We start from the raw sequence: 72089 nt of genomic DNA, 5'->3' as shown, positions 1-72089 counted from the left end.
TCTCTCTCTCTCTCTCTCTCTCTCTCTCTCTCTCTCTCTCTCTCTCTCTCTCTCTCTCTCTCTCTCTTTCACTCTCTCACTCTTTCTACTGTTCTTGCTCTTTCTGTCTGTCTCTCTCTCTTTCTATCTCTCTTTCTAACTCCCGCTGTCTGTCTCTAACTTTCTAACTCTCTTTCACTCTCAATCTTTCTACCTCCCTCGCTCTCTCGCTTTCTACCTCTCACTCTTTCTACTGTCTCTTTCTCTCTCTTTCTGTCTCGCTCTCCCTCTGTTCTCTTTCTGTCTCTCTCTCACTCTGTTCTTTCTGTCTTGCTCTCTCTTTCTGTCTCTCTCTCTCTTTCTACCTCCCTCGCTCTCTCTCTCGCTTTCTACCACTCTCACTCTTTCTACTGTCTCTTTCTCTCTCTTTCTGTCTCTCTCTCACTCTTTCTACTGTTCTCTTGCTCGCTCTTTCTGTCTCTCTCTCTTTCTCTCTAACTTTCTACCTCTCTCTCTCTCTCCCTCGCTCTCTGAGTCTTTCGCTCTCTCTCTTTCTGCCCCCCCCCTCTCAAATTCGAATTCAAATGTGCTTTTATCAGCATGACAAATATACATTTGTATTGCAAAGCATTTTCACATAAAAGACAATAACAGTGCACGAATACACAACATATATACATCAACACATGCAGTAAAACAACGTACACACTACGTCATGGCAACAAGATCCTGTGTGAGTGGGTGTGTGTGAATTTGTCAGGCTCTGCATGCGTATGGGTGTGTGAGAGAGAGAGCGAGAGACAGCGAGAGAAAGAGAGAGAGAGAGAGAGAGAGAGAGAGAGAGAGAGAGAGAGAGAGAGAGAGAGAGAGAGAGAGAGTGAGAGTGTGTTCACATAAAGGACAAGAACAGTATACAATACAGAACACATATACATCAACAGATGCAATAGAAATCTTTCTGCCATCGTCTGTGTGGCCCTGAGAGCGCGCGTGCGCATGTGTGTAGTGTGTGTGTGTTTAGGGGGGCTGTGTGTGTGTGTTTAGGGGGGCTGTGTGTGTGTGTGTGTTTAGGGGGGCTGTGTGTGTGTGTTTAGGGGGGCTGTGTGTGTGTGTGTGAGAGTGTGTAGTGTGTGTGTGTGTGTGTTTAGGGGGGCTGTGTGTGTGTGTGTGAGAGAGTGTGTAGTGTGTGTGTGTGTGTTTAGGGGGGCTGTGTGTGTGTGTTTAGGGGGGCTGTGTGTGTGTATGTGTTTAGGGGGGCGTTGTGTGTGTGTGTGTGTGTGTGTGTGTGAGCGAGTGTGTAGTGTGTGCGTGTGTTTAGGGGGGCTGTGTGTGTGTGTGTGTGAGAAAGAGAGTGTGTAGTGTGTGTGTGTGTGTGTGAGCGAGTGTGTAATGTGTGTGTGTGTGCGTGTGCGTGTATGTGTGACTGTGTGTTTAGGGGGGCTGTGTGTGTATTTGTGTGTGTCCGAGTGTTGCCCCCCCCCCCCCGTTGGGAAGGAGTACAGGGTATCACACACTGCCCCCCAGACGGTGGCAGGCTACAACATACTGTGCAGCCACAGTCCAGCTGTCCCTGTGTTCGCCTAGTTATGGAGGGCGGTTTTCTGGGGTGTGGCAGGGCCGTGAATTTGGGGCGTCTCTCCTCAAATTCCTGACAGTAGCCATCGCGGATCTCCCGGAGTGTCTTGCATTCAGCCAAAAAGTGCAGCTCGGTCTCGACAACACTGACGTTCGTCTTTTGGCATCCGGGTCTTTTTATGTCTGCCAGTTTCCATGGCGAGGCGATGCTCACCGAGTCTGTTTGTTTCTCGAATGTGTTTCTTTTATTTGAATGAGGTGATCTGCTGACGTGCACCGTCTGTCTAGGGCCAAACAGCATTGCATCTTGCTTTGGGACCAGTAGTGCGGTGGTTTGGTAGGAATCCAAGCTGGCTTTAACTCAAGACGTTGTCTTTCATAAGGACGTTTATTAGCCGGGAGTTACTGATACTACAGAGTACCTTACCCGGGTTACTGTACAGAGTACCTTACCCGGGTTACTGTACAGAGTACCTTACCCGGGTTACTGTACAGAGTACCTTCCCCGGGTTACTGTACAGAGTACCTTCCCCGGGTTACTGTACAGAGTACCTTACCCGGGTTACTGTACAGAGTACCTTCCCCAGGTTACTGTACAGAGTACCTTACCCGGGTTACTGTACAGAGTACCTTCCCCAGGTTACTGTACAGAGTACCTTACCCGGGTTACTGTACAGAGTACCTTCCCCAGGTTACTGTACAGAGTACCTTACCCGGGTTACTGTACAGAGTACCTTCCCCGGGTTACTGTACAGAGTACCTTACCCGGGTTACTGTACAGAGTACCTTCCCCGGGTTACTGTACAGAGTACCTTCCCCGGGTTACTGTACAGAATACCTTCCCCAGGATACTGTAGAGTACCTTCCCGAGGTTACTGTACAGAGTACCTTCCCCGGGTTACTGTACAGAGTACCTTACCCGGGTTACTGTACAGAGTACCTTCCCCGGGTTACTGTACAGAGTACCTTCCCCAGGTTACTGTACAGAGTACCTTCCCCAGGTTACTGTACAGAGTAACTTCCCCAGGTTACTGTACAGAATACCTTCCCCGAGTTACTGTGCAGAATACCTTCCCCGGGTTACTGTACAGAGTACCTTCCCCGGGTTACTGTACAGAGTACCTTACCCGGGTTACTGTACAGAATACCTTCCCCAGGATACTGTACAGAGTACCTTCCCGAGGTTACTGTACAGAGTACCTTCCCCAGGTTACTGTACAGAGTACCTTCCCCAGGTTACTGTACAGAATACCTTCCCCGAGTTACTGTGCAGAATACCTTCCCCGGGTTACTGTACAGAGTACCTTCCCCAGGTTACTGTACAGAGTACCTTCCCCGAGTTACTGTGCAGAATACCTTCCCCGGGTTACTGTACAGAGTACCTTCCCCAGGTTACTGTACAGAATACCTTCCCCAGGTTACTGTACAGAATACCTTTCCCAGGTTACTGTACAGAATACCTTCCCCAGGTTACTGTACTGAGTACCTTCCCCAGGTTACTGTACAGAGTACCTTCCCCAGGTTACTGTACAGACTACCTTCCCCAGGTTACTGTACAGAGTACCTTCCCCGAGTTACTGTACAGAATACCTTCCCCAGGTTACTGTACAGAATACCTTCCCCAGGTTACTGTACAGAATACCTTCCCCAGGTTACTGTACTGAGTACCTTCCCCAGGTTACTGTACAGAGTACCTTCCCCAGGTTACTGTACAGAGTACCTTCCCCGAGTTACTGTGCAGAATACCTTCCCCGGGTTACTGTACAGAGTACCTTCCCCAGGTTACTGTACAGAATACCTTCCCCAGGTTACTGTACAGAATACCTTTCCCAGGTTACTGTACAGAATACCTTCCCCAGGTTACTGTACTGAGTACCTTCCCCAGGTTACTGTACAGAGTACCTTCCCCAGGTTACTGTACAGAGTACCTTCCCCGAGTTACTGTACAGAATACCTTTCCCAGGTTACTGTACAGAATACCTTCACCAGGATACTGTACAGAGTACCTTTCCCAGGTAACTGTACAGAATACCTTCCCCGGGTTACTGCTCACACAGATGCCTCGGTAGTTGTTGGGGTCAAATTTATCTCCACTTTTGAAAATTGGTGTGATTAATCCGTGACTGCAGATATCAGGGGAATAAGCCACACTCACCACTAGGTTGAATAACTTAAGTGTAGCACTTTGAGACTTTTCATTCATAGATTTTAGCCCTTCATTTAGAATGCCATCAGGTCCACATGCTTTTTTGGGCTTCAGCTTGCCAATTTGGTCTAAAAGTTCCTGCTCAGTGATGGGGGAGTCGAGTGGGTTTTGATATTCCTTGATTGACAGCTCTAATTTTTCTAGTTTGATTATTATGTTACATTGGTCCGCGTTTTGATCTGCATGGACTTTCTTAAATGGAGTTCGGAGATGGTTTGTCCAGATTTCTTCATCTTGTATCAGTAATTCTTCATGATTTGTTTGTTTGAAGCGATTCCAATTGTCCCAAAATCTATAGGTGTTTAATGACTCCCCAGTCAGTGTCAGTTGCTCACAGGTGTACTGAGCTTTCTTAGTTCTGAGTGTGCGTTTATACGGTCTTAGTGTCTCGCAATATAGAAGTCTAATCGATGGATTATTTGGATCTCTGTGTTTCTGATTGGATAACTTGCTTAGTTCTTTCCTTCGTGGTTGACATTCTGCATCAAACCAGGTATCTTCTTTCTTAAATGTTGGTTTTGATCTTGATCTTTGCAATCTTGTTTTCCTGCGGGGTTTTTTTTTTCTTCAAACATATTGCTAACTTTTCCCACCCCTCTTTACTGAGGACATAAGGGGTATAGGAAGGTATCTAAAAGATTTTGGATTTCGTGATTGTCAATGGCTTTCTTGAGTTCCTCTGTACTGTTTTCAACCCATCTGTGTGGTTTCTTCATGCGGAGCAGCTTACTGGGCTGTGGTTCGATAGTGTTGAGTTCTGTCTTTCTGATGAACACAGTGATTAGTGATCAGAAAGGGGGGGGGTTAGTGGTTTGACAGTGGATGCTCTAATTGACAAGGGGTCTATATCGGTTATTACGTAATCTACCGTGCTGTTTCCAAGAGGCGAGCAAAACGTGTCGTCCAAGAGTGTCTCCTCTTGTCCTACCGTTGACGATATACAGACCCAGACTGCCACAGAGCATCAAGAGTCTTTTCCATGTCTGTTTGTAGCTGGATCACAGTTTCTTCTATGGGAATCAACAAACTTATTGGCTTCATCAAGTGAGTAACAAATGCAGTTATTGCCATCTGAACATACAGAGTCATTCTGGGTGCCAGTCCGTGCGTTTAGATCTCCACAGACAAGAACATTTCCCCGAGCCTGAAAATGGCTTGTTTCTGTCTCTACCAGTGTAACTGTATCTTCAGTGTAATAGGGAGATTCACAAGGGGAGATATATGCATTGCACAGAGGAAGAGATCTTTTTGTGAGTTGAAGATGTCTTTTCTCATTTTTAGCCAGATATGGTATTTTCCTTTTTTCATGACACGGATGTGGCTGTCCAATTTTGATTTCTACCACATTAACCAACCTCCTGAGTTTCCACCCTGCTGTACGGTGCTGGGTTTTTGTGAAGATACAATTATTTCTTTATAGTCTGGGGGACAGTGAGTGGTTTTGCTGTCTTTACTCCATGTTTCCATCAATGCCATAATGTCAGTATCTCTGATGTTCTCCTGAAATTCTCCATATCTAGTACATTTCAGGCCAAAAGCTGATGAGCTCAGGCCTTGGCTATTCCAAGTACTAATGGAAAGGCAGGCCATAGTAACAAATAATAACAATTAAAGTTCACAATGAGATAAACCTTTCAAAACATAGAATAGTTACAATACATTGTCGATATATACATCAATTAATCTTTTTTTTATTAACAGACTTAAATACATTCAGAGCAGATGTACTGAAGTATTCTCTCTCTCTCTCTCACTGTTTCTACCTCTCTCACTATTTCTACATCTCTCTCTTCCTTTCTCTCTCTCTCTCTCTCTCTCTCTCTGTGTCTCTGAGTCTCTCTCTCTTTCTACCTATCTCTCACACAGACAAATTGCCTCTTCTGTGAGTGTTGAATGCATCTGCAGTCATTAATCCATCTGAAACCCAGATGCTTGTAAATAACATTGATTTGACCATAATGCAACATTGCAATTTTATTCTAACAGCTGGTGTGATTTCATGCAAGTTGTTGGATGTACTACAAGCCATATAAGAGAAACACAACAGGTTATGAAAATGGTGATATCAAATCAGAACAGCGTGATAATCTTTGCTAGGCTACAATAAAGCCAAACTAAAGCTGTTTGCACTTGTGATCTAGCTTTAACTGTGAGGCAGATGATGTAATTGTCTTAATTAATTGATGTATTTCAACGATAAAATCATTGGTAAAATGGCAGCATGCCTCCTCTGCAGTAGATGTGCAGCCAAAGGTTTTCTGGATGATCGTTGTGAAATCTTATTTTATCTGTTTGTTGGACTGTGTCCCAAAGCACACCATGGTTTGTAAACACTGTCAGAAACCACCGCCGTGGTGTGTTTGCACAGCTCCTTGAGAAACATTTCATCATCACAAGCGAAGATGATTGAATGCTGGTTTCCAGTGGTTTTCATCTTGAAGTCCAGCAAGTTCAGCGGTTCGTTGTTCACATTAGAACATGCTATCTTTCCTCACTCCTCATTTTGGACAGGTGAAGTCCGAATCAGCTGCCAGACTGAGTTTAGAGACATCAGTCTGGTCTTAGTTGAGATCATCAGTCTGGTCTTAGTTGAGATCAGCTCGGTGAGCTCCATGAGTTTGATTCAAGAAAATGATGAGCACAATAGGCTGATTAGGGTCATGGCGCCAGCAGGAATTGAGGACCCAAATACAGACGCGGAAACAGGTAAAACAAAAGGTTTACTAGTAGGAAACATGAGGGTATCAGGAACACATATGATGGTTATATGACAGTGACATGGTACAGACATGGTACAGACATAGTGGTGAAATGGTACAGACATGGTGGTGACATGGTACAGACATAGTGGTGACATGGTATAGACATGGCACAGACATGGTGGTGACATGGTACAGACATAGTGGTGACATGGTACAGACATGGCACACATATGGTGGTGACATGGTACAGACATGGTACAGACATGGTATAGACATGGTGGTGACATGGTACAGACATGGTATAGACATGGTGGTGACATGGTACAGACACGGCACACATATGGTGGTGACATGGTACAGACATGGTGGTGACATGATACAGACATATTGGTGAAATGGTACAGACATGGTACTGACATGGTGGTGACATGATACAGCTGTGGAACACTCTGACAATGAACAAACTAAACAGCCAAACTTAAGTACACAGAAACTTGATTGAATTATCAACAACAGCTTTGGGGCAAATGTGTAACAAAGGAAACTTGGACGGGACTCAGGACTGGGATGGTGCTGTCAGAGCAGGACAAGACATGAGACATAGAAACTAGGGCAGGGGCGGTTGCAATCGAGAGCTGCCATGACAGATTAGCAGAAAAACTTGTTTCTTTTCAGAGTGATTATTGATGCAAATCTCTCATTAATCTCTAGACTAATGGGTAAAATATGATTCACAGCACTCCAGATGCAGTCTGTCATTTTCCCCCTGAAACGTATCATGTAGATTCTACTGCTACTACTACTACTACTACTTTCAGCTGCTCCCAGCAATGGTCATCAACCCTACTCCTGGAGAGTTACTGTCCTGCTGGTTTTCACTCACTCCAACCCCAATTTAACACATCTGATTCAATTAATCAAGGTCTTGGTAAGTAGGTAATCCATAGAATCAGGTGTGTTAAATTAGGGTTAGAGTGAAAAGCGGCAGGATGGTAGCTCTCCACGAGCATGGTTGGTGACCACTGCATTAAGGGTCGCCACAGCGGAGCATCCCTTTCCATTTCTTCCTGTCCTCTGCATCTTCCTCTGTCACACCAGCCACCTGCATGCCCTCCCTCATAACATCCATAAACCTCCTCTTTAGCCGTCCTCTCTTCCACTTCCCTGGCAGCTCCATATTCAGCATCCATCTCCCAATACCAGCATCTCTCCTCCACACATGTCCAAACCATCTCAACCGTTCCTCTCGTGCTTTGTCTCCAAACCGTCCAACTTGAGCTGTCCCTCTAATATTCTCATTAATAATCCTGTCCTCCTTCGTCACTCCCAATAAAAGTCTTAGCATCTTCAACTCTGCCACCTCCAGCTCCACCTCCTGTCTTTTCATCAGTGCCACTGTCTCCAAACCATATAACATAGCTGGTCTCGCTACCATCTTGTAAACTTCCCTTTAACTCTTGCTGGTACCCTTCTGTTGCAAATCACTCCTGACACTCTTCTCCACCCACTGGAGACTTTGACGTATTATGCGCCTCAGCACTCGTTGACCCCACTGTAATAATAATAATAATAATAATAATAATAATAATAATAATAATAAAGCAATCTTATATAGCGCTTTTCTAGTACTCAAAGTCGCTTTACAATAAATGGAGTGAAACAAGACGACAGATGAACATAACACAGACATACAGGGGTGGATGGGAAGGGGGGCTATGAGAGGGACAAGCAGCAGCCACAGACGACGCCAGTAGAGTTCTTTTCGACTTGGACAGATATAAAGGGAAAGAAAAACAAACATCATAAATCACAGATGCAGGTCAAGTGCTCAGTTCCCAGCCTGCCCCAGACCAGGGGTGTATGAGTGGACGGGGGGGGGGGGGGCACGAGAAGGCAATGGAGAAAAGGTGCATCTTGAGATGGGATTGGGAGAGTGGGAGGGATTCTTAGTCTCTAATGATTTGGGGAAGTGAGTTCCAGAGCCTGGGAGCTGCTCTGGAGAAGGCTCGGTCACCAAAGCCGCGGAGGTTGGACCTGGGGGTAGAGAGAAGAGAGGCTGAGGTGGATCTGAGGGACCGAGAGGGTTGGTAGGGGGAGAGGAGATCGGTGAGGTATGGGGGAGCCAGTTTGTGAAGGGCTTTATAAGTAAGAACCAGGAGTTTGTAACTGATCCGGTGGGAGATGGGTAGCCAGTTGAGGTCTTTTAGGACTGGGGTGATGTGGTGCCAGGATTTGGGGAAAGTTAAAATTCGGGCGGATGCGTTCTGGACCAATTGGAGTCTCTTGATAGAGCTAGCACTGATGCCATAGAGGAGTGAGTTGCAGTAATCAAGGCGGGAGGAGATGAAGGCATGGATCAGTATCTCAGCAGCAGGGCGTGTGAGAGAGGATCTTATTTTTGCAATGACTTTACGTGGTCTGCCACTTCGTGGCTGAGTTGCTGTTGTTCCTTACGCTTCCACTTTTCAATAATACCACGTACACTTGACCGTGGAATATCTAGCAGAGAAGAAATTTCATGAACTGACTTATTGCAAAGGTGGCATCCTATGACAGTACCACGCTTGAATCCACTGAGCTCTTCAGGACAATATATAGTGTTCCGCCTTGCTCCTACTGAATTTCATTCCTCTTCTCTCCAGTGCATACCTCCACCTCTCCAGGCTCTCCTCAACCTGCACCCTACTCTCGCTACAGATCACAATGTCATCCTCAAACATCATAGTCCACGGAGACTCCTGTCTTGTCAACCTGTCCATCACCATTGCAAACACGAAAGGGCTCAGAGCCGATCCTTGATGTAATCCCACCTCTGTCTTGAAAACATGTCATCTAACCGCACACCTCACCACTGTCACACGTTCCTCATTCATATCACGCACCACTCCTACTTGCATTTCTGCAACTCCTGACTTCCTCATACAATACCACACCTCCTCCTCTCTCGGCACCCTGTCATATGCTTTCTCTAAATCCACAAAGACACAATGCAACTCTTTCTGGCCTTCTCTATACTTCTTCATCAACATTTTTAAAGCAAACATCACATCTGTGGTGCTCTTTCATGGCATGAAACCATACTGCTGCTCGCTGATCATCACCTCTCCTCTGAACCTAGCTTCTATTACTCTTTCCCATATCTTCATGCTGTGGCTGATCAACTTTATACCTCTGTAGTTGCTTTCTCCTGTAGATTTCTATTCTCTAATTTCTCCTGTAGAATGGTGTTGAAAATATTAAGATTTTCTTAGTCCTCCTTTCTCCTCCCTCATAGCCATCCTTTCACATAATCAACCTTTCAAGGCAGACTAAGGCTCTCCATGCCCCGCCAAGGTAAATATCCCCATCTCTCATGAATTTCTAAAAATGTCTTTTTCATAACCCAATTTTTGCCTGAAGACCATTACCTTGTAGGGTCCTCGTAAAGATTTTTGCTGTTACCAGATCTAAAGACTATCTTCCTTGTTTCGTATCTGCCAGGACCACAAGCAAGCTCTGTTAAGTTTTTGAGTCTTTTGTTGTAATTTTTAAATTTAGATTGAAATGTAGATGCAAATTTTGCAAAGGTGACCAATGCCACTGGCTTCATTGTCTGACAATCTTCCAAACATTTTAATTTCAGGTAATAAAATTTTATTGTATTTTTTCAAGCTAAATCTAAATATGTTAGCCTGAACACTAGCCTGAACCAAAATGTTTGTTGGTTGAATATATAATCCATAACTAGGCTAAGAAAAGGGTTGCTAAAATATTGAGCATAAATTGTGAAAGGCCGCACTACTAATTCACCATGGCTTCTTTAAAAATTAACTGTTAAAAAAAAAAAGAATTGAAACTCACTAAACTCACTAGAGCAGTTACACTTTCTACGATTATACATACGTAGACCAATGCACACTTTTGTATATCTTTTTTACATTTGTTACAGGGTTTACAGTGTTATCAACAGTGTTATCCAAGTCAGTTTACAAGAAACTAGCAATTTTGAGTACCAACAGGTATCACAGAGCACTAAATAGTACATCTGAATGTCATGTCAAGTGCATTTAGTGTAAGTGAGCCATCGAACATCAAGAGGGAATGATGGGAGATTCAAGTTTCAAAGTCAACCCCAAAAATCAGTATCACAAATATCATTGTAACACGTACATACTTATATCAAGTGCAGGTAGTAGAGGGATACAATTTAGTAGACACTGCTAATACTGTTATCTACTCAAAAGAGAACAATTGTAATATAAGACATGACAAATAATAAAAATATTCAATGAATACTATTTTTCATAGAATATTATTATTATTGGTCACGTCTTATATTACTATTGTTTTCTTTTGAGTTCATACTTTTCTTATTTACATACTTACTTAGTTACTTACTTACTGACTTATTTACATACTTAGTTACTTACTTACTGACTTATTTACATACTTATTTAGTTATTTACTTACTGACTTATTTACATACTTACACTACCGTTCAAAAGTTTGGGATCACCCAAACAATTTTGTGTTTTCCATGAAAAGTCACACTTATTCACCACCATATGTTGTGAAATGAATAGAAAATAGAGTCAAGACATTGACAAGGTTAGAAATAATGATTTGTATTTGAAATAAGATTTTTTTTACATCAAACTTTGCTTTCGTCAAAGAATCCTCCATTTGCAGCAATTACAGCATTGCAGACCTTTGGCATTCTAGCTGTTAAATTGTTGAGGTAATCTGGAGAAATTGTACCCCACGCTTCCAGAAGCAGCTCCCACAAGTTGGATTGGTTGGATGGGCACTTCTTTGAGCAGATTGAGTTTCTGGAGCATCACATTTGTGGGGTCAATTAAACGCTCAAAATGGCCAGAAAAAGAGAACTTTCATCTGAAACTCGACAGTCTATTCTTGTTCTTAGAAATGAAGGCTATTCCATGCGAGAAATTGCTAAGAAATTGAAGATTTCCTACACCGGTGTGTACTACTCCCTTCAGAGGACAGCACAAACAGGCTCTAACCAGAGTAGAAAAAGAAGTGGGAGGCCGCGTTGCACAACTGAACAAGAAGATAAGTACATTAGAGTCTCTAGTTTGAGAAACAGACGCCTCACAGGTCCCCAACTGGCATCTTCATTAAATAGTACCTGTTAGAGCCTGTTTGTGCTGTCCTCTGAAGGGAGTAGTACACACCGGTGTAGGAAATCTTCAATTTCTTAGCAATTTCTCGCATGGAATAGCCTTCATTTCTAAGAACAAGAATAGACTGTCGAGTTTCAGATGAAAGTTCTCTTTTTCTGGCCATTTTGAGCGTTTAATTGACCCCACAAATGTGATGCTCCAGAAACTCAATCTGCTCAAAGAAGTGCCCATCCAACCAATCCAACTTGTGGGAGCTGCTTCTGGAAGCGTGGGGTGCAATTTCTCCAGATTACCTCAACAAATTAACAGCTAGAATGCCAAAGGTCTGCAATGCTGTAATTGCTGCAAATGGAGGATTCTTTAACGAAAGCAAAGTTTGATGTAAAAAAAATCTTATTTCAAATAAAAATCATTATTTCTAACCTTGTCAATGTCTTGACTCTATTTTCTATTCATTTCACAACATATGGTGGTGAATAAGTGTGACTTTTCATGGAAAACACGAAATTGTTTGGGTGATCCCAAACTTTTGAACGGTAGTGTACTTATATATTCAAATTCTTACTTACATACTTACATATTCATACTAGCTGAACAACGCCACCATGGTCATTATAAGAGCCATATTTAGAGACCCCGCAAAGATGAATGTTGGCCGAACAGAGTTCGGCCAACATTTCTGGGTCTGGGTCTTTCTTGAAGGAAGTAATCAAGTCTGTAGCTCTGATGAAGGCCGTGAGTTCCATCAGTTTTTAGAGCTGATCAATGTACTGATCTGAACGGTTATTAAGTAAATTGTAAAGGGCGAGTATTTTTTAGAACAATATCTTAATGTTTCACTTTTAGGAAGATTGGCCATAACTTTGCCTATAGGCAATTACAGTTGCCCTCTGTGGCAACTTTCAACCTTTTTTGTTTTGGAATCTCAGCACAGAAATTACATTTTTCACCATTGTTAATATCCTTATATATTCTTAAAGTGGACAGTAAAGACAGTATTAGACCTGAGTGAAGCTTTTGGCAAAGTCGGCAATGACGATTTCTGTCTCTTAAGTAAAAAAACAAAACAAAAAACAAAAACAAAAGAAAACAAAAAACAAATCCGCCAATTTAGGAGTGGGATCTGAACATTTTGTAAAAATATTAGGTTCCACACGAGTTAATGGCTTATTCAATATCCACCCAGTGATTTGGATTTTTATTTACCCGAATACAGAAACATAATGATTACCATCATCATGATGCAAATGAGGATTCCTGTGGCATGTAAGTACAGATAGAAGACACAATTCAATTCAATTCAATTCAAAAACTTTATTGGAGACTCAGGGTCCATAACAGACAAAGACAAATAAGTAAAAGACCATTTAAAATCAGGAAATGTTAGATGATTGACCTCTTTGGTTCTGCAGATAATGACAACACTCTTACTAGCATTGTATTTGGTATCCTGCTCCACACCGTACACACAACATATATCAAGGAGGTGCTGGAGACCAGCGCTACAGGGACTAAGAATGACACGGTCATCTGCATACATGGTATGGTTCACCAACGGTATTACCCATCATGCACCCAGTGTTACAGGCTTTCAACTGCTCGGACAATTCATCAACCACCTCTGCTAACCCCAAATGGGGCTGAAACATTATTACCCCATTTCACTCACATAGTCAGTCAGAATGAGTAAAAAGAATATAGATTATGAACTGAACTTTATTCTGACAATAGGATCCTATGCCCGTCTGGGATAAAGTTGTCTGAATCTGAACGCTGTGAAGTCAGCGCAACAATCTGCACTTTCTCTTCCGGTAACTTAAATACGTTTGTCCATCAGTCAGAATAGTTGGTAACACTTTATAACTACACAAATGAGGCATTAGTTAAGTATTTGTAACTACTGAATTCATCATTTGTGCAGCATTTGTGCAGCATTTGTAAATGGTTAATTCGTGCACAAATATACGTGTAAATAGTTTGTTAATCATGTACTTACACTTTCTAAAGGATCTTATGATCCTTTGAGTCTCAAGGTGCTGCTGGCCTTTCAATCTCATGTGTAAATGTTTTGTAAGGCATACCTAGTCCTCATTTTAGATGAGGTCATACAGAACACTTAACTAATAACTAGTAACTACCTGAATTAATTATGAATTGCAGTATTGATAAGGATTTAAAAACTTCTATTAACACACGAACCATTGGTGCATGTCTTGCTTTACAAATGCTGAACTCAGTAGTTACTTATACTTAACTAATGCCCCATTTGTGCGGTTACAAAGTGTAACCGAATAGTTTTTGATTTTTTTTCCCTTTAATCTCAAATAAATATTGTTTTATCACAAATCTGTGAATTTATCCCCTAATCCCGATAGCATACAATACTGTAGCGAATCAAGGGGGCAACCACAGGAGCCGCCGCACCCGGGACGCGAACCCGTATCTCCCGCACCGCGGGAGACATCGCTAACCACTCGACTAAGGGGTATAAACACACGGGTTTGCGTCCCGGCTGCTGCAGTTTCTGTGGTTGCCCCCGAATTCCCTACAATACTTTGTATTTTAGTAGTCTTATTTTAACTTTTATGTATATATATATATATATATATATATATATATATATATACACTACCGTTCAAAAGTTTGGGATCACCCAAACAATTTTGTGTTTTCCATGAAAAGTCACACTTATTCACCACCATATGTTGTGAAATGAATAGAAAATAGAGTCAAGACATTGACAAGGTTAGAAATAATGATTTGTATTTGAAATAAGATTTTTTTTTACATCAAACTTTGCTTTCGTCAAAGAATCCTCCATTTGCAGCAATTACAGCATTGCAGACCTTTGGCATTCTAGCTGTTAAATTGTTGAGGTAATCTGGAGAAATTGCACCCCACGCTTCCAGAAGCAGCTCCCACAAGTTGGATTGGTTGGATGGGCACTTCTTTGAGCAGATTGAGTTTCTGGAGCATCACATTTGTGGGGTCAATTAAACGCTCAAAATGGCCAGAAAAAGAGAACTTTCATCTGAAACTCGACAGTCTATTCTTGTTCTTAGAAATGAAGGCTATTCCATGCGAGAAATTGCTAAGAAATTGAAGATTTCCTACACCGGTGTGTACTACTCCCTTCAGAGGACAGCACAAACAGGCTCTAACCAGAGTAGAAAAAGAAGTGGGAGGCCGCGTTGCACAACTGAGCAAGAAGATAAGTACATTAGAGTCTCTAGTTTGAGAAACAGACGCCTCACAGGTCCCCAACTGGCATCTTCATTAAATAGTACCTGTTAGAGCCTGTTTGTGCTGTCCTCTGAAGGGAGTAGTACACACCGGTGTAGGAAATCTTCAATTTCTTAGCAATTTCTCGCATGGAATAGCCTTCATTTCTAAGAACAAGAATAGACTGTCGAGTTTCAGATGAAAGTTCTCTTTTTCTGGCCATTTTGAGCGTTTAATTGACCCCACAATTGTGATGCTCCAGAAACTCAATCTGCTCAAAGAAGTGCCCATCCAACCAATCCAACTTGTGGGAGCTGCTTCTGGAAGCGTGGGGTGCAATTTCTCCAGATTACCTCAACAAATTAACAGCTAGAATGCCAAAGGTCTGCAATGCTGTAATTGCTGCAAATGGAGGATTCTTTGACGAAAGCAAAGTTTGATGTAAAAAAAATCTAATTTCAAATACAAATCCTTATTTCTAACCTTGTCAATGTGTTGACTCTATTTTCTATTCATTTCACAACATATGGTGGTGAATAAGTGTGACTTTTCATGGAAAACACGAAATTGTTTGGGTGATCCCAAACTTTTGAACGGTAGTGTATATATATTTTTTTTTTCGTAATGTGTGTGTGTGTGGTGTTAGTGTGTGTGTGTGTGTTAGTTAGTGCAGATAGCGGGACCGAAAACTAAAGCACTTATGATCCTAATTCTTTTTGGAGGTGGTAGGTATTGTCTCAGAGAGTAAGGGAAAAATTCCAGAAAATTAAAATTATGCATAATTATGCATGAATGTGCAAAATATGCATTTTTCTAAAAATGGCTAAAATGATTCTGAGCATCTTTGATTTTTTCACCTATATGACATTTTTTTTCTGGGACTTAGAAATGTTTTGGCATTATGCAAAATAAATGCATTTTTGCAAAAATGCACTTATGATCCTAATTTTTTTGGAGGTGGTAGGTATTGTTCTAGAGAGGACCAGAAAAATAGCAGAAAATTAAAATAATTATAATGATTGTGCATAATTTTGCAAAATATGCATTTTCTAAAAAGGGCTAAAAAACCACTTTTCTCGGCATTTCAGAGGATTCTGAGCATTTGGGGGGGGAGTTGGAGTGGGGGGGGGGGTTTAGGGGCAGGGGGAAGGCGGTTAGCTGGCAGGATGAAGAGGAGGGAGATTTAGACGGGTGGATAACCAGACCGCTACATTGTAGCGGGGTTCTTGTAGTATATATATATATATATATATATATATATATTATATATATTATATATATATATACACACACACACACACATACATATATATGTGTGTGTATGTATATATATACATATATATAATACAATGTGTGTGTTAAAAGTACATATAAGTAAAATATATACTTACACGTATATATTGTATTTTATACATATTTCATTTGAATTGTGCATAAGAGAGTATGTGATATCTTGACATCTGGGGTAACTAAAATTAATTTTTATAAAGGGAAACTCAACATACATGTACTGTAGAGGTTGTGCCACCCTAATGTGTAATTAGCTGTGCGTGTAGGTAATTACAAATTCGGGTAATTTTTTTTTCATGTACAGCCAGGGGAGTGCGGTACAGTGTGGCCGCTGTCATGCGTGGGCTAAGGTCGATGTTGAAAGAGTTGCATGGACTCTGAACATTAAAGTCATCATTTGGCATCAGTCGGTTTTCGGGTTTTGAGTCACGCCACGACTCATTTTCCGTGGTGGTTAGTTCACAGAAAGGAAATCTATTTATAACAATTATCACACGGATACAGACTCACAAGCAGCCCATATACGCCACGTGGTGTTCTCCTCCTTCTCCTTCTTCTTCTTTTTTAACCTCATTTTATCTTCGCCTTGTTTCATTCGTGATATCATAATCGGGCAATCGTCACGACTGCCACCTCAGTAAGTAGCATGAGGAAACAAAAAGTCATCATGGAGAAGTGGTGAGATTTGTTTCCCTCTGCACAGATTCTTCTTTCTTTTCTTTTCTTATTTTTTTGAAGAGCTGAGCCACTAGATTTTGTTTTTGGCCCCCCGCCCACAGGTGGTGATGGAGAGGTGAGGAGGCTGCATGTGCTGGTGAGCAGGCATTTGACTGTCTTCCATCTTCTAAGGTACACAACGGCTCTGAAGATTTAATATGTGTGTGTGAGTGTGTGTGTGTATATGCATATATATATATATATATATATATATTCAGAAAGTATTGGCAACCTTGTAATTTCTCTTTATTTCTCACTTTCAGGCAGTAAATTTCTGTCAAACCCGGAAAAAAAGAAAACACGTTATGGAGCTGACTTTGATTTACAACGGGGAAAAGCTATATTTCCGGAGCAAGTCATCCTTACATTTTACTCTTTGCCTTGGTAAGTCATGTGTATTCGGTTTATGTTCCCCTGTAGCAACTCATTTGAATTTCTATGATAGGACCGTTAGAACAGAATTAGTTTAACTGCTACGTTATCGTCAGTTAAGCGAAATATCTACTCGGGGGTTTATGGATGTAAAGGGTAAAGGACGGTGTTCAAAATCAGTGATGAATCGTGGATTTTTGCACTGTACCAATGTCATGTTTTACATTGCTCATATTCAAGGTATTATTATTGCTCACTGCGCCCCGATCTCCTTAATTTCTCAAGCATCTTCAGGTAGGTTTATTTTATTTACTTTATTTTAGGTACTTTATTTTAATTTTTTTAACTTTTGTTAATTTTTTGATTTTTTTTTGTTTTGTTTTTGTTAATTCAAACTAAAAATAAATGAATAAACAAAATTTAGTTCACAACTTTTAATCTAAATTTCTATCATGTTTCAGAAAAATGCCTGGCTATCATTTCAAGATATGAACACTGTGGGTCCTACGAAGGTATAGGTCCTCTGTAATGAAAATGAATTGTCATCCAGCAGTGAATTCACAAATCTAACCAGAATTAAACTACATGGCCAAAAGTATGTTGACACCTGAACATCACACCCATACGTGCTTGTTGAACATCTCAGTCGAAAACGATGGACATTAATAAGGTGTTGCCCCCCCCCCCCCCTTTGCTGCTTCAATAGCCTCCACTCTTCTGGGAAGGCGGTTCCACTAGATTTTGGAACATGGCTGTGGGGCTTCACTCCCATTTAGCCATAAGAGCATTAGTGAGGTCAGGCACTGATGTTGGAGAGAAGGTCTGGCTTACAGTCGGTGTTCCAGTTCACCACAAAGGCGTTGGATGGGGTTGAGGTCAGAGCTCTGTGCAGGCCATCAAGTTCTTCAACACCGGACTCTGCAAACTACATCTTTATGGACCTCGCTTTGTGCATGGGGACATTATCATGTTGCAATAGGGAAGGGCCTTCCCCAAAATGTTGCCACAGAGTTGGAAGCACATGCTATAGAATGTCATTGTATGTTGTAACATTAAGATTCCCCTTCACTGGCAGTAAGGGGCCTAGCTCAAACCATGAAAAATAGTCCCAGACCATTATTACTCCTCCACCAAACTTTACAGTTGGGACTATGCATTCGGGCAGGTAGCATTCTCCTTGCATCTGCCAAATCCAGATTGGTCTGTTAAGACTGCCAGGTAGTGAAGCGTGATTCATCACTCCAGAGAACGCATTTCCACTGCTCCAGAGTCCAATGGTGGTGTGTTTTACACCACTCCAGCCAATGCTTGGGCTTGAGCATGGTGATCTCAGGCTTGTGTGTTGCTGTTCGGCCATGGAGACCCATTTCATGAAGCTCATGAAGCTTGTGCTGATGTTGTTTTCAGAGGTACTTTGAGACTCAGTAGTGAGTGTTGCAACCGAGGAGGGATGATTAATTTTACATGCTGCAGTCCCATTCTGCGAGTTTGCGTGGTTTACCGGATTACGGGTGAGCTATTTCCGTGTCACAAAAACAGATTTACAGCTGACTGGGAAAGCTCTAGAAGGGAAGAAATTTGACCACCTGACTTGTTGGAAAGGTGGCGTCCTATGACGCTGACATGTTGAAAGCCACTGACATCTTCAGTATGACCCATTCCACTGCCATTGTTTGTCTATGGAGATTGCACGGCTGTATACTTTATTTTATGTACCTGTTAGAAACGGGTTTGGCTGAAATAGCCAACAAACTAATTAGTAGGTGTGTCCACATACTTTTGTCCATGTAGTATAGAACTCAGATTTCAGCCATCTAAAATTTGCTCTAGTTGATTTTTAAATAGATTCTAAGATTTTATTAATAACTTTTAAAGTTATAATGGTTGTGCCCAAGCATACATAACTGACCCTTAGCACTTACTTAGAAAAGTCAATAGACTAAGCCTGTTGGATATCCTGAGGTCTAAATTCAATGAAAGGCCGTCAGGCAGTCTGAAATGACCTACCTACTAAATAATTCCTTATTAGCAATTTTCTCCCATTTGTATATTTTTATGTGAATAATATTTAATTGTATTGTTTAAATGTATTGCTAGTGTGTCTTTTGTCTTATTGCATATATTTAATTCAGGGATGAAATATATTTTTCATAGCGCTAGTAACGTCTCAACTGAATGCACGATTAAACCTTAAAGAAATGCCCTTTTGAGCATCTAAACTTTACTGAATGATGGCTGTTGGCAGAGTTTCTCGAGTAATGCTGCTATTACTACTACTACTTTCGGCTGCTCCCGTTCGGGGTCGCCACAGCAGATCACCCATTTCCATCTCTTCCTGTACTTTGCATCCTCCTCTGTCACACCAGCCACCTGCATGTCCTCCCTCACCACATCCATAAACCTCCTCTTTGGCCTTCCTCTTTTCCTCTTCCCGCTCCATATTCAGCATCCTTCTCCCAATATACCCAGCATCTCTCCTCCACACATGTCCAAACTACATATGTCCTCTTGCTTTGTCTCCAAACTGTCCAATCTGAGCTGTCCCTCTAACATACTCATTCCTAATCCTGTCCTTCTTTGTCACTCCCAACGAAAATCTTAGCATCTTCAACTCTGCCACCTCCAGCTCCACCTCCTGTTTTTTCGTCAGTGCCACTGTCTCCAAACCATATAACATAGCTGGTCTCACAACCATCTTGTAAACCTTCCCTTTAAATCTTATTGGCACCTTTCTGTTGCAAACCGCTCCTGACACGCTTCTCCACCCACACCACCCTGCCTGCACTCTAATCTTTGCCTCTCTTCTTCATCTCTGTGTTTCTTTAAACAGTTGACCCCAAGTATTTAAACTCATGCACCATCGTCAACTCTACTTCTTGAAACCTCACCATTCCACTGCCCTCCCTCTCATTCAAGCATATGTATTCTGTCTTGCTCTCACTCCTCTTCTCTCCGGTTCATACCTCCACCTCTCCAGGCTATCCTCAACCTGCACCCTACTCTCGCTATAGATCACAATGTCATTTGTGAACATCGTCCACAGAGACTCCTGCCTGATCTCCTCCATCAACCTGTCCAACACCATTGCAAACAAGAAAGGGCTCAGAGCCGATCCTTGATGTAATCCCACCTCTGCCTTGAATCCATCTGTCATTCCTACTGCACACCACTCCTACATACTTCTCTGCCACTCCTGACTTCCTCATACAGTACCACACCTCCTCTCTCGGCACCCTGTCGTATGCTTTCTCTAAATCCACAAAAACACAATGTAACTCCTTCTGGCCTTCTCTATACTTCTCCATTAACATTCTCAAAGCAAACATCACATCTGTGGTGCTCTTTCCTGGAATGAAACCATACTGCTGCTCGCTAAGCATCGCCTCTCCTCTTAACTTAGCTTCTATTACTCTTTCCCATATCTTCATGCTGTGGCTGATCAACTTTATACCTCTGTAATTGCTACAGTTCTGCACATCGCCCTTGTTCTTGAAAATCAGTACCAGTATGCTTCTTCTTCACTCCTCAGGCATCCTCTCACTTTCCAAATTGTGTTAAACAATCTCATTAAAAACTCCACTGCCATCTCTCCTAAACATCTCCATGCCTCCACAGGTATGTCATCAGGACCAACTGCCTTTCCACTATTCAACCTCTTCATAGCTGCCCTCACTTCCTCCCTGCTAATCCACCACACTTCCATATTCAATATCCACACTTCATCCAACCTTCTCTCTCTCGCTCTCATTTTTTTTTATTCATCAGCCCCTCAACGTACTCCTTCCACCTTCTCAACACACTCTACTCACTTTTCAGCACATTTCTAACTCTATCCTTCATCGCCCTTACCTGCTGCACATCCTTCCCAGCTTGATCCCTCTGTCTAGCCAATCGGTACAAGTCCTTTTCTCCTTCCTTAGTGTCCAACCTCTCATACAACTCACCATATGCCTTTTCCTTTGCCTTCGCCACCTCTGTCTTCGCTTTACGCCTCATCTCCTTACACTCCTGTCTACTTTCTTCATCTCTACCAAAGAGTATCCTTGTCTTCCTTCCTCTGTCCAGATGACAGCTGCTGTCATCGGGACAGTTATGTTATTTAGCTCTGTTTTCCCCTGTCACCACCTTGCAGTCTCAAATCCCTTTCAGATCGCGCCTCCTACATAAGATATAGTCCACCTTGTGCACTTTCCTCCACTCGCATATGTCACCCTGTGTTCCTCCCTATTCTTGAAATACGTATTCACCACAGCCATTTCTATCCTTTTCGCAAAATCCCTACCACCTGTCCTTCCACATTCCTCTCCTACCTATTCCTTTCATATACCTGCCCATCGTCTCCTCATCACCTCAGTTCCATTCACCAACATGCCCATTGAAGTCCACTCTAATCACCACTCTCTCTCCCTAGGGTACACTCTCCACCACTTCATCCAACTCACTTCTTTCTCTTCCATCTCACACCCAACTTGTGGGGCATATGTGCTGATAACATTCATCATCACATCTTCGATTTCCAGCGTCATACTCATCACTCTGTTCGACATGGTCTTCACCTCGAACACATTCCTGACATACTCTTCCATCAGAATTACCCCTACCCCATTTTGCCTCCCATCTGCACCATGCTAGAAGAGTTTGAAACTTCTCCAATGCTTCCGGCCTTATTACCCTTCCACCTGCTCTCTTGCACAAACAGCATATATACCTTCCTTGTCTCCATTATATAAGCCAGTTCTCTTTCTTTGTCATTCATAGTGCCAACAGTCAAAGTTCCGACTCTTACCTCCGCACTCCTACCCTTCCGCCTCTTCCGCTGCCTCAGGACATGCCTTCACCCTCTCCTTCTCCTTTGCCCAACAGTAGCATAATTTCTACGAGCATCCTGCTAGCCAACAGTACAAGTGGTGGTCGTTGGTAACCTGGGCCTCGACCGATCCAGTATGAAAATCTGATTTATGAGCCATATATTTGATTTGGCAAAGGTTTAACACCGGATGCCCTCCCTCCCAAGCCCTCCCCATTTATCCGGGCTTGGGACCGGCACTAAGAATGGACTGGCTTGTGCATCCTCAGTGGCTGCGTTGCTGTTGGTAGAGTCTGATTTGACACAACTGCATTTCTTATCTGCTGAATGAGCCGTTTAAAGCCAGCAGCCAGCTATCCTTATCCCAGTTAGCATATTAGTTTAGTGAGTGTTTGTTCGTGGATTATATTTTGATATAGTCTCTTTCATAATCTGCGCTGTAGGCCATACCAATTCAGTACTCTGCCATGAAAAACGCTGTATGAATATTTTTTTTATCATCGATTATTATCAATTTGTCATAGTAGAGATCAGATCTCTTAAGAGAGATGAGACTTGAAAAAGAAAGAGCAGGAACTATTCTGAGAAAAATAATTGTTGTGGCAGTGTATTTATTCTTAAAAAATAGTTTTTGCATTTCAGGTGGAGTTCACGATTTGCACTGTTTTGGCAGACTTAAATTAACTAATAAGGTAAAAGAATGGGAATGTGTGTGGCAACCTGGAAACCATACAATGAAAAAGTCATACACACTGATCATCACACAAGAAAGGTAAGCAAATTAAGAGGGTTGGTGAACGATATCGGATTGATATTTCCATTTTGTCCTGACAAGACCAGAAGTATATAAAAGTGGTGATAAACAGCCCACTTGTTCTTGTTTGCAATGGTGATGGACAGGTTGACAGACGAGGTCAGCCAGGACTCTCCGTGGACTATGATGTTTGCAAATGTATGATGTTTGATCTGTAGCGAGAGCAGGTTGCAGGTGGAGGAGAGGCTGGAGAGGTGGAGGTATGCACTGGAGAGAAGAGGAATGAAAGTCAGTAGAAGCAAGACGAATACATGTGCGTGAATGAGAGGGAGGACAGTAGAATGGTGAGGATGCAAGGAGTACAAGTGTCGAAGGCGTATGAGTTTAAAGACTTGGGGTCAACTGTACAAAGTATCTGGGAGTGCGGGAGAGAGGTGAACAAGAGAGTGCAGGCAGGGTAGAATCGGTGGAGAAGAGTGTCAGGAGTGATTTGTGACAGAAGGGTACCAGCAAGACTTAAAGTGAAGGTCTACAAAATGGTTGTGAGACCAGCTAGGTTATATAGTTTGGAGACTGGCGCTGACGAAAAGACAGGAGGTGGAGCTGGAGCTGGCAGAGTTGAAGATGATAAGCTTTTCACTGGGACTGACGAAGAAGGACAGGATTAGGAACGATTATATTAGAGGGACCGCTCAGGTTGGACAGTTTGGAGACAAAGCAAGAGAGGCAAGATTGAGATGGCTTGGACATGTGTGGAGGAGAGATGCTGGGTATATTGGGAGAAGGATGCTGAATATGGAGCTGCCAGGGAAGAGGAAAAGAGGAAAGTCAAAGATGAGGTTTATGGAGGACATGTAGGTGGCTGGCGTGACAGAGGAAGATGTAGAGGACAGGAAGAGATGGCAACGGGCTGTGGCGACCCCTAACGGTAGCAGTCGGAAGTAGTAGTAGTAGTAGATAAACAGCTCACTTGTACCCAATTCACAGCTCACCCACTCTCCTACCATGTTTTACTAACACAATGGTTGTAATGAGTTTTGTCATTTACGGTATTCAAATGCGCTTGCGCATATATTGTGTGATATATGGCAATAAAGAAGACATAGGGGCTATGTGACCTCGGGGAGTTCTGGGGAAGCTAAATAAAGCCTCCATCGCAATTATTTACATGGTGTCAAAAGTAAACAATGAGAGGAGTCATGGCTAAATTCAATCCCCCGACGAACCTTTCCTTCGATAAATCAGGCGAGTGGCCATATTAGAAGCAGCGTTTTGTGAGATTCAGAACCGCCACTAATCTAGACAAAGAAGATGGTGCCATGCAGGTGAGCAGCCTGATATACGCTATTGGAAGCGAGTCGGAGAGCATCTAACGATCATTTGCCTTTACCGATGAGGGACATAGAAATGACTTCGATAGGACTTTGATGGGGTGCTTGGAAAGTTCGATGAGTACTTTGTGCCGAGAAGGTATGTAATCCACGGACGTACATGTTTCCATCAGCGCATCCAAAGACCGGGAGAGAAAACTGAGATTTTTATCAGGGCTTTGTATGAACGGTTGGAGCATTGCTGGAATACTCGACAAAGATGTCTCACGGAAGTTGCAGCTGACCATAGAGACGGTTAGGCGTCTGAAGAGGTTGCTTCGCAAGTCAGCATGCAAGGAGAGGCAACTAGGATGATACACGAAGTCACGCACAAGCGCAGAAAATCCGCCAACAGCACGGTAAGCCCAAAGGGGGAAATAAGGGACAACATGGAAAGTGTGGGAAACCGCGGCACAGTAAAGATGAAAATTGCCCGTTAGAAAATCCAGATGCAATAGGTGCAACAAGGTTGGACGTTGGAGTAGAGTGTGTTGGAACAGGAAAACAGTGAGTGAGGTTAAAGAGCAAACAGAGCAGCTGCAGTCATACTTTCTTGGGGCTGTGAATAAAGCAGATGGGTCATCACAGCAATGGGCCGTTGAGTTGGTGGTGGGCCCCACACCGGCTGAATTCAAAATTGACATGGGAGCCGACGTGAACATCATCTGTGAGGAGACTTACCACTCACTCATCCCCAAAATACCACTGGAGCCTGCAGATATTCCACTGTAAACTGCAGTGCATTGGACAGATCCGGAGCACTGTGTCCTACAAAGGAAAGACTCACCCGCTCACAGCATATGTCATCCGCGGATGCAGGCCACTGTCTGTAATGATGAATCTGGTGAGAGTGGATGAAACGGTGCGCAACAGAGGACACCTATAGACATATGGTGAGCAATGGGACATTAAAGACTGAACCTGTGAGAATACAGCTGAAAGACAATGCTCAGCCATATGCTGTACACACAGCATGGCGCGTACACTGGGTAAAGGAGGAGCTCCTGAGGATGGAGAGAAATGGCATTATCGAGAGGGTGACACAGCACACCGACTGGTGTGCACCCATGGTGCCAGTCTTGTAGAAGAGCACAGGTAAAGCCCACATCTGTGTTGATCTCAAGAGGCTGAATGAAGCTGTGAAAAGAGAACAGTATATCCTGCCTACTGCTGATGGGATTACAGCAAAACTAAGCAGGGCCACAGTCTTTTCTTCACTCGACACCACCAGTGGGTTCTTCCAAATACCGCTGCATCCAGACAGCTGTAAGCTCACAACCATCATTATGCCGTTTGGCAGATTTAACTTCAAGCGGCTAACGTTCGGAATTATGAGCGCACCCGAAATCTTCCAGCGGTAGATGGTGGAGACCCTACAAGGGCTGGAGGACGTTGAGGTCTTCATGGATGACATTGCCGTCTATGGGACCACAGAGGAGCAGCATGACAGTCGCCTGGAGAAGGTAATGCTTTGCATAGAGACGGCTGGTTTGAAGCTCAACCATAAGAAGTGCTCCATCCGGCACACAGTAAAATCCTGTAAAATTCAACTTCCTGAGCAGAGTCAGCTGAGGTTCCTCAGGCATCTCTTTGACTGGTCTGGGATCCGGTCTGACCCTGACAAAGTGGAAGCTATTTGGCATCTGTCACCACCAGCAGACATGCAAGAGTTGAAAAGGATACTGGGAGTAGTGAATTATCTCGGGAGATACATCCCCAACCTCTCAACGGTAGGATAGCCGATGTATGAGCTCCTGAAAAACAAGAACGCATGGACATGGAGTCACACGCAACAAACAGACTTTGAACACATCAAGGAGCTGTTGAGGACTGCACCAGTAATCACCTACTACAACGTGAACAAGCCTACTGCTGTGTTGACAGACGCAAGTAGTTATGGATTGGGGGTGTACTCCTTCAACTCCATGGGAAGCAGTAGAAACCTGTGGCATATTGCTCCAGACAGCTCACAGAAGCAGAAACACGGTATGCCCAGATAGAAAAGGAAAGTCTGGCTGGTGTGTGGGCATGCGAGAAGTTTGACAGATACCTCAATGGACTGGAGCAGTTTAAGCTAGCTAGTAACAAACCACAAGCCGCTAGTGCCTCGCATTAACAGCTGCAGCCTGGGCAGTGTACCTTTACGATGTCACCGTCTTCTCATGAAGCTCATGAGATTTAATCCAGTAGCAGAGTATGCTCCAGGGAAAACTCTGATCATCACAGACACCCTGTCACACAGTCCACTGGCTAGCACGTGCACAGAGACTGACACACACAGTGAGGTGGCATGCTATGTGGCTAGTGTAGTGGTGGTGGTGGGGGGGGGGGATCCCTGTGTCTACAAGCAAAATGGATGACATCAGAATGGCGACAGCAGCTGACGCAGAACTGCTGTCTGTCATGAAGCTCATAAAGACTGGGTGGCCTTGACACTTAAGCAGTGTGCCTATGGATGCGAAAGAGTATGTCCAAGTGAAATCAGAGCTATCAGAATACAATGACCTTGTCCTCAGAGGAAGCAGGACTGTCGTGCCGCGATCAATGACAGTTGAGATCCTTAAAAAAATTCACGAAGGGTACCAGGGCCTAGTTAAATGTAGGGAGAGAGCGTGTTCATCTGTGTGGTGGCCCAGACTCTCTACAGATATCAACAAGCTTGTGACATCATGCCAGTGGTGTCATGAACTGAAAAGAACACAACAAAAGGAACCTCTCATCTCTACACCGCTCTACACTGTGACCCTGGTAGAGAATTGCAAAGGACCTCTGTGAGCATGTTACGCCCCTGTAAGGGGGTATAGAAAGAAACACACGGACACGATATTGCTGCAGCCAAGTCCAATATTGTAATGCATTTTCCAAAACTTTCATATTTACATGTTCACAAAGCTTCTCAATAAACATTGCATTGTCCCTATAAGAAAGTACACAATTAGAAAAATATAGCATTGCCAATTGTCACAATGAAAAATACCAATATTGTCTTTATGTTACCTTAAACAACACAGAAAACACATGGGATATAAATCAGAAAAATATCTGCATTAGACATTTAACCAGAATAAGCAGAATATCTTTACAGCATCTTAAAACAGCGTTAGAAAAGGAACATCTTTACGGTAGCTTTAAACTGACTTCGAAAAATACTTTGAGTCGTCACCTTGAACGGACTTAGAAAATTACCTATTGCACCTTTAAAATAAACAGCTTAATATGTGTGCATTGTTCCAATACTAGTTACTACTGTTGTGCATTTAACCCTGAGAACAGTTTAATCTCAATTAAACTTAAACACGAATAAAAGTACTGTAGCGAATTCGGGGGACCACGCAACCACAGGAACTGCCGCGGCCGGGAAGCGAACCCGTATCGCCCGCACCGCAGGAGACATCGCTAACCGCTAGACTAAAGGGTCAGACCCGCCAGCCAGCGGCCAGCGTGTCTTCTTACTATTGCAACCATATCATGTAGAATGAATGCAGCGCAAACACGCTTTGTCATGAGATGCTTCCTCACCAAATGGCGGCCATTACGTTTCTACTGCGCTGCTGCGGACGTAACGCAGCGAGCTAGCATGCTACAGCTAGCATGCTACAGCAGAGCAACATCTCCAGATTAGCCAAACTACGTTCCGATGCTAAAGTTACTGCAGACACGGATATTTTACTCCCTGCGTGTTCCTTATAGCATAGGAAACATATACCCACCGTGAAACACATCACAACTATCGTTCTTACCTGTAAGGGGGGATAGAAAGAAACAACACACGGACACCACGTTGCTGTAGCCAAGTCCGATGTTGTAATGGCCGACCGCAGGCAACACCCCATCCCCCCCCCCCACACACACACACACACACACACACACACAGGTCTGAACAAGGCATTAGCAATCAACAACAGATCAGCAGATTGAACAAGGCATTAGCAATCAACAACAGATCAGCAGATTACAGGCCGACGACCAAACCTGGCGAAATAAGGAAACGCTGCAAAACGTGACCTCCAGTGTACCTTCCCAAAACATCATGGGATGTTAATTAGAACTAGACAGTGCATTTCAAACACAGCAACTTCATAGCCATTACAAGCACACACCACAACTACCTGGTAATCTCAGATGATTACTCCAGGTTGATAGAAATGCTGCACCTGCCCTCAACGACGAGTGCACAAGTTATCCAAAAGCTGAAAACAGTCTTCGCCAGCAGTGGCGCCCCCAGACATTTTTCATAGGGGGGGGGGGCAAATGGGGCCACCGAAAATCTTGGGGTGGCACACCAAAACCAAAAGCCATGACTGAATTTCGGGAATTCTATGCTGCTGTTGTAGTATACTGTATAGGCTAGTTGAAAACTGTCCATATGAGAGTTATGAAAAATATACATTATTGATTTAAATGAACAGCACCTAATGTAAAATATCAGATAGAAGCATATTATGCATAATCAGAAGCATATTCTGCATATGCGACTCGTGGCTGGGGGGGGCCTGGGATAGTATCAGGGTGGCCGTGGCCACCCCTGGCCACCCCTTGGGGGCGCCACTGTTCGCCAGGTTTGGCATTCCAGATGAGGTGGTGAGCGATAATGGACCCCAGTTTTCAAGTGCGGAGTTCCAGCAGCTCGCAAGGCAGCTCGACTTCAAGCACTGCACATCCAACCCTCACCACCCGCAGGGCAATGGGCACGCAAAGAGAGCCATACAGGCGGCAAAGAAAGATGATCCTGTGATGGCTCTAATGAGCTATAGTTCCATTCCCTACTCCACCACAGGCTACAGCCCAGCTGAGCTGTTGATAGAGAGAAAAATCAGAACCACACTCCCCACTTTGGAGGAAAATCCCCTACCAAAATGGCCCAGCAGAACAGCTGTGAAAGAAAGGAATGGGAGGGAAAAGGCTAAACAGGATCACTACTTCAACCGCCATCATGGTGCCAGGTCCTTACCTGCCCTGCGACCAGGAGATGCTGTATTCTCCAAGTTGGACCATAAAAAGTCGTGGTCTTCGCGAGCAGTGATCTCAAGCGAGAACACCACCCTGAGATCCTTCAACATCAGGACGCAGCGAGGAACAGAGCTGCGGCGGAACCGCCATCACCTCCAACCAGGGCTGGTTCCCCAGCCATCCCAGCAGCACCTGGTGAGAGCACAGGGACAGACGCCTACTCTGACGGAGCCACCATGTTAGAGACTGTTCCTGTCAGTCAGAGTGTGACCAGATCTGGATGGGTGTGCAAGCCAGTCGACAGGCTTGACCTGTAGACAAGTGCGATTATATGGCCTTTGGGGAGCAGTAGTGGATCTAGAGATTTTTTTCCTGGGGTGGCAAAGGGGTGGCAAGACTGTGTCCCAGAGGTGGCAGCTGCCACCCCTTTGCCACCCTGTAGATCCGAGCCTGTGAGGGGGGAGGGGGGATTCTAAATCGGCGACTTCTGTTTGAGATGAGTTTGGTGCGGGTCTCATTGACCTTCACCATGCATGTACATAAAATATACTTTAAAAACATATAAATGGGGTGGCAACAGGGGTGGCAACACTGTGTCCCAGAGGTGGCAGCCGCCACCCCTTGCCACCCCGTAGATCCGCGCCTGTCTGAAACATGTCCTTCTCTATAGGAAAAGAAAACTTCATTGCCCGTCATTCAACGACTTATCCGGAGTTTCTCAAAAGATCAAGGGTCATGATTTATATGAAGATTTGACCATGACAGCTCACGTAATTGATAAGAGTGATCCAAGGAAATGCGCAAAGGCACTTTTTACAGGCGTACCTAGACAACTGGGTAAGTTCAGGATTTTTTTTTTTTGTTCCATGAGAATCGATGATTTGTTTTGAGGTGAAAACATAATGATAGTGTGTATCAAAATCTATGTGAACCTTTTACTTTACAGTTCGATGTGATCCTCCATTCAATGCCACCTTCAGGCGCGTATCCGGCCAATTAGAAATAAATGCGATGTGGCGACAGGCGGACAGAAAAGCTATCCGAAATTACTATGTGAGATATAAGACAGCAGGCAGCCCGCAGTGGAGTAAGGTGAGTGGCATTCATCTGCACAGTACGTCATGGATTAAAAAAGCAAGGTGATTGCATTTCATGTAGAAGTATTCGGTGTAGCAACCCCTCCTTGAGAAGTCAAACTAAACTCCCCCTTTCCAAACAGAGAATTCTGTCTGTGACATCACCATTGGAGGAGTGTGGTAAACAGGAGAGATCTTGGTGATTGGGGTGATTATTGAGGGCTTACTGCGGCTGAGAAAACCATGCCCTCACATGCCTTCTGTCTCCACATAAGATATGATAAGATCTACCTTTATTGATCCCTCATAGGAGACATTCAATTTGACACAGCAGCACAAGGGGAAGATCAAAGACAAGACATTTTAACATGAGTACAATGTATAAAAAAAGTAAGTAAAAATAAAGTAGGAATACTAGATACAATAAATAAGTCTGTGTCTATGTATATACATGTGCAATGTTCAATGTTGTGCAATGTACAAAATATTGTGCAGTATTGTCAGTGGAGGTAGGAGGTCCTGGTTGCTGTAGGGTTGTGGAATTTGATGGCTGATGGCACAGAAGAGCCTCTGAAGCGCTTTGAGGCAGGTGGCTGGGTGACTCGGTTGCTGAACGTGCTCCCGAGCCGCCTCAGCTCAGCATAGAGAGGATAAAAGGGCTTGTCCATAATAGCTTTCAGCTTCCCTCGCATCCTCTTCTCTGTCACTGCCTCCACACTGTCCAGTTTCTTCCACATCATCATCACCATTGGCGGTCACTCGGGGTCAAGTATGACTGTCCTCCTTCTAGGCCATTGTGGGTCTTCAGGTGGGCATAGAGGCTGATCCTGGAGCTGCATATTTTGGGGCAATGTGGACAAGGGTGTGAAGAAGGGGTCGAGGATTTGGTTTGGGCCTTTCTGGTAACTTGCTCCTTTCGGAGTCTGTGCTTGTTTTCAGCAGTACAGTGGAGGTCATGGTTTTAGCGCCCAGCACCCTCATGGACAGCCAGTCTCCAGGCCTCCCTGTTTTTTGCTGCTTGTCCCCAGGTGTTAAGGTTGATGCCAAACCTTTTCATTTGGGCCTTGAGGTTTCTTTATATCGCTTCTTTTGACCTCCTCGGGCACAGCGTCTTGTCACGAGCCGAGAGTCTACTACAACTACTAGTTTCGGCTGCTCCCGTTAGGGGTTGCCATGGCAGATCATCCGATTTCATCTCTTCCTGTCCTCTGCATTTTCCTCTGTCATGCCAGCCACCTACATGTCCTCCATCACCACATCCATAAACCTCCTCTTTGGCCTTCCTTTTTCCTCTTCCCTGGCAGCTCCATATTCAGCATCCTTCTCCCACTTAGCACCTCTCCTCCACACATGTCCAAACCATCTCAATCTTACCTTTCTCCCTTTGTCTCCAAACCGTCCAACCTGAGCTGTCCCTCTAATATACTCATTCCTAATCCTGTCCTTCTTCATCACTCCCAATGAAAATCTTAGCATCTTCAACTCTGCCACCTCCAGCTCCACCTCCTGTTTTTTCGTCAGTGCCACTGTCTCCAAACCATATAACATAGCTGGTCTCACTACCATCTTGTAACCCTTCCCTTTAACTCTTGCTGGTACCGTTCTGTCGCAAATCACTCCTGGTACTCTTCTCCACCCACTCCACCCTGCCTGCAGTCTCGTCTTCAGCTCTCTTCTGCACTCCCCGTTACTTTGAACAGTTGACCCCAAGTATTTGAACTCATACTCCTTCGTTACCTCTACTCCTTGAATCCTTACCATTCCACTTTCCTCTCCTTCTCCTTCATGAGCTGAGAGTAAAAGACTTATTTCGGGAGGCAAGAGTCAGACATGCAGATGACATGGCCAGTCCATCTCAGCGGATGTTGTGCGATGGTGGCATTTATAGTAGGCATGTTGGCCTCCTCGAGGACGCTGAAGTCGGTGTGCTTTTCCTCCCACCTGATCTTAAGGATCTTCCTAAGGCATCACTTTTGGTATGCCTCCAGTGCCTTCAGGTGCCTGCTATATGTGGTCCGGGTTTCTGACCCATACAGTAGGGTGGGCAGCACTACTGCTTTTCACACCATAATTTTTGTTCTGGCCCGAAGGTCACGGTTTTCAAAAAACCCTTTTACTCAATCTTGAGAAGGCCTGGCTGGTACAACTGAGACAATGGTGTATTTCAATCTCAATGTTGGCTTTGAAGGCCGAGATATGGGAACTGTTCCATGTTTTTGAGTCTGGTGTTGTCTACAGAAATGGATAGGGGCAGAGCAGGCATATTTCTGTTGGGTGGAGTTGGTAGAGCATATGGGACTTTTTTATGTTAATGGCCAGGTCAAGCTGCTTGTATGCCTTTGCAAAGGCATCCAGTATGCTCTGTAGTTCCTCTTCTATGAGGGACACGAAAGGGTTGTTATTGGCGTACTGCACCTCTATGATGGATGTGGTGGCGGTTACAATTACAATGTTACAATTTCATTTAGCAGACACGTTTATCCAAAGCAACGTACATCTGAGAGTTAATACAACACAAGCAAGGATCTAGTCAGGAGGCGACAACGCAAGTAAGTGCCAAAAAAACTAGGTTCAAGTCCGATAGGACATAGGTGGTTTTACCTTTAGCCCTGAATCTGTTCATATGCAATACGATATATTTTTCCGCACAGCCTATTCATTACAGAACTGGCCAGAGGGCTTGGCAGTTACGGAATCAAAAGCTTTGGTTAAGTCTATGAAGGCAAAGTACAATGGTTGGCTTTTTCTTGGAGTTGGCGAGCAGTAAAAACCATGTCCATGGTGCTTTTGTTAGGATGAAAACCACTCTGGGATTCCAGCAGAATTTCCTCTGATATTGGGAACAGTTTGTTGGTTAAGACCTGTTGTGGATTTTTATGGAGTACATTTTGTACTCCACAGACCCTAGCCAGGGCTTTCCCTGTGGCGGAAATGCTTTGGTTCTTTACAAGCGTCAGTCGAATTGTCATCAGGTGTATATTGATGCCCAGTGGAAGCTCAGCAAGGTGGAAAATTAGGCTATTTTTTATGGCAAAGCCCACACAGTGGATCCTTGGCTCATTGGCTTCTTTTCCTTTCCAGAAAAAGTGCAACCACACTTCTCTTTCAGTTGCCCTTGGTTTCAAGGAGTGCAGCAATATAATTGCGGAATCTTCTCAGCTCTCGGGTGATGGTGGCAGTATGCCGTTCAGGTCAATTGCTGGATTGATTGTCCATGAGGGTTCGTATATTCCAGGCTCCAAAATATACAAGTTCCTGTTTCTGACCACATGGTGTTGATCACCTCTGGATTCAGTGGTCCAGATAGGGGGTATGAGGCAGACTATGTTTAGGGCACCTTTTCTAGCCCCCTCTGCAATTGGTGTGAGCAGAGCATATCCTAAATAGGGCTGCTGAGTTGTGGGTGCAGCAGCCGAGAGCCCATCTGCCTCAGTCCCAGGGTTTAGCGACCGATCGTACACCCACTGCCTGTGTGCCAGGTTGTGGCTATCGGCTGCTAGACTTAACTGTCCTACTCCCATCACCTCTTCCTGATCACCACAGGGCTTTGACTGAAGATGTTTATTGGTTGATCCTTGCAGGAGAACACCTGCACGTGACAACTTTTTACGTGGAGAGACTGATGTACCCGCAGGCACCACATGGTCCTTGGCAGGGGGTGACCAGAGTCCAATGGTATGGAGAACCCAGACAATTGGGGACTACCCTCTGTTGCAGCCTTCATCAGTCTTCACTTGCATTGTGACCTGAAGACATCGTCCGCCAGTTACGCCGTTTAGGTCTAGTTTCTTCCCCACCAGAGAGCTGGCCTTCCTCACCAGCTTGCCCAGTTTGTTGGCACCACAGTTCCCGATGCCACCTCCCCAGCACACCATAGCAAAGAAGATAACACGGGCCACTACAGACTGGAAGAACATCCACAGCAGCCTAGTGCACACATTGAAAGACCTGAGCCTCCTCAGAAAGAACAGCCTGCTCTGCCCTTTCCTATAAAGGGTGTCAGTGTTGTCTGACCAGTCTAGTTTGTTGTTGCGTTGCTCCCATAGGAACTTGTAGGTATCCACCATCTCCACTCCCTCCCCCTTATGACAACAGGGGTGGGGGAGCTCTTGCGGCACCGGAAATCCACCACCAGCTCCTTGGTTTTCCAGATGTTGAGCTGGAGGTGGTTGCTGTCACACCGTCTTATGAAGTTCTTGACTAGATGTCTGTACTCCTCCTCCTTATCATCTGTAATACAGCCAACAATGGAGGAGTCATCCAAGACCTTCTGTAAGTGGCACGTGCCTGAATTGAAGCAGAAGTCAGAGGTGTAGAGGGTGAAAAAACCCCCCAAAAAAAACAAAACAATGACAGTACAGTTCTATGGGGTGTGCCAGTCTTGTCCAGCACCACCTCTGACAAGCAGCCTTGCAGCCTGACACACTGCGGCCTGTCAGTGAGGTAGTGTGCAATCCAGGCCATGAGGTCCTGGTCCACCTGCAACACAGAGAGCTTCTCAGCTAGCTGGAGTGGCTGGATGGTGTTGAAAGCACCGGAAGTCAAAGTACACAATCCCCACCGTGCTTTGTGGCTTCTCCAGGTGTGTATAAGCTCTGTGAAGCACTCACACATACGCACTCGAACTGTGACATCGCAACCAAGTCAGTAGGAGAGTAAAGTCCAGTAAAGTCCCGATTTACCTTGGAATTGGTCAGCTAATTAAGTGTTGAGAGTGGGTTATCTGGACTTGGGATCAGTTGAAATTTTAATGTTGCAAATGTGCAGCTGGACATTTGAAAATGTGCCCCGAGTCTTGTGAATGTGTATCCAGGTTTGAAAATGTGTATTCAGTACCCCTTGTTTCATGTAATTCAGTATCTGAGACTGTCCTTGAGACTTGTAGGATTTTGCAATCAGATCTGCTTCTGGCACTGTAAGGCCTAACAACCACCAGGCGGGGGCGCCAAGTTGCTTTGGATGGAGCAATTCACAGCACAAGAGTGACACCAAAGCAGCTTGACCTCCCTGCCTGGTGGTCAATAGGCTTTACAGTGCCAAAAGCAGATCTCAGTACAGTTCCGTGTGCACCAAAAGGGGGAGCAAAATCCAGATATATACGTGGATGCTAATTTGAGAATGTGTAGGGACAAACTGAGTAACATGAAACACGAGGTACTGAATTCACATTTTCAAATCTCAATACACAATCACAAATCTCAGTACTCTTTCAAATGTGGGTACAAATTCATTCATTCATTTGAAGGCACAACTGTGTGAAATACTGGGTTTTGCTGTTGAGTGATTTGTACATACCATTAGCAAAAGCACAGTTTCACACGTTAGAGATGAATCCTTCCATCACAGCCTTCCAACCTTTTCAAAAGATTGGAGATGAGGTTAAAATTATATTCTCACCATGTCCTTAAAATTCTCAGTTTTATCTATATTTAAACTCACTACTGATGTAGATTTCTCAGATGAAGTTTAATGCTTAGAGAGAAAATGACTTGCAATGCGTCATTATCATTATCTGTCTCATATCTAATCTATTGTCAGATCAGAGGACATACATAGATGGTGGAAGTTTAGCTCTGTATAATGCATATTGGCAGCTGCTAATTCTTTTTTCTTTTTTTCTTTTTATCATTTTTGCTCTTTTGTAGCCAGTGCAATCAAAAGATGTGGAGAAGTGTATTGTAGAGAATGTGAATTCCTCGTTGGTCCATGAGGTGCAGATACAATGTGTCGCCAATGAGAAATGTTCACAATGCCCATGGAGCAACGGCTACACTGCTCCACCAGGTCAGAGTCCCCTGCATTGCATTTGATTGGGTTATTCCTAAATAAATGTAGGTCAATTAAAAATGGGAAATAACTCTTTTTAAACACCGTTAACCACACCCCTGTTGATAATAGCGTGTTCATGTGTAATAAGAAAATAAATACTAAATTCTTTGATTCTTTGATTTCTCATTTCAGAGTAAGCATGATGTCTAATCACCTTTACTTTCAGAACTAATGGTTGAGCCAGTTATTCTCAAGGTTGAAGATGAGGTTATTCCAGAAAGAGGACAGCAGCTGATCTCTCTTACATGGAAGGTTAATTCTTTATAGTTGGAATACTCTATCTGCACAATAGTCTCTTAATTTTAATATATGTGTTCTTAGTTTGGATAAATGTGTTCTTAGTTTTGATATATGTGTTCTTAGTTTGGATTAATGTGTTCTTAGTTTGGATATGTGTTTAGTTTGGATATGTGTGTTCTTAGTTTGGATAAATATGTTCTTAAGTTTGGATATATGTGTTCTTAGATGGGATAAATGTGTTCTTAGCTTGGATATATGTGTTCTTAGTTGGGATATATGTGTTCTTAGTTTGGATAAATATGTTATTAGTTTGGATATATGTGTTTAGTTTGGAATGGATATATGTCTTCTTAGTTTGGATATGTGTTCTTAGTTTGGATATATGAGTTTAGTTTTGATATATTTGTTTAGTTTTGATATGTGTGTTTAGTTTGGATATGTGTTTAGTTTGGAATATGTGTTCTTAGTTTGGATGTATGAGTTCTTAGTTTGGATATATGTGTTCTTAGTTCGGATATATGAGTTCTTAGTTTGGATATATGTGTTCTTAGTTTGGATTTATGTGTTCTTACTTTGGATATATATGTTCTTAGTTTGGATATATGCGTTTAGTTTTGATATATGAGTTCTTAGTTTGGATATATGAGTTCTTAGTTTGGATATATGTGTACTTAGTTTGGATGTATGAGTTCTTGGTTTGGATATATGTGTTCTTAGTTTGGATATATGTGTTCTTAGTTTGGTTAAATGTTTTCTTAGTTTGGATATGTGTTTAGTTTGGATATATGTGTTCTTAGTTTGGATAAATGTGTTCTTAGTTTGGATATATGTGTTCTTAGTTGGGATATACGTGTTCTTAGTTTGGATTAATGTGTTCTTAGTTTGGATATATGTGTTCTTAGTTGGGATATATGTGTTCTTAGTTCGGATAAATGTGTTCTTAGTTTGGATATGTGTTTAGTTTGCATATATGTGTTCTTAGTTTGGATAAATGTGTTCTTAGTTCTGATATATGTGTTCTTAGTTTGGATATATGTGTTCTTGTCGTTTTTGGATATGTGTTTTTAGTTTGGATAAATGTGTTCTTAGTTTGGATATAAGTGTTCTTAGTTTGGATATATGTGTTCTTAGTTTGGATAAATGTGTTCTTAGTTTAGAAATATGTATTCTTAGTTTGGATATATGTATTCTTAGTTCTGATATATGTGTTCTTTGTTCTGATATATGTGTTCTTAGTTTGGATATATGTGTTCTAGTTTGGATATATGAGTTCTTAGTTTGGATATACGTATATGTTTAGTGTGGATAAATGTGTTCTTAGTTTGGATATATGTTCTTAGTTCTGATATATGTGTTCTAGTTTGGATAAATGTGTTCATGTAGTTTTTGGATATGTGTTTTTGTCTTTGTTTTGCACTGCTGTGGGAAACAATATTTCATCTCATCTCATTTCATTTCATGTATTTGCATACATGAAATGAAATGAAATGACATATACAGTGTTCCTGATGCCTGATTCATTGAAGGTACAATCCTGAAGATGGTACTTTTTGTTGAGCTGACACACATATGGTGATACGGGTAATTAAAATGGTGTTTGACTGCCTCACTGAGATCAAATCAACATGAAACAGAGTTGCTAGTGCTATAGCGTCACCACCTTCCCAACGTCCGAACATGGAGCAGGGATTTTAGCGACTGTTATTGTGGTATTTATTTGCAAAGTCCTTCAACGAGCTTGTTCTGCCTCATGTATTCATTGGCAACAACAGTTCGCTTCTTCTTCAAACTTACCACTACCAGCCTTATTCTTCCACGTTTGGTTGCTTTAATGACCTGGATATTTGTGGATTAGCTATTATCTTGATCAAAATAGCAATAAAGGACGTCCAGGTAGCGTAGCGGTCTATTCCGTTGCCTACCAATACAGGGATCGCCGGTTCGAATCCCCGTGTTACCTCCAGCTTGGTCGGGCGTCCCTACGGACACAATTGACCTTTCGCGAAGTACCGCCCCAGAACGGTGCTTGTCCAATCCTACCTTACCAACGGTCCGTCAAGCTTTCAAACACACAACAAAATGCTGAAACGGTGTGCCTATGGGATCTGCGAATCGGATATTAGATATCTGAAAAGTCTGGAGGGGGAGTAATTTTCTTTCCCTTCCCGAAACCCAGAACGCAAGAAGCGCAATGTCGGCAATGGATTTGGCAGTATAGCAGACCACCATGGCCAGCTTAATCCATCCAAAATCAACAAAAATACCTGTCTGCTCCAAGCTAAGCTAGCTACTAGCTATTATTGATAGCTAATACAGCTAACGTATTATTACTGTTACTTTTACCCACACAATGCGCTGATTTCTTCCTTCATGTTTTGGTGTTTTCCGGCTACTTCCTGCATAGTTCTGAAATGCTTGACGGGCATAGCAACAGTAACTAAGGGGGGCGGGACTTTGCGAAAGGTCAATTTACCATGTCTGCGGGTGGGAAGCCGGATGTGGGTATGTCGCTGCACTAGCGCCTCCTCTTGTCGGTCGGGGCGCCTGTTCGGGGGGGGGGGGGCGGGGGGGACTGAGGGGAATAGCGCGATCCTCCCACGTGCTACGTCCCCTTGGTGAAACTCCTAACTGTCAGGTGAAAAGAAGCGGCTGGTGGCTCCACATGTATCGGAGGAGGCGTGTGGTAGTCTGCAGCTCCTCCCCGGATTGGCAGAGGGGGTGGAGCAGGAAGAGTGGGGTAATTGGCTGGATACAATTTGGGGGAGAAAAGGGGGGGGATTCCAAAAAAAACAGCAATTAAAAGTATCAAAAAGTCATGTACATGTAAATCTTCAGGACTCTAGTGTGTCAACCAAAGTAGGTGGGATTGCATCTTTTGAGCAAAGGCTCGTGTAAGCAGATGTGCTGTTTCAGTTGGCATATTACCCTTAAACCCACCCTGTCGCCCCCCCCCCCCCTCGTCAGTTTCCTAGCGGAGAACCGGTGGAGGGCTACCACGTGAGTGTTGCGAAAGCCTCGGGAGAGCCGCCGTCTGTATGGATGAACACCCGTCATCCTGAGATCAAACTGGTCCTATCCTTCTCAGCCTACCTCCTCAGCATCGCGGCCTTCAACAACGTCAGCACCTCCCCCGCTGTGAGCCGGACCATACTGCCACCGGAGAACAGCAAGTATTGGTTTCCACAGAGAAACAAAAGTGGACGCGGTTACCCAAAGACAAAGGTGATGTAGAAACTGACGTCCTTGTCCCCACAGGTCTGAGCGCCGGGAAGCTGAACGTGACATTCAACAGTAACACGTCTTTTACCCTGTCTTGGAAAGACGACCTGTTCAATTCCTGCTCATGCTACAGCGTGGAATGGTACAGCAGAGGACACGAGACTCGCTACATGTCCTTTTTCGAGAACAAGAACAAGCACAAGACCATTTCCTTTAAGGGTGTGTAAATGTCTCACGCAGCTCAGTAGAGGCAGGAACCAGCGCGAGAGGTTGGCACGTCTGAACGGCGCGCGGTGGTTTGAAGCTCTGCTGTGTTCTCTCGCCTGTTGAAACAGAGCCTCTGGAGCCCCACGAGCGGTACAGCATCTCCCTCCACACGAGGGACACCCGCGAGACCTGCAACATCAAGCACATCAATAACAGCGAGAGCACTTATGGAAGTACGCACTTCTATTTTACTGAAGGATGTGAGTCAGAGCCCCCCGTCTAACTAATGTTGGCGTTTGGTCGACAGCAACGCACGTTATAGTGAATGTGATGTCGCGACCCTGATCATGACGCAACTGACCCGGGGGATGTTGGTGGTGTTTCATTCCTTAAGCTCCTCTCGGTGCTCCGACTAACATCAGCGCACACAGCGTGACTGCAAGTTCCATGGTCCTGCAATGGACGTCTGTTCCAGAGGAAGACGTCAGAGGCGTCCTCCTGGGTTACATCATCTTCTACAACGAGTACCACCACAGGGCAACACGTACCGAGAAAAGTAAGCATGCTCCACACCTCAGACGTTATTATTGTAACCGGTTATTTTCTTGCCCGGTGCGGGATTCGATACGAGGTGTGCTGCACCACAACGAGGTGTGCTGCACCACAAGGCGACATCACTAACCGCTCGGCTAAAGGCTCAGACCCGTTAGCTAGGGGCTAACGTGTCTCATGAGTAGTTTACAGTCGTCACCCTCTCCCGGAAGCGCGCCCTCGCGCTTTGTTCTTCCCGCGCTCCGAAGAGACTTCTGAGGATCTGCACACTTCCGGATCCCACCGCTGCCACCAATATAACCGGTTATTTTCTTGCCCGGTGCGGGATTCGATACGACGTGTACTGCACCACAAGGCGACACCACTATCCGCTCGACTAAAGGGTCAGACCCGTTAGCCAGGGGCTAACGTGTCTTAGTAGTTTACATTATTATTATTATTTTAGTTGCTTTCAGCAGAAACAAAGCATATTTGGGCGTCCGGGTAGCGTAGCGGTCTATTCCGCTGCCTATCAACACGGGGGATCGCTGGTTCGAATCCTCGTGTTACCTCCCGCTTGGTCGCGCTTCCCCGCAGAAACAATTGGCCGTGTCTGTGGGTGGGAAGCCGGATGTGGGTATGTGTCCTGGTCGCTGCACTAGCGCCTCCTCTGGTCGGTCGGGGCACCTGTTCGGGGGGGGGGGGATTGCGTGATCCCCTCACGCACTACGGCCCCCCGGCGAAACTCCTCACTGTCAGGTGAACAGCAGCGACTGGCGACTCCACGTGTATCAGAGGAGGCACTGCAGCCCTCCCCGGATCCGTAGACGGGGTGGAGCAGCGACCGGGACGGCCCGGGAGAGTGGGGTAAAGGGGGGAAATTCCGAAATAAAAAAGAAACGAAACATATTCATCCTCATTCATTTACACTGACTGCCTATCTGTTAGTGGCAGTTATGAGCAGGTTGTAAATACAGCGTTGTGTGTGGCCCCTGCTTGATATTGTAACGTGCATGGATAAGTAGACACGCTGGCCGCTGGCCCACGCCTCAGGGCGCCTACGCTTCCGATGGCCTTACGGTCGCTCCATCCCCCTTCTGACACCAATGTAGCGAATTCGGGGGACAACGCAACCACAGGAACTGCCGCGGCCGGGACGCGAACCCGTATCGCCCGCACCGCAGGAGACATCGCTAACCGCTCGACTAAAGGGTCGGACTCGCGAACCAGCGGCCAGCGTGTCTTCTTATCCACGCACGTTACAATAGCTTGGTGCTGATCCCCTTTGGCTTTGACTGAAGCAAACGTGTAACTGCTGAATTGCATTCAACAAACCGAGTTGTGTTGTTGCGGCTCAGTCGTTCCAAAAGCAGAGTCTGACCCTCTCGATTTCAGACGTGACCGTGGAGCCCACGTCGAACAGCCACGAGCTGGGAGGTCTAAGCAGCGGAACCGTGTACGTGGTCCAGATTTCGGCTTTTACCCGCGCTGGCGTGGGAGCACGAAGCACATTAAGCCACTTCGAAACAAGTCCTCAAGGTTTGTGTTCCAGTTCAGTCCACATTCAACACGAAAGATGAGCAAGGAGTCTAGACTTGTGTCCACTGCCAAGGACACGTCTTAAACTTGTCTACGGTCACTGGCTCTAACTCCACTGTCTCTGTGCTCCTCTCACAGGTCATCCGACTCTCGGCGTTGCCATAGCAACCGTTGTCCTTTTGGTCGTTTTGATATGTTTGATCAAAACCGTCTCTCTGCTGTTTAAGAGGTAGTTTTACATGACAGCTTCGAGAACGTTGCTGATCGCAAGTTAGGATGGAATTTAACCAATTAAAACCAGATTATTCTGCTAGGACGTGTACACTTCTTACTCCACACACAAGACAAGCGATGTGTTTTGTGAGGGAGGTAAAAATACTAGCGGACAGATGTGATAGTGCAGGAGTTATCAGTAAAGAAAATATTTTCTGAAATTTTTATTTAAAAAAAAAACTCCTTTAAAAATAAATTTTTCAAATTTAATTAAAAATTAATTTTACATTTTACATTTAAGAATAAAAATCTGAAAATTTTCTTTACAAAAAACTAAAAAAAAAAAAAAGTAAAGCAAAAAAGGTAAAGTTTAAAAAAAGTAAAAACCATACAATGAAAATATCCTGTGTGAATTCTGATTTTCACAGCTGAAATGCTTCATTTCTTTCAGCGTAAAAAACAAGTTCTGGTCTAGCATACCTAACCCCGGCAACAGCAACGCCGTGCAGAAAATCGACGGGTCTTCTGAGCGGGTAAGTGACTGTTTCCTGGAATGTTCTTACAGATTACTGATGTCAGATGTTACCAGGACCATAACAGTTTATCTAGTTACTGATGTCAGATGTTACCAGGACCATACCAGTTTATCTAGTTACTGATGTCAGATGTTACCAGGACCATAACAGTTTATCTAGTTACTGATGTCAGAAGTTACCAGGACCATAACAGTTTATCTAGTTACTGATGTCAGATGTTACCAGGACCATAACAGTTTATCTAGTTACTGATGTCAGAAGTTACCAGGACCATAACAGTTTATCTAGTTACTGATGTCAGATGTTACCAGGACCATAACAGTTTATCTAGTTACTGATGTCAGATGTTACCAGGACCATAACAGTTTATCTAGTTACTGATGTCAGAAGTTACCAGGACCATAACAGTTTATCTAGTTACTGATGTCAGATGTTACCAGGACCATACCAGTTTATCTAGTTACTGATGTCAGATGTTACCAGGACCATAACAGTTTATCTAGTTACTGACGTCAGAAGTTACCAGGACCATAACAGTTTATCTAGTTACTGATGTCAGAAGTTACCAGGACCATAACAGTTTATCTAGTTACTGATATCAGATGTTACCAGGACCATAACAGTTTATCTAGTTACTGATGTCAGAAGTTACCAGGACCATAACAGTTTATCTAGTTACTGATGTCAGATGTTACCAGGGCCATAACAGTTTATCTCGTTACTGATGTCAGATGTTACCAGGACCATAACAGTTTATCTAGTTACTGATGTCAGAAGTTACCAGGACCATAACAGTTTATCTAGTTACTGATGTCAGATGTTACCAGGGCCATAACAGTTTATCTAGTTACTGATGTCAGAAGTTACCAGGACCATAACAGTTTATCTAGTTACTGATGTCAGAAGTTACCAGGACCATAACAGTTTATCTAGTTACTGATGTCAGATGTTACCAGGACCATAACAGTTTATCTAGTTACTGATGTCAGAAGTTACCAGGACCATAACAGTTTATCTAGTTACTGATGTCAGATGTTACCAGGACCATAACAGTTTATCTAGTTACTGATGTCAGATGTTACCAGGACCATAACAGTTTATCTAGTTACTGATGTCAGATGTTACCAGGACCATAACAGTTTATCTAGTTACTGATGTCAGAAGTTACCAGGACCATAACAGTTTATCTAGTTACTGATGTCAGATGTTACCAGGACCATAACAGTTTATCTAGTTACTGATGTCAGATGTTACCAGGACCATAACAGTTTATCTAGTTACTGATGTCAGATGTTACCAGGGCCATAACAGTCTATCTAGTTACTGATGTCAGAAGTTACCAGGACCATAACAGTTTATCTAGTTACTGATGTCAGATGTTACCAGGACCATAACAGTTTATCTAGTTACTGATGTCAGATGTTACCAGGACCATAACAGTTTATCTAGTTACTGATGTCAGAAGTTACCAGGACCATAACAGTTTATCTAGTTACTGATGTCAGATGTTACCAGGACCATAACAGTTTATCTCGTTACTGATGTCAGATGTTACCAGGACCATAACAGTTTATCTAGTTACTGATGTCAGATGTTACCAGGACTATAACAGTTTATCTAGTTACTGATGTCAGATGTTACCAGGACCATAACAGTTTATCTCGTTACTGATGTCAGAAGTTACCAGGACCATAACAGTTTATCTAGTTACTGATGTCAGATGTTACCAGGACCATAACAGTTTATCTCGTTACTGATGTCAGATGTTACCAGGACCATAACAGTTTATCTCGTTACTCAAAATTGTTATTCTCTGAAAGACATTTTGAGTGCCCTCCTTTCAAGAGGGGAAATCCAGAATCTCCAGGAAAGTCAGATTCAAAGAAATGTGTATATGTAGCCTTTAACGCAGTGTCTGTTGTGTAGTCTGTGTATCCTGATGGAACATATATAGTACACGCGCACGCACACACAATACCTATGTATAAATACACTGTTATCTGTTCTTACCATCAGTTTTAGTAGACTGTCAGAGGATTTCTTTTTTTTCATGTTTGCTCAGGAAATTCAGAGGCACCTTAACACTCTGCAGTTAGAAGAATGGGATACTTACAGTCTTCACATAATCGATAAAGGAGCTGAGAGCACCACTTCAGAGTTACTACCATCAAATCTTGCAGAAGCTGAGGGAAACTCAGACTCCGAACAGCTATCGACCGATAGTCTTAATGTGGACTGGTTCCAAGAAGAGACAGAGACTGCAAGTGAAGATCTCTTTTCTCACATTACGGCAGGGGCATCCGTGGACATGCAACAGAAAGAGTCTGAGAGTTTGCCATTCACTTTTCCGAGTGACTATACAACCATGGAAATGTTTCAGCAGGCGACGCCTAGCAGCACCCCTGCTCTAACAACGGCTAGCAATAAAGTCAGCAGCAGCAGTCCGTCCAGTACTGAACATTGCACGTAAATTTAGCATTTTTACATTCTGTTCTATTTCAAAAAAGTTCTGAACAGAACCCTCTACATGATGAGTCGGGCCCATTGGATTAATTAAACCTGAGGACAATCTATAAACACAATAAAGACGGGACTGTGGGGCGTCTGGGTGGCGTAGTGGTCTCTTCCTATGCCTACCAACACAGGGATCAGTGGTTTGAATCCCCGTGTTACCTCCGGCTTGGTCGGGCATCCCTGCAGACACAATTGGCCGGGTCTGCGGGTGGGATGTGGGTATGTGTCCTGGTTGCTGCACTAGCGCCTCCTCTGGTCGGTTGGGGCGGGGGATGGGGAACTGGGGGAATAGCGTGATCCACTAATAGATATTCTAATGTTTTATTAACAATATTTTATCCTCGTCATCTCCCCTACTGTGTGGGGTCCCTCAGGGGTCTGTCATTGGGCCAGTCCCCTTCTCTTTATACATGCTTCCTCTGGGTCATTTGTTTCGTCACTTTCAAGACATGTCATACCACTGTTATGCCGATGATACTCAGATCTACTTCTCTGCCAAACCCAATAACCTGAATCAACTGTCCTCCCACCATGATTGCTTAGCGGTCACCAAAGACTGGATGTCCCTTAATTTCCTCCATCTAAACCACGACAAAACTGAAGTCCTCTTGATTGATCCTGAGAACTATGCCACTGCATTTGATCCGTTTACTGGTCCACTTCATTCAAACATCAAACCTACCGCTAAAAATCTTGATATTATCTTTGACCAGAATGATTTTTTTATTGATTAAAAGTAATAAAAAAAAGGGGGGGGGGTTGTGAGAGAAATTCATATGTTTGCTTACTTTTAATCTTTGACCATGTATGACCTATACCATGTTTAACTTTATTTACATTGCTTAGATAGATGCTTAAAGTCCATGTGTAACAGGACAAAGGTTGTTTTATCAAGTGTCTTCTCCATGTGAACGAATAAAGGCCTATTGTTAACTGTTGATTGATAGCAGAGGGATGGAGGGAAGACTCACTGAGAACAGCAAGTGTGTACACACTAACTGAAGAAATGGCCTTCGTGGGATGTGAGCTGGAAGACGTGATAAGGAGCAGAACAGACGACTGTCCTATAAGAGACACTGTACTGTATTAATCGGTGCGCATTCAAACATCTATCCTTGGTTGCAACCGCTCATGAACATATTAAAGTGTGACAATACTGTAAGATTTTTGACTCGCTCCTCATTTAATGTCAGAGTGGATTTAAATAATTGCCACGACAGAAATCTTGTACAAATGTTTGGTATTTGTATATTTATTTACACAGGTTTTGTTTTTACTCTTACATATTTGGTCTTATTCTCATTTTAGCCTTGTCTGGTTTTATTTCTTTGTAAAGCACGTTGTAACATTATTTTAGAAACGTGCTATACAAATAAAATTGTTATTATTAAATGTCTTGTGTTGAAATTTGTCGACAACCAGGCGAAATGTCTCGGTGCATGCTCAATAATCCGGGGACGAACATCAAATAATGTTGAATCAGTTCATCCGGATACGTTTACTGCCAGATGTGTTTCATCTCTCAACTAAAGTGACACTTTCAGTCTAAAACTTTTAGATTGAAGTGATTAAATGAGTGATGAAACGTATCTGTCAATAAAGGTTGTATCCGGATGAAGTTGAGTCAACCTTCTTTGAACCAGGCAAAAATATTCTACCCGTTATACACCATCAAAACAGATCCGAAGTGGTGAAGTTCCTTGCAGGTTGGCATTTACTAGTTTTAACCAGCACAGGCCTACTACTGGCTTTGGCATACTTTGTTGTTCATATGTCTGGTAGTCTAAAAGAGGGATATGATGATGAGGCATGTTAGTCCACCTAGGGCCTAGGGTCAACGAGTCATAGAATCTGTGCCCAGGTGAACAACATATAAAATCCTAGAGCAGTGGTTAAAGGTTTCCTGTTTTGCCCATGTCTTTTTGATGGTGGGTAAAACCGCAGCACCCGTAGAAAGCCCACGGCAGACATGGGAAGAACATGCAAACTCCACACAGAGGACGACCTAGAATGACCCCCCCCAAGGTTGGACAACCCCAAGGTTGGAACCCAGGACCTGTCCTGCTGTGAGGCGACAGCGCTAACCACTGGGCCACCGTGCCGCCATATTCACCTGCTGTATCAGGCATTTCAGTCATCTAGTCAGTTTTTAGACTTGGAGACTCGACCCTGTGAGCTGTTAGCTGTTTTGTTAGTGTATCTGCAGTGAGCACTTGGCCAAAGGCAGCTCATCGAATAATGTCGCTGAGAAAAACGCAGTGGGAGATTGTAATCTTTATTTGGCAAAAGGGGACAAATAGCTTGCACGGGTTCATAGGAGGCACGAGAGCCAAGCCAAGACACTCTCGCATCCATATTCAAAAACTAGGCCAGGGTTGAGGGAAACACTACATCCAAAGTGTTGACAGAGGACAAAATCAGCAGGCTGTCAAAGTCAAGAAAAACACAAAAGATTACCATGGTGCACATGTTGAGAAACAAAGGATTTAGTATGACAGTAGACAGTCACGTGAAGATAACAGCTAACAAAGCTTTATACTGGAGGGGGGGGGGCTCTTAATGATAACTGGATCATTTCCTTCCTTCCCCTGCGGGCGTCGACAAACAACCCCTTTTCAAATCAATTTCATAAGAATTTACCATCGGGGCATCGTTTTATCTTTTTTTCTGGGTTGTTTAACAAACTGAGATCATGAATGGATGAAATGTTGACAAAGTAATGAGACAAGTTTTTGATATTTTGGGGAAAATCTGTTACAAAATAATCTTTAGAATAACCAATAAATTAGTCGTTAGATTAATCGACTAATTGGGGGGGGGGGGAGAATCGGGGAAAAAAATTGTTAGATGCAGCCAACAGAAAGAAAGAAAGCCACTTTATTTTGTCATCGTACAGTTTACAGTGAATTTGTTCTCTTAAACTAACCCATCTTATCGTATTGGAGCAGTGGGCAACTGCAGCACCCGGGGACCAACTCCAGTTCTTCTTTCCGCTGCCTTGCTCAGGGGCACAGACGGGAGTATTAACCAGTGGCGGCTGGTGCTAAACATTTTTTGGGGGGGTGGGGGGGCGCAATTTACCTTGGCGCAGCACACCTGACAGCTGCTTTAATGTCCACACAGTCACAGAGTTGTTAAGAAGGACAACGTAGCCTATAGATTTTCAGGGTTCGTAGACGGTGGATGATTGACAGTCGAGACGAGGTGTCGTGGTGGGTGTGAACATGATAGACAGCCGCGAGAATTGTCCAATCACATTAGATTAAAAAAAAACATTAAAACAATACCAATTTGTTGCCAATAAAAGTGGGAGTGTCTGGGGCGGCACAGAACTGCGCCCCCTGGAAAATCTGAAGAAACCAATCAGACAGCAGCCTCAGGTCACCTGCTCGCCACAAGTTTGAGGGCTTACATAAGGTGTGGTTTGGCCCCGCCCCTCACCCAGGAAGTATATGTATTCAGACAGAAACCAACCAAACACCATTTGGAACCAATATTTAATGCTAATGACAGGGGCTCACAGGCTGAAAACACTTTTATTTCATATTTATGTGCATTACACAACTAAATTATATTTAACATGTTTAAGTAGATTTCCATCTCTTGATATTTGAAGGGGGCGGAGCCTCAGCACCCTGTACTGGCCAGCCGCCACTGGTCTTAACCCTAACAATGACCGGTAACTCTGTGACCTCTGGATTTAAAGAATGGCTTCAAATTGTTTTTAAAAAAGTTGCTATGTTAGAATATTGTTCATGGTAAAGGTGGAATTTCCCCTTAGGTACCAAAACCTCATTTGCATTTCAGATGGGATTACAAATGGATTTAATCTGTAGGGTCGACAAAAGCACATTCATGAGTTTCAAAAAAGGGACCCCCCCCTACCCCGACACAGGCTTGTTCAACACAAGAAAAGGATGGTGGTAAAAGTACACCGCTGCTCCTTACAGTGTGAGTGTGTTTCATTATTTATGTACAAATATATATGTATAAATGCTGTATCACTATGGACATCATCATGTTATTTATTATTTCCATGGTGCCCAGTTACTTGGTGCTGTCAGCATCCATGGAGACTGACTCATCAGTGCATGTTTTGTAGCTGCCATTGTGTTGCGCACAGAATGGTGAAGTCATATCCTCACTCGGTGTGGCGGAGTCCTCCCGGTCACTTTCAGAGTCTTCCTTTTCTTCCCTGTCACAGTCCCTTTCCACCTGAAACAGAAGAACTCAGTGACAAATCCAACGAACAACTCGGCTCAGCAAAAGAGTCTTTTGGAAAAAGAAAAGAGTAAATCTTGGCTGATTTTTTCGCCTTATGTGATTGTTCCAATGTTTATATGTTTTATACATTTTTTAATACTGAAATATGCTGTTCATGTTAATTGGGCTGACTCAGACTTGGATTTAGTGACCCCAGTAGTGGTGTTAGTTTCTTCCTTTTCAGTTCAAAGCACCCAGCTTTATGGGAACTATGGAGCATACTGCAACACAAAAACGGCCACAATTACAGAGTTGCGCAGAGCAGACAACTGTTTCCGTGACTTCGAAGACGTATAAGTAATGGACATGGAAATGTGTTGAAAATGCACTCTAATTCGTTGGTATGTGTCCAGGGGCCTTATATATCAATCATTACTAAGGGCAAATTTGTTCTTACACACCCATGGGATTTTTTAGCCCTGAAGTTTGTCTCAGAGACCAGTGTACAACCTGGGTAACCCCTGAATTTATACACCGATTGGCTAACACTGATGTCTTTGCAGGCCTGGGTGATTGCTCGTCGCAAGAGGTAGACGATAGATGTTAGGAGGAAGAAATTAAAAACAACCATCATGCTTTGCTACCGACTGTCAGACAATCTTGAGGGCTAAAAAAATCCCATGGGTGTGTAAGAACAAATTTGCCTATAGTAATGATTGATACATGAGGCCCTTGGTCGCTGCACTAGCGCCTCCTCTGATCGGTCTCCTGTGGGTGAGGGGGAGCGTGTTGCTCGCGACTCATTCTATACACTATATGGACAAAAGTATTGGGACACCTGGTCATTACACCTACAGGAACTTGTATGACATCTTATTCTGAACTCATAGGCATTAATATGGAGTTGGTCCCCCCCCCCCCTTTGCAGCTATAACAGCTTCCACTCTTCTGGGAAGGCTTTAAACAAGATTTTGGAATGTGTCTGTGGGAATTTTTACCCATTCATCCAGAGGAGCATTTGTGAGGTCAGGCAGTGATGTTGGATGAGAAGATCTGGTTCGCAATCTTCATTCTAGTTCACCCCAAATGTGTTCAATGGGGTTGAGGTCAGGGCTCTGTGCAGGCCAGTCAAGTTCTTCCACACCAAACTCACCCAACCATGTCTTAATGGACCTTGCTTTGTGCACTGGGGCACAGTCATGCTGGAACAGAAAAGGGCCCTCCCCCAAACTGTTCATACAAAGTTGGAAGCATAGAATGGTCCAAAATGTCTTGGTATGCTGAAGCATTAAGATTTCCCTTCACTGGAACTAAGGGGGCCTAGCCCAATCCCTGAAAATAAAACCCATACGATTATCCCTCCTCCACCAAACTTCACAGTTGGCACAATGCAGTCAGGCAGGTAACAGTCTCCTGGCATCCGCCAAACCCAGACTCATCCATCAGCCTGCCAGACAGAGAAGCGTGATTTGTCACGCCACAGAGCACGTTTCCACTGCTCCAGAGTCCAGCGGCAGTGTGCTTTACACCACTCCATCTGACACTTGGCATTGTGCTTGGTGATGTAAGGCTTGCATGCAGCTGCTCTGCCATGGAAACTCATTCCATGAAGCTCCTGGCGCACAGTTTTTGTGCTGATGTTACTGCCAGAGGACGTTTGGAACTTTGCAGTTATTGAGTCAACAGAGTGCTGGCTACTTTTACACACTATGGGACTCAGCACTCATTGACCCTGCTGTGTGACTTTACGTGGTCTGCCACTTCGTGGCTGAGTTGCTGTTGTTCCTAAACGCTTCCACCTTTCAATAATACCACTTACAGTTGACCATGGAATATCTAGCAGGGACGAAATTTCACAAACTGACTTATTGCAAAGGTGGACAGTACCACGCTTGAATTCACTGAGCTCTTCAGAACGACCCATTCTTTCACAAATGTTTGTAAATGCAGACTGCATGGCTAGCTGCTTGATTTTATACACCTGTGGCAATAGGTCTGAATGAAACACCTGAATTCAATGATTAAGAGGTGTGTCCGATTACTTTTGTCCATATAGTGTACTTTGGACTTGAAGCCAGCAACATCATGTCCGCTTCATTTCTTTCCATCTCCTCTTACAGGTCAAAATAACGGTTGTAAAATGTTTAACTGTGTACATGTGTTTTCTGTTACAAGGAATACACTGATGGTAAAATACCTGTGTCAAGTGTAATATCAGTAAGCGGATTTACTTAGTCGAAACAAGAAAGTGTTAGCTCGGCTGCAGCATGCTTGTTAGTTTAGGTGACACGGGCAGAGCGTGATGGGGGTGTGTCCCAACGCTTTTCAAAAAGACCAACTGTCTGTATTGTGTATAATATTTAACAAGTTAAGACCCATGTTAATGTGTTACAGTTTAAGGAATATAGTGGTTGTTAAATGTACAGGTGCATAACTGCTATATGTGTGACGAAGTTCAAGTAAGAGTGACGTATATTCCATCTTAAATGAACAACGGCACTATGGACAGTATTGGACAATATATTTATCATGCTGTTTGTTTAAAGGTGAACATTATATGTAATGTATGTTATGTTTTGTATGCTCGTTCATTACACTTTGGACTTGCAGCCAGCAACATCGTGTCCGCTTCATTCCTTTCCATCTTGTCTTACAGAGGCGTAACATAAACACCGATGTCATCGCTGTATATTCTGGTGAGGTGGATCAGTGAATCAATGTCTTGTTCACTCTTGGCATACATCTTGATGTCATCCATGTAGAGGAGTGGACTGATGGTTACCCCACCTTTTAACGTGTATCTATAGCCACTCTGCGAAATGATTGTCCCTGCATATTTTGGTAATTCCCCCCCCCAGCCCCTTCCCACCCAACCCTCACCTATTGCTGATGCAAAAAAATAAAAAATAAAAATAAACATTAATTACAGTAATAGGATAAATCAAAAAACTATTTCGCCAAAAGGCACTTAAGGCGTTGAAGAAAAATATTTTCTTGCCCTGGTAGAGCACCTGACCCTTCACTCTCACCCAGTGCATTACTCGTTCCTTAACCTGCAATCGATGGACTCTTACTATTATCAAAGTCAGTAGGAGCAAGACGGAATACCTGAAGCAAGACAGATTGCATCAAGTGAATTTTAAATTGGGAGACAAAGTGGTTGTCAGTTCAGTTGAGAGGCTTGGTCTGAGCTTGTTGAGTTCGGAGATTAGCAGGGAGGCTGAAACAGGTTCCATATTGGCGGCCATGTTTCCCAAACTTCAGAGAGACCTGTAGCACTTGAAATCTCAGGCATTGACTTCTTATTTTTGCCCCATAGGTTCATAGTAGTTCGAGTGGCAACTGTGTTAGACAAGTGTGGGGTAAAATAAAACAAACGGTGTTTTTTTCAAGGGAAAAAAAAAAAGTAATTTGTTCAGGACCAACTCCTTGCACGTCTATTCCATTCTACATCCAGGCCGGAAGTCCTCTTTGTGACGATCTGACTGAGGATTTGGGTCTATGCGGAAAACTAGCACGGACAGCGCATCACCTTTGTATATGACATACTTGATGGTAATTTGGCTAAAAACATCTAGCTGTATGCCAAGAATGGATGAGACATCAATACACGCATCCACCTCACAACAATATACAGCGATGACATTGGGATGTCATTCAACTGAATGGTGACAAAGAGAGGGAAGTTGATCAGGACTGAGGGGGTGGAGCTACCACAGGGCTGGCAGGATTGCAAGCATACAGGACAATTACAAGTATCTGGGTATCCAACAGGCCAATGGGAGCCATTACAATAAAGCAGGGTGGTAAGCCACAGCCAAATATCTCCAGAGTGTAAGGCAAGTCCCGAGAAGACAGCTCAATGGTAGGAATAAGATCCAAGCCATCAAGTTGTCTTCAGATACCCAGCTGGGATAATAAGATGGCCACAGGAGGAAATAGAGGCCACAGATGTCAAGACATGAAAACTCCTTACAATGCAAAGAGAATTCCACCCAAAGTCTAGCACCCTGAGACTGTACGAACACCAAAAAGAGGGGGGGCCAAGGATTGGTGAGTGTCAGAGCCACTATCCATGAAGAAACACTTAGCATCCAAGAGGCATCCAGAGGACAGGGGGTGACGACGCAGAAGAAGAGGAGACATCGTGGAAGACCAACATCCTCCATGGGATTTACCATTGTCAGATAGAGGGAATGGCTGACATCAAGAAATCCTACCAGTGGCTAAAAAAAGCTGATCTGAAGGACAACACAGAGGCTCTGATCATGGCAGCACAAGAGCAGGCACTCAACACCAGATCCAGAAAGACAGGGGTCTACCACAACAGACAGGATAGAAGGTACAGGCTGTGCAAAGATTCCCCTGAGACAGTCCAGCACATTGTAGCAGGGTGTAAGATGCAGGCCGGGACAGCACACACAGAGAGGCATAACCAAGTGGCCAGGATAGTGTACAGCAGCATTTCTCAAAGTGTGTGGCACATGACGGGGGGGGGGGGGGGGGCACGTGAGCAGAGGGGAATGTAGTGCAGAACTGTTTTGATGCCCAAATCTTTTCCACGGCGGAACAAGAACTACTACCCTGTTACTTGCTCTTAGCACTTATTGTATTCGACTACTACTACTACTACTAGTACTACTTTCGGCTGCTCCTGTTAGGGGTTGCCACAGTGGAGCATCCCTTTCCATGTCTTCCTGTCTTCTGCATCTTCCTCTGTCACACCAGCCACCTACATGTCCTCCCTCACCACATCCATAAACCTCCTCTTTGGCCTTCCTCTTTTCCTCTTTCCTGGCAGCTCCATATTCAGCATCCTTCTCCCAATATACCCAGCATCTCTCCTCCACACATGTCCAAGCCATCTCAATCTTGCCTCTCTTGCTTTGTCTCTAAACCGTCCAACCTGAGCTGTCCCTCTAATATAATCATTCCTGTCCTTCTTCATCACTCCCAATGAAAATCTTAACATCTTCAACTCTGCCACCTCCAGCTCCGCCTCCTGTCTTTTTATCAGTGCCACTGTCTCCAAACCAAATAACATAGCTGGTCTCACAACCATCTTGTAAACCTTCCCTTTAACTCTTGCTGGTACCCTTCTGTCGCAAATCACTCCTGACACTCTTCTCCACCCACTCCACCCTGCCTGCACTCTCTTCTTCACCTCTCTTCTGCACTCCCCGTTACTTTGGACAGTTGACGCCAAGTATTTAAACTCATATGCCTTCATCACCTCTACTCCTTGCATCCTCACCATTCCACTGTCCTCCCTCTCATTCACGCATATGTATTCTGTCTTGCTCCTACTGACTTTCATTCCTCTTCTCTCCAGTGCATACCTCCACCTCTCCTCAACCTGCACCCTACTCTCGCTACAGATCACAATGTCATCCACGAACATCATCGTCCATGGAGACTCCTGCCTTATCTCGTCTGTCAACCTGTCCATCACCATTGCAAACAAGAAAGGGCTCAGAGCCGATCCTTGATGTAATGCCACCTCCACACTGAACCCATCTGTCCTTCCAAACGCACACCTCATCATTGTCACACTTCCCTCATACATATCCTGCGCCACTCCTACATACTTCTCTGCAACTCCCGACTTCCTCATAAAATACCACACCTCCTCTCTCGGCACCCTGTCATATGCTTTCTCTAAATCTACAAAGACACAATGTAATTCCTTCTGACCTTCTCTATACTTCTCCATCAACATTCTCAAAGCAAACATTGCATCTGTGGTGCTCTTTTGTGGCATGAAACCGTAGCACTTACTGTATTCACTAATTAAAAAAAAACTTTCTTGCGCTTTTACTTTAGCACTGGTTTTGCTCTTAGATGCTTGTTTAGATGCACTTATGACCTCTGATGACTAGTAGTTCTCCTGATTTCCTACGTTAATGCACTTATTGTAAGTCGCTTTGAATAAAAGTGTCAGCTAAATGACTGTAATGTAATGTAATGTAACAATCAACAAAACGTGCTCTCATGAGACAGAAAGTCTGTAGGTTGACAGAATGGAGAGATATTTGACAGGGACGAAAAGAAAGACAGGCGATGCTTCTGAGACAAACAAGACAAAGTGCTTAACTGATGGTAATCAACCAAAAACCAAGTTAAGGAAATATGATGAAGCCTATCTTGCTCTTGGGTTCATAGTGAATGTGGTGGGAGATGAGGAAAGACCAGTGTGTATTTTATGTCTGAAAACTCTGAAAGCTGGTATTATGAGACCAAACAAATTCGGAAGACACTTAGAGACATTACACCCCAGTCACGTCAATAAGCCATTTGAGTTCTTTTAGAGAACACTTGGTGCATATCGTCAGCAGGAACATTGCTTTGTAAAAGCTGTATCGGTGAACAACAAAACACTAATGGCATCATACAAAGTCGCATACAGAATTGCCCAGGGCAAGAAACCACACACATAGCACAGGAGCTCATACTTCCCGCACCTTTAGATATGGTGTCAAACTATGTCTGATGAGATAAGCACCACAAAATTGAAGGCTGTCTCTCTGTCCAATGATACAGTTGCAAGACGTATATGCGACATTTCAAATGACCTTGAAGAACAACTCATTGAAAAACTGAAAGACAAATGATTCGTCTTACAAGTGGACGACGCTACTGACACCAATAAAGACTGCTTGTTTATTGCTCATGTTTGCTTTGTCAGATCAGAGTCACTGTGTGAGGATTTGCTGTTTTGCAAGTACGTCCCAAGTAGAGCGACAGCAGATGAGCTCTTTAGGCTTCTTGACTGTTACCTGACAGAACATGGGCTGAAATGGCAGAACTGTGTGGGCGTTTGCACGGGTGGTGCACAGACTACGGCAGGTAAAACAAAGGGATTGCAGGCACTAATCAAGAGGATCTCGCCAAATGTGCAATGGACGCACTGTGTCATACACAAAGAAGCACTAGCATCAAGAGAGATTAGCCCTGACCTAAATGAAGTTTTGACCGATGTTGTTAGCGTGGTCAATTTCATCAAAACAAGACCCCTGAGAGCGCAGTTGTTCTCTGCACTTTGTGATGAGATGGGACCTGAACATTCAGCTGTGTTGTTTCACAGCAAGGCTAGGTGGCTCTCGCGAGGTGAAGTGTTGTCGTGAGTCTTTGAACTCACAGGAAATTCTGGTGTTTCTGGAGGAGGTATGTATGCATGAAGTTGTAAGCAAGTTTAGTGATGAACAACTTCTGATGAACCTGTCCTATCTCAGCGACATATTTGGAAAGCTGAATGAATTAAATCTTCAGCTTCAAGGCAAAGACAAGCACCTTCCTCACCTGGCAGACAAAATCAGTGCATTCACTCGAAAGCTTGAGATGTGGGGCAGGCGACTTGATCAAGGAAATACTAATTTCTTTGAGAATCTGAGCGAATTTGTTGAAACCAGTGATTCTGGAGCCACCACAGTGATTTCATGTCTTAAGGAGCACATCTCTTCCTTGACAGGATTCTTTCAAAAATACTTCTCAAACAACAGTGCTCAGTATGACTGGGTGACAGATGCATTCAATGAAGCAGCACCTGCTGATTTCAGCTCTGCTGAAGAGGACCAGTTCACCGAGATGACATCTGACTCCACCCTGAGACTAAGCTTTACAGCTCAGACACTCAGTGAATTCTGGCTTGGTGTTGAGAAGGAGTATCCACTCATAGGACAGAGGGCTGTGGGCATTCTGCGTCTCTTCACCACATCCTATCTTTGTAAGATGGGCTTTGCTGCCGTTGCCTCACTTAAAACAACGTACAGATCTAACCTAAACATGGAGCATGACTTGAGAGTGGCAGTATCAAGCCTACAACCCCGTTTTGAAAAGGTGTGCAGTGCAAAACATGCTCATTGCAGCCACTAATGCAGTAGTAAGTCTTGAGCTCTCACAAATTGACTTGCTCATCGTTTTTCCCAAATATCTGCATTTGGGAAGGTACTGACCACTACATACCGGGAACACTGCACAAGACCTGCCGTTTTGAAGATGCTCTGACTGACCCAGATGTCTAGCCATCACAATTTGGCCCGTGTCAGTCACTCAGATCCTTATGCTTACCCATTTTTCCTGCTTCCAACACATCAACTTTTAAGAACTGACTGTGCACTTGCCGCCTAATATATCCCACCCCTTGACAGGCGCCACTGTAATGAGATAATCAATGTTATTTACTTACCTGTCAGTGGTTTTAACATTTTGGCTGATCAGTGTATATATGGTACACCCGGACGCATCCATGCGCACACACACATACAAATGCAGATACGCACACACACATACAAATGCACACACAAATGCACACACACACACACACACACACTACTTCGATAACATACAGTGCCTTGCAAAAGTATTGAACCCCCTTGACAGTAGTCACTAATTTCTGGATTATAAATGATACTTACATGTCTGTTCCTGGACAGCATTATTTTTGTGAACCCATAAGCTCTAACAGCATGTTCCCGAAGACAAAATAAGTTATGTTTCGCTGACTTTTTCTTAATAAATTAAAAACTAAAATATAGCGCTTGCATAAGTAATCAACCCCTTGCGCCCTGAAAGCTCCAAGTTTACACAAATGACAAATGATCCCTACACAAACTCAGATTAACACAATTGGACATAATTAATGTGCACCTGTAACATATTAAAGTAACGGTCTCGTTTATGGGTATAAAACACTCTGTGTAAAGTTAATTAGCCGGGCGTGAACTCCCACCAGAAAATGAAGACAAAGGAGCAGAATACTGAAGTAAGGGACAAAGTGATTAAAATGCAGAAGGTGGGAAAGGGATACAAAACAATATCCAAGTGTTTGGATACTGTCCCACGGAACACTGTTGGATCCATTGTGAGAAAGTGGAAGCTGTATCACACCACCCAGACGCTTTGTAGGACAGGCTGCCCCTCAGAGCCAAGTGTCCGAGCAAGACGTGGGCTGGTGAGGAAAGCCACAGATGATCCTGCAATCACTTCGAAGGAGCTCCAGAGGTCAGTGGCTGAAACGAGTAAATGTGCATGAGTCAACCGAATCATGGGTTCTCCATAAATCTGGCCTGTATGGGAAGGTTGCAAGAAAGAAGCTGTTGCTCAAAACTATGCATATAAAAGCACACTTTGTGGTTGCCACCAAGCATTAGAGAGACCCAGTTAGGATGTGGGTAAAGTTTTTGTGGTCAGATGAGATGAAAGTTGAACTTTTTGGCCAATACTGAAAGCGTTATGTGTGGCACAAACCTAACACTGTTCATGCCATAAAAATACCCTCCCCTACAGTGAAGCATGGCGGCAGCAGCATAATGCTATGGGGTTACTTTTCATCTACAGGCACTGGGAACCTTGTTCAAATTGAGGGAAGAATGGGTGGCACTAAAAACAGGGAAATATTGGAAGAAAACCTCTTGCAGTCTGCCATAAAACTGAAGCTTGGGAGAAGGTTCACTTCCCAGCAGGACAATGATCCTAAGCACAAGGCTAAAGCAACCATTACATGGCTCAGCAACAAAAACATGAACGTTTTGGAGTGGCCAAGTCAAAATTGGGACCTTGACACTATTGAAAATCTGTGGCACAGACTGAAAATTGTAGTCCAGAGGCGCCATCCCACCAACCTGCAAGACCTGTACAATTTCTGCCAAGAAGAATGGGCAAACATTTCTCCAGAAGACTTTGCAAAGCTTGTACATACTTACCCCAAGAGAATCATGGCTGTTATTGCAGCAAAAGGATACTCTACAAAGTATTGACATGTGGGGGCTGAATTATGCAAGCACTATATTTTAGTTTTTAATTTATTTAAAAAAGGTCAGCGAAACATAACTTATTTTGGCTTTGGGAACATGCTGTTAGAGCTTATGGGCTCAAAAAAATAATATTGTTCAGGAACAGATGTGTGAGTATCTTTTATAAACCAGAAATTAGTGATGACTGTCAATGGGATTGAATACTTTTGCAAGGCACTGTACATATACTTGCACCCTACATCCTCCCCACCCCACCCACAAAAACAAATATATCCCCAAATTGATAATGTTCATTACCCTAGCCTTGCGACGCATTTTATCCTCATTTTCATGGCTCCTCTTTCTTGATGTGGACCGGTCTTTTCTTTCTCTACTTCGCTCTCTTCGCTTGTCTTTCCTCCCCCTGTAAGTCATTAAAACAAGTGGTAACAAGAATGCCAATGTCACACAGCCCCAAAAAATCCTGGACATGAATTATGAGGAAATGACTGATTGTTCCAAAAAGGTTGAGGACCTCATATTTCATTACCCTGGGCCTAATGATTGGGAAACAAATAAATTGAGGAGGTTAGGCATGCCAAGTTTACTTTTTTGGCGAGGGTGATCTCGGTCTCCTGCGAGGACTCCTGGATCCGTCTCCGCTCCTCCTCTTATGGCCCCTGATAACATGAAAGTTACATTGTAACTATGGTACTGTGAGTGAAGAGATTCTCTCTCCATCCTACATATTCCATACATGGGGGACTGACCCCATGGGGCAGTTGATGTGGACTGCTCCCTAAGACACACACCTGTGGAGGCCAAGCATTAATATAAACTAGGTATGTGAGCAGCATGTGTGTGGGGCCTCACTGTATAATTTTGATTGGAACTGGTTTCCGAGTGGCATTGAGCAGGAGACAGTCTGTTCACTTAGATAACCACGGATGCAATGTAACCTTTATACCTGGGGGTGTATATAGACAATAAACTGGACTGGGCTAAGAACACTGATGCCCTCTAAAAGAAGGGCCAGAGCCGTCTCCACTTCTTGAGGAGGCTTAGGTACTTCAACATCTGCCAGACAATGCTCAGGATGTGGTTTGAGTCTGCGGTGGCCAGTGCTCTCCTGTTTGCTGTTGTGTTTTGGGGCAGCAGGTTGAGGGTAACGGATGCAAACAGGCTCCATAAACTTATCCACAAGGCTAGTGACGTTGTGGGGATGGAACTGGATTCTCTGGCGGCGGTTTCTGAGAGGAGGATGCTGTTGAAATTATGTGCCATCATGGGCAATGTCTCCCACCCACCCCATGACGTGCTGGTTGGGCACAGGAGTAGTACTTTTAGTAATAGACTCATTCTGCCAAAAAGCACCACAGAGCGCCACAGGAGGTCATTCCTGCCTGTGGGCATCAAACTTTACAACTTCTTTCTCAGACTCAGACTATCAGATATTCTGAGTTAATGGTCCATGGACTGGCCCTGTCAGATTTTGTTTGTGCTGCTTGTTGTGTGCTGCAGTAGTGAAGTATAGATAGGGTGTTATGTGCACCATGCTTGTTGATATATTTTGTTCTTATTTCAATTTCTTATTTTATCTTTATTTCTATTTGTGTCTGTTTCTATTTTCTCATCTTGTATCTTGTTAGTTTTTAGTTATTAGAGCGTAAGTGTCTGTAATAGAACCCAATTTACCCTTGGGGATGAATAAAGTATTCGGATTCTGATTTATATTCTCCACCACATTGAGACTCTCTCCACTCCACATATTCCATATGTTTAAGGACAACGTAAGATTCATTGAGAGGAAACTGAGTAGGTCACTACCTACTGCCGCTGTCCTAAAAGAATGGCTATCAGTTTTGAATGAGATTTGGCCGCCACCAGTATTCGGAATAAGTGGCCAACCACCTGTGCCAGCAGGTCACTGCCATTGGCGACTTTAATTGTATACACATGTGCACCCTTTAAACTCCACCTTATTACAGACCCTGTAAGATGTTGAGTTCTGTAACAAAAGGACCCTGGGAGCCAGACACTACCTAGTCTCAGCTAACCCCAACAGACATTAAGGTCAGCCAGCCCAGAGGAGGGATAGTGGGCTATTCGAGGAAGTAAGACGACATTGTCCCTACCTGTAGCCTGTTGCCAATGGGTTATCTGACCTGTGTGAATGGTATACTAAGGCTGCCTTTCTTGCAGGTACACAATAATGGGGGAGAGAGGGTCCACAATAATGGGGGAGAGAGGGTCCGTCTGTCTGTGGCCACACCAGTACTGGAACTGTTAGGAGTATGCCCTCAGGGTTGAGGAAGCCCATACCTGCTGCATGGTCTCCACCACTGACTGTGGTAGTCCTGTTGCTAGCAGCTTGGCCATCTCAGGGGTCAGGCCCAGAGCTTTAGCCCTTGAAGAAAGGGGTGCAGCAGTAAAATAAAAACCACCACAGAAGAGCTACTGTAGCTCAAATTGTTGAAAACGTTAATGCTGGCTATGATAGACAGGATTCAGAACATACAGTACATCGCAGCTTATTACACGTAGAGCTGCGTAGCCACAGACCGGTCAGAGTGCCCATGACGGCCCTTGTCCATCACCAAAAGCCCCTACAATGGGCACATGAGCGTCAGAACTGGACCATGGAGTAGTGGAAAAAGGTGGCTTGTTCTGATGAATCCCGTTTTCTTTTACATCATGTGGATGGCCGGGTTCTTGTGCGTCGATTACCTGGGGAAGAGATGGCACCAGGATGCACTATGGGAAGATGGCAAGCTGGCAGAGGCAATGCTCTGGGCAATGTTCTGCTGGGAAACCTTGGGTCTTGGCATTAAATGTGGATGTTATTTTGACACATACCACCTACCTGACATTGTTGTTGCTGACCAGGTACACCCCTTCATGGCAACAGTATTCTCTGATGGCAGTGGCCTCTTTCAGCAGGACAATGTGTCTTGCCACATGGCAAAAATTGTTCAGAAATGGCGTGAGGAACATGAAAAAGGGTTCAAGGTATTGCCTTGGCCTCCAAATTCCTCGAGATCTCAATCCGATCGGGTATCTGTGGGATGTGCTGGAAAAAGAAGTCCAATCCATGGAGGCCCCACCTCGCAACTTACAGGACATGAAGGATCTGCTACTAATGTTTTGGTGCCAAATACTACCAGAAGACATCTTCAGAGGTCTTGAGGCTGCACCTACAGACCTGGATGAACTTATAGACACTGACAACTTACATCAACCTTTGTGAGGACGTGTGTGCCAACCAAAATTTTCTGTACCTTCGACAACAATAAGCCCTGGTTCACAGCAAAACTCAGACAGTTTCATCAGGTCAAAGAGGAAGCCTACAGGGGTGGAGATAGGATCCGGTACAACAAAGCCAAAAATACGTACATCCACAAAGGAGATCAGAGTGGCAAAAATGTGCTACTCTGAAAAGTTGAAAAACAGGTTTTGTTTTTGTTTTTTTTTTTTTTTTTTTTTTTTTGCCAACGACCTATCATCAGTCTGGAGAGGTTTGAAAGACATTACCAACTACAGGAGACCATCCCCCCACACTGCAGGGAACCGTCAACTGGCTGACGATCTAAATGGTTTTACTGCAGGTTTGAAAAGCAAAGTTTCACACCCATCACCCTCTCTGGCCACAACACACAACCAACTTCACTCCCTGTCAGCCACTCTCCCCTCCCCACCGAACCCCCACCTGCACTCAGGATCTATGTTGAGGCTGTGCGCAAGCTCTTCAGAGACAGAAAACCAGGAAGGCACCAGGCCCGGGTGGCGTGTCACCTTCTTTTCTTAAAGTCTGTACTGACCAGCTGGCCCCCATTTTCACACTTATCTTCAACAGATCACTGGAGTAGTGTGAAGTCCTGTACTGGTTCAACAGCTCCACTCTCATCCTGGTCCCCAAGAAACCCTGTATTACAGGATTAAATGACTATTTGCCAATTGCCCTCACGTCAGTGGCCATGAAATTCTTTGAGAGACTGGTGTCGGCCAACCTGAAGGAAATCACAGCCCCTGCTCGACCCCCTGCAGTTTGCCTACCGAGCAAACAGGTCAGTGGAGGATGCCGTCAACATAGGATTGCATTACATCTTCCAACACCTCAACTCCTCAGGGACATACACAAGGGTCCTGTTTGTGGACTTCAGCTCAGCATTCAACACCATCGTCTCAGATATCCTCTACTCCAAACTCATCCAGCTCACTGTACCAGTCCCTATCTGCCAGTGGATTAAAACTTCCTGACAGACAGGAGGCAGCTGGTGAGGCTGGGGAAAATCACATCCAGCACCCGGACAATATGCACTGACACTTCCCCTGGGATGTGTGCTCTCCCCTGTACTCTTCTCCCTCTACACAAATTAATGCACCTCAGGTGACCCGCCTGTTAAACTCCTGAAGTTTGCAGACGACATAACCATAATTGGCCTTATCCAGGATGGTGACGATTCCGCGTACTATAGACGGGAGGTTGATCAGCTGGCCCTCTGATGCGGCCATAGCAACCAGGAGCTGAACACACTCAAAACAGTGGAGATGACAGTGGACTTCAGCAGAAACCCCTCCAACACGTCCCCTCCTCACCATACACAACAGTACGGTGTCCTACAGATTTCTGGATTCCACAATCTCCTAGGACCTAAGGTGGGCATCCAGTATAGACTCAATCATCAAAAGGGCCCAGCAGAGGCTGTACTTAGGAAATTAAGAACATGTTAAACATTTTCTATCTTGAACGGGACCCTGAAAAAGTCATCGATGCATTCATCTCATCATGTCTGGATTATTGTAACTCCCTGTATGCAGGGCTCAGTCAAAAGTCCATCTCCCACCTTCAGCTCATCCGAAACCTATCTGCCAGACTCAAAGAAAGTTGAATCAGTTCATCTGGATACAACATTTATTGTCAAATACATCTTATGACTCATCTACATGACCTTAGATGAGTGAAGAAATGTATCTCTCAATAAACATTGTATTAGATGAACTGATTCAACGTTCTTTGATTTTCTTACCCGAATTATTGAGCATGCATAAAGACAGCTGCCAGACTTTTAACAGATTCCAAGAGACATGAACACATCACTCCCATTCTTGCAATGCTTCACTGGCTACCTGTTAGGTATAGGATTGGTCTTAAACTTTCACTAAAGCCCTACATGGCCTACAAGGACATTCCAACATGCTCTCCGCAGGAGCTCGGGATCGACCCAGCGACCTGCCGATTACTAGACGATGCGCTCTACCTCCTGAGCCATGCCGCCCCTAATACTGATTTACTCACACCCCATGGGCCTGGTCGCTGCCTGCGCTCCTCAGGCAGGTCCTTTTTAACTGTTCCCTCAGCCAACCTCATTACTAAAGGCGACCAGGTTTTTCCTGTAAGAACCCCACAGCTCTGAAACTCCCTACATGAGGAATTCCCTACATGAGGAATTCCCTATGCGAGGAACTCCCTTCACGAGGAAATTAGGCTAACAAACTCGCTGCCTTCTTTTAAATCACTTCTTAAAACTTATTTTTACAGGAAGGCTTTTTTATAGTAAATCTGTTGTTGCGCCATTTCTATTTTTTTATATATCTTATACTTTTATAATTTTACATTTGTTACTCTTTATATTTTTCTTGCATCACCTTATTTTAATTGTTTTTATCATAATCCTTGTTTTATCGGATTTAATTGTGTTCGCTTTAATTATGCTCTTGTGACTTTATGCTCACCGTGTTCAGTGGAGCGGATCTGGCGTTATGTCCTACATTTTTATTGTATTTTTTGTTTTATGTTGACTATGTGCATTACTTTATCCTGTTGTGTGAGGCACCTTGTAACATTGTTCAGAAATGTGCAATATAAATAAAGTTCATTATTATTACTTTCTCCAAAGAAGTTCAACCTGCCTCAGGAACTGCCGATTCAGTTCTACACTGCGACAATCCAGTCAGAACAGAGACGGACTACAACGGACCGTTAAGTCTGCAGAGAAGACCATTGGTGCCAACCTGCCCTCCATTCAGGCGCCTTAACAGGACCCGATCTTGTTCTATTAATGCTAGGCATCAAGTAATCTGATTCAAGGTGATGCACAGGCTTCATTATTCAAAAACTAAATTGCACCGAATCTTTCCTACCCTATCATTTCCTCTCTATGTGACCACTATAAATCTGCAGAAGGCTTTCTGACCTATCTTTTCTGGACATGCCCAAAACTGTATCATGTTTGGTATGGTATACTCAAGTGGTTCTCTGACATGTATGGCTGTGTGTTTGAACCTGATCCAGAGATTGCAATATTTGGGTGTTATCTTTCCCTACTAAACTGCAGTGTCTCCGTGCAAAGCACTATTATGTATGGAATGGTAATCGCAAAGAAAGTAATTTTAAGGCTCTGGGAGTCAAAACACTACGCCTCAGGCTTAGAGCTGGTTAACTGAGCTCACTGGTATAATTACATATGGAGAAAGTTCGATATGGCATGATGGCCAATCTTAATAAATTTTCTGATTTAATATGGCAGCCATTTATGGATCACCTTGCTCAGTACGACGCTGAACCTGACCAGCAACAAATTACACAGTGTGCCATCCAGACATGTGCCCTTTTTTGGAGGTGACCAATGTTATTCGGTTCACCTGTGAGTGGTCATGTTTTGGCTCATCAGTGTATATACATAAACACACACACACACACACATATATTCTCAAAGGTATTTAACACCTTGTATTAAATGTTTTACAACAAGGTAACATGCTACTACTTTTATGCATGTGTTTTTTAAACGAAAAAACAATTTTTTTTTTCAAAATTGGAATTTAACAATGCGTGATCTTGTCATACTTCGAGTGACTCCGGCTGTGTCTCCTTTCTCTAGAGTGTCTCCTTTGGCTGCTTCGGGAACTGCGGGAGTCACTTGCCTTTGGCCACTTCTGGGAGGGTCTACTCCTACATTAAACAGTTTGCTTGGTTATAAAAAAATAATCATATACTGAGACCACCAGTAACACAAATCCAAAGATTTAAACTGGAGTAAAGGTTTGGTACCTGTGTCTTGAGTGGGACCTCTTTCTATGTGTTCTGGAGTGGGAGTGGGAGCGTGACCGGTGGGACCTCCTGGAACGACTAGAGGAGTGCTTTTCTCCATCCGCTGAAACAAGAGCGACACTGTTAGATTTTGAACGCAATTTAAGATCCATGTAACTAAAAACTGCATACCTGCAGAAGATCCGAGTGCAATGTTGTCTGTACCTGGTTCTATAGCAGCAGCAATAGTACACTGGGCCTCCCTCACCCTCTTCATGACACTCTCTAACTCTTTTGCAGCAGCCTGCGGTGTCAGCTCTGGTGGCTTTACTATGGCATTGTTGGAATGATTAATCCTGGAAAACACAACACAGCCCCAGTTAATACAAACAACAGTGGGTGTGGTTCTCTCGAAAAGATTACAACATATAATGGAAAGCCAATACTTGACTTCTCTCCAACTGAACTATCCACTACTTCATTTACACTGTCTGTTGCCTAGAATGACTTTCACAATAGAGATGTTACAGAATTCCTCAAAAAAGTGCATACTTCAACGGTCTGTCTCGAAACATAACTCCATTGAAGGTCAAGGCTCTGGAGACAGACTGCTGGTCAACAAACTCGACGAAAGCAAACCGTGTAGGCTGAGTCTCATCCCCAGCCATCCGCACATACTTCACATCTCCCACCTGCTGGAAGAACTCTAACAACTGCTCTGCTGTAGTGGTCTAAGGATGAGGAAAACACACAAATTAAAGTTTGCAGCTACACACCGTTATAAACAAAAGCATTAAATAAACCAGTTGTCATTTTTCCCCCCTTTTTCTCCCCAATTGTACCCAGCCAATTACCCCAATCTTCTGACCGGGACAGCTCGGAAGAGTGGGGTAATTGGCTCTACCCCCTCTGCTGATCTGGGGAGGACAGTAGACTACCAACCTGCCTCCTCTGATATATGTGGAGTTGTAGCCGCTTCTTTTCACCTGACAGTGAGGTGTTTCGCCAGGGGGACGTAACGCGTGGAAGGATCACGCTATTCCCCTCAGTCCCCCAAACAGGCACCCCGATCGACCAGAGGAGGCGCTCGTGCAGCAACCAGTATACATACCACATCCGGCTTCCCACCCGCAGACATGGCCAATTGAGTCTTTAGGGATGCCCGACCAAGCTGGAGGTAACACAGGGACTCGAACCGGTGATCCTCGTATTGGTAGGCAATGGAATAGACTGCTACGCTACCCGTACGCCCCCTAGAGACAATTTAATATGGTCGATTCACCTGACCTACATGTCTTTGGACTGTGGGAGGAAACCGGAGCACGCGGAGGAAACCCACGCAGACACAGGAAGAACATGCAAACTCCACACAGAGGACGACCTGGGATGACCCCCAAGATCGGAAAATCCCGGGGTTTGAACCCCTTGGGGATGAATAAAGTATTCTGATTCTGATTCGTGCTGTGAGGTAACCACGCTACCCACTGCGCCACCATGCCGCCATATAATTCACTAAAATTAACTTAATATTTTCTATAATATTTCAGCGTATGGTACCTGTGAGTTCAAGTTGCCGACATAGACTGTCCTTCTGATCTCATCAATTTTAGAAGGATCCACGTTGCCCATGAGGGGGGGCTGAGCCGACAGTGATGCAGAGGGATCCAGGGCAGGGGATGCCTGGTTCACAATGGGAAGGTTCAGCTGCTGCAAAACACACATGACTCATATATTAAACATGCATGAGACGTATGTGAGGGGGGGAAAAGGGCAATAAGAAACTTACATTCTGAATTGGAGCTGGGGTAGGAATCGGTAGAAGTCCCCCTCCAGGAATTAGATTCGGCACTGGGGTGGTTGGTGCCAAAAGCGACAAGGCCTTGGCCTCTTCTGGGATCTTCCCTGTAGGGCAGAAGCGGGTGTTAGTTAAGGCAGTGGAGGAACTCTCCTCTCCGTCTCCTCTATGTCTGCACAATTAGCCCACTGAGCTCTAGAAAGAAAGAGAGCACAAACTTCCTCAAACAGCTTACAAGTGTGCTAATGTCTAACCATGGTAAACTGTCCGAGCATCCTTACTTTGGATTTACTTGATTACATTATTCTCCAGTCAATTTCAATCATTGACCTAGCACTGCATAAACGTTAACATTTTTTTCACTTTTCACAAGCAAAAGAAAAAAAACTGATTTTGCCCTCGGTCTCTTTTCATAGATGACAAAAAAACAAAAATCAGAGAATGAGTCAACACTTTGATGTATGGGGTCACCTGTACTGGAAACATATTGGTCATGAACCATACGATATCAAGCATGGGCGCTTTTCCGTGGAGCGATCGTTTCTCAGTGTTGGAAAGGTGTGCAACACAAGACAACCCCATTGGCTGCATCACTAATAGCACACAGGACATCAGATACAGAGAAGAACAACAATTTTAAGAATTGTAGGAAATGTTAACCAAGACTTAGCCAAATAACAACGGATAACGGAATCTTTCTCTTCTGAATCCTGATCAAGTCTGCCGCTTCCCTGGAGTAGAGAGGGTGGTTACAACGGTAAAATGTACACTTCAAGTTGGCCATTTAGTCCAATTATTATGACTAGACTCCGAACTGTAGACGGGAAACCAAGTCACTTCACAGTAAGGGGGAGGCACCAAATGTGAAAGAACATATGTCACGACAAGTCTACCATTTCCTTACTAGGCTAGCTTAAATTCTAGGCAATACATTTCAAATAATGATGCAGAATATTAATGCCATGACTTCCCGGGGGGGAAAGAACCCTAATCAAGTTCCTAAAAGTACTACTAAATGCTGGACGAAATGAATGGGGTTCATTTTGTAACTGTATGACGGCGGTACGGGGAATGGCATCTAAACTTCGCTGTATAGACTTAGTCGAGTACTAATGCAGGAGCTGGTTACGATTTAAAAGCTGCGCTGCCTAAATGAGATCGAAACAGGAGAAAGATCAGAAGGAGGAGACAAAGAGAGTAAAGCGTTAGTCATCTTTCCGGCGCACCACGTGTGATAACGTATTCCGCCGGTACGCCATTGCAACATGGGACAGAATTCGCACACACAACTCGTTGCTGTAGAGGTAGAAAGGGAGAGGAGGGACAGGGTGTTTGGACAGAAATCAAAAACAACAAAAACCAAAATACCAAATATCACGACAACGCCGTAGACAGGCGATACTGTTGGTTTCTACATAAGAGACAGCAGAGAGTGGAGAACATGGGAAAGTGTGAAAGGAAACAAACCGAAAAAAATAAAAATAAAAATAAAACAAAAGAGACAAGGTGTCCATCTTGGAAGGTTCAGCAGGCTATTCTCCTGGTCACATTCCCCCCTTGAAGGCTGCGTTGGCCCCATCGGGGATAGTGGCTTGGAAAACAATGCCTGACTCAGGCTAGTGTAGTGTACCAGCTGGGCCAGTCTAGTCATCTGATATGCACACATAATCACACAGAAAAAACATACAAAACCAAATTAATAAACTCAGTAGCCATCTAGCACCAAGTCACGTGGACAAAAGCATTAGGATAAAGCTGACAGAATTTTAACTGTACATTAGGGAACAGTGGCACCAAAAGAGAGGGGCTTTAAACAAATAAAAGCACAAAAAAAGGGGAAAAAATTGAAATAAAAAAGAGGGGGGGAGAGATTCAGTTAGCTGTATGGACATATGCATTATGTACTATTTTGTTCAAACGACATAAAAAAGGGCTTCCATCACTGTTCTTTATTTAACAATACAGCCCTACCTAAAAATAATATGAAAAATAGTTTACAGTGGAATAAGTCTGGATAAAGTAACGACAGGTGTGGTGCAACTTGGAAAGAAATCAACATAACTACAATATCCTCCACTCTGAACACATCGGGTCACCGTGTCGTGACCAGTGGTGTGGTATGTTAGTGAATGGGGGGGGAGGGTGGTTATGTGTGAAGAATGACGTTGTGAGGTGTCGCTGTAAACGTTAAGACTATGCAAAGTGTGTGACACATAAGGCAAAAAAAAAAAAAAAAATTAAAAGTCAGCCCATCGCACGACACTGCTGATCCTTCAAGTTTAAGAAAAAAAAAACAACAACCCAGAATTCATCCCGAGCAGAGTCGCTATGGGGGGTGGGGGTGGGCAGGGGGGGTTATTCAGTCTACTGAGACGACTCGCACGTCGTTTTTTGTTGTTGTTGTTGTTGTTGTTTTTAAAAACACAATCGATTGCACTCACCTTCCGCACACGGGACAACTATGAGGGCTCTGTCTATAAAAACAGTATTGGTGAGATGTTGCGCCACACCAACACTGGAGGGTTCTCGGTACTTGATGTAGCACACTTTAGACGAGAAAGAGAGGGGCGCGTTGCTGCAAACAGAAGGGGGGGAGGAGGAGAGGGGAGGGGGGGAGAGAAAAACAGTACACTCGTTACTTTTGGCCGTCACGAGAATCGCTAGCACCCGTGTTACTGCGAGGGGGGTAGCGAGGAGGCCGCAGATCCCCGGCGCTCGCCTCGGTCGGACGCGGCCCGCTGGCGACACTTACTCCGGCGGATAGAGGCGCAGCTCCTCGATGTCTCCTAAGAAACCGAACAAGGTGCGCAACTGTTCGCTGCTGACGGCGGACGACAGGTTGGTGACTTGGACCACGGCGGTTCCCGTTATCAGACTCATTTCGTCGGGCGGCTCGGGGGGGGATCTCGGACGTTAGACGCAGCCTCCCCGCATGGCATCCGCGGAAACAACTATGCGGCCGCGCCGCTTCGGTTTGTGTCCCGGGTCCTCCACCTCCGCAGCGCCGTGCCCGGTGTGTGGGGGGGGGGTCCGAGAGTCAGATTACGCTCCTCTCCGAAACGACCGCGCCGACGAGAGGGCTCAGCATCACTCTCTTCACCGGAGCCGGGGTGGGGGGTGGGGGGTGGGTGGGTTGCGGGGCGACGCCGCGGCGCCTTCGAAGACCAGCTTAGAGTCGGACGAGTCGCTAAAAAGCGGCGGAGAGCGGCATGGTTTTCAGAAACAATAGCGAACCCCTGCTGATGACGTCATTAAGGTCGGACGCGTTCGCCGCGGGTGAGTTGTCGCCAGGAGATGGCGTCAGAGCGTAAACGCCCCGCTGCTTGCTTTTTTGCCCCCCCCCCCCCGAATGGAAAGTTACGTATTTGTGTAAAACTGACGACAATATCCAAAAATTGAATGTGAAGACGTCATTGTGTATGTTAAACGTGGAAAACGAGTTGATTGTGAATTTGTTACGCTTGCGTGGTTAAAGTTTCCGATTTTAACAAAGCGTAGCGAATTCGGGGGGACAACGCAACCGCGGGAACTCGCCGCGGCCGGGAAGCGAACCCGTACCGCCCGACCCTGTAGTCGAGCGGTTAGCGGCGTCTCCTGCGGTGCGGGCGACGCGGGTTCGCTTCCCGACCACGGCAAGTTCCTGCGGTTGCGTTGTCCCCCCCGAATTCGCTGCAAAAAGAAAAACATATTAAAACTCTGACTTTCACCGACACTAAAGAAAAGTAACAGAACCACTAAGCTATGCTAGGAGAGTTTCAGAGAGGAATGACGTCGCTTGTTTCTTTTGTTTGTTGGTTTGTTTTTTCCCTCTTTTCTTTCTTTCTTTCTGTTTGTTTGTATGAGCTGTTTTCTCACTTTCATAATCCCCTGTGGAGTTGTTTTGTAATCATTATTTATTCAAATTCCTTTTTTTTGTTTACCTTACCATTTCGTGGAGTAGGCTACATGTCTGATATATTTGTACATTTCAATAGTTTATTTTTTTTTTAAAAAGAGAAAGGAAGAAAAAGAACAAGGCCAACTGGCAATGAAACTGCATTGGAAACAGAAAGAGCACTCCCCGTCTGATTCCCACGGGGGCTTCACTTCTGAAACTGCAGACTCAAAATCACTTCACACTTGAGTCATCTGGTGGACTATTTCATTCACAGGTCTGAGGAATAACGTTGGCCCACCTTTTCTGGTGACTCCCGCTTGCACTTTGCGCACACTTCCGCCTTCACTGGGGCGCACACCAGTGATGACGCCTGGAGACCAAGTCATTTCTCTGTCCTTCCTTGTTTAAGGCAAGGCCGGTCGGACGGCCACTTCCTGCGGGGCTGCAGTGTTGACAAAGCCGCCTGTGAATAGTACACACGG

The 72089-nt window shown here is 44.2% G+C and overlaps 2 protein-coding genes and 1 long non-coding RNA gene across 10 annotated transcripts; 2 read left to right on the top strand and 1 right to left on the bottom strand.

Annotated features, from left to right (window-relative positions):
• The first annotated feature begins 17442 nt into the window (after positions 1-17442).
• On the top strand, positions 17443-22756 carry LOC130121459 (uncharacterized). Its single transcript, XR_008811070.1, has 3 exons — positions 17443-17480; positions 17648-17698; positions 22636-22756. It is a non-coding gene; the product is annotated as an uncharacterized LOC130121459 (long non-coding RNA).
• Positions 22757-29767: 7011 nt separating this feature from the next.
• LOC130121630 (leukemia inhibitory factor receptor) lies at positions 29768-45162 on the top strand. Its single transcript, XM_056290471.1, has 13 exons — positions 29768-29904; positions 30014-30159; positions 30287-30342; positions 34239-34308; positions 35789-35950; positions 39177-39434; positions 39485-39650; positions 39767-39898; positions 40033-40194; positions 41565-41708; positions 41847-41937; positions 42373-42454; positions 44520-45162. Exons 1-13 carry the CDS (start codon positions 29826-29828, stop codon positions 44925-44927), a joined length of 1956 nt encoding a protein of 651 aa, XP_056146446.1. The 5' UTR covers positions 29768-29825; the 3' UTR covers positions 44928-45162.
• A 2074-nt stretch (positions 45163-47236) lies between these two features.
• srek1 (splicing regulatory glutamine/lysine-rich protein 1) lies at positions 47237-70867 on the bottom strand. 8 transcript variants are annotated; one of them, XM_056290864.1, is made up of 12 exons: positions 70483-70867; positions 70172-70305; positions 67722-67837; positions 67493-67642; positions 66488-66666; positions 66161-66291; positions 65957-66059; positions 65753-65857; positions 59514-59585; positions 59224-59329; positions 49117-49186; positions 47237-47396 (listed from the first exon to the last, which is right to left on the bottom strand). In XM_056290864.1, exons 1-12 carry the CDS (start codon positions 70608-70610, stop codon positions 47389-47391), a joined length of 1302 nt encoding a protein of 433 aa, XP_056146839.1. In that variant the 5' UTR covers positions 70611-70867; the 3' UTR covers positions 47237-47388. The 8 variants fall into 8 exon arrangements, with proteins under 8 accessions (XP_056146839.1, XP_056146841.1, XP_056146842.1 ...); XM_056290866.1 differs by lacking the exon at positions 70483-70867 and adding exons at positions 68202-68323; positions 68957-69381 and having other exon boundaries at positions 47237-49186; XM_056290867.1 differs by lacking the exon at positions 70483-70867 and adding exons at positions 68202-68323; positions 69198-69381 and having other exon boundaries at positions 47237-49186.
• Positions 70868-72089: the final 1222 nt, after the last annotated feature.

This window comes from Lampris incognitus, chromosome 12 (genome assembly GCF_029633865.1).
Source record: "Lampris incognitus isolate fLamInc1 chromosome 12, fLamInc1.hap2, whole genome shotgun sequence".
NCBI classification, from domain to species: Eukaryota; Metazoa; Chordata; class Actinopteri; order Lampriformes; family Lampridae; genus Lampris; species Lampris incognitus.
This window is presented reverse-complemented; position numbering and strand designations above follow the sequence as displayed.

Bases quoted from the DNA above. Each gene is read 5' to 3' on its own strand.
- srek1 (XM_056290862.1), bottom strand. From the start codon at position 70,610: ATGAGTCTGATAACGGGAACCGCCGTGGTCCAAGTCACCAACCTGTCG. The intron at 65,858-65,956 runs GTACCAAACCTT...TGTTTAATGTAG, and splicing joins AGGTCCCACTCAAGACACAG to GAGTAGACCCTCCCAGAAGT. The intron at 49,187-59,223 runs GTAATGAACATT...CTTCTGTTTCAG, and splicing joins AAATGCGTCGCAAGGCTAGG to GTGGAAAGGGACTGTGACAG.
- LOC130121630 (XM_056290471.1), top strand. From the start codon at position 29,826: ATGACAGCTCACGTAATTGATAAGAGTGATCCAAGGAAATGCGCAAAG. The intron at 39,899-40,032 runs GTGAGTCAGAGC...TCATTCCTTAAG, and splicing joins CTTCTATTTTACTGAAGGAT to CTCCTCTCGGTGCTCCGACT. The intron at 40,195-41,564 runs GTAAGCATGCTC...TCTCGATTTCAG, and splicing joins GGCAACACGTACCGAGAAAA to ACGTGACCGTGGAGCCCACG.